Below are 66,570 nucleotides of genomic sequence, written 5' to 3'. Positions count from 1 at the left end.
AAAATGTTTAAAAGTCTTTGGAAATTAATCAGAAAGGTACTTGAAGTAGTTTAGATTTATATTCCATATAAATATGTATAGGTATGTTTACCGTTTCACATGTAGGTTTATGACCCACTAAAGAATGTTAAATGACACTGTGCAACACCAAAAATGATCCTCATCCGACCATCTGTCTCTAAAATTTTACCCTTTGAATAGCAAAACCTCATGGATAGATTGATTTTCTTTTCGAATATTTTCATTTTCTCCCTGTTCATTTAATTTTGTTGTTAACTGTCGACTGAAATATCGAAATTTAAAAAAAAAAAAAACAGTTTTTTATTAAACGTTTTTAAGGTAAAAGTGAAGTAGTTCCTTTTTTCTTTAACTTAAGGCGAGACAGTCTGTTCGTCTTTAAGCTATTCATCAAATAATTTTCATAAGTTCGAAAGAGACAATAATTATCTTTGAATTGGGCTTAGCAAAGTAGGGATTTAAAGATCCGTAAAGAAACTTCGGTGGAAACCAAGCTGAACAATTTCGTATTTTGACGCTGTTTGCTATGATACACAACAAATTTCAAGAAATGAAACATATTTTAAAATCTACTTCAGAAAACAGTTAATATTTGTGAAATGTTAAACTTGTAGCACAGTGTTATCGACTAGTAAATTTTGTCAAATATTATTACGAATAATGTGGAAATTATTTCTTAATCTATCGTTGACAGACAAATTGCAACAATGAAATGTTTTTGTTAGAGTAAATCAGATCAATAGTAAAATGCTATCGAGGTAGCTTACCATCGAACTAACCGAATGCAAATGCCATAAAACCCATATCAAATCGAAGTGTTTTTGATAAAAGTTTTTACCCTATATTCAACGAAGCATTTTGGTTTATCTAAGTATACATTCTTGATCAGCTTCAAGAATTACTTTGCACATAAAGCCAATCACTTGTGAGAGGGTAGGTACAACATAAAAGTCCGTCGCCTTCGCTATTCTTGCAATATTTTTCTTTCAAAATGAATTTCTTAGCACTCAAACTTCTGGACAGGAGCATGCAGATTACACGTCTAAATCAAGTCAGACACTTGACCTGCCATTTAGACCAGAGACGGATTGGTGTCTCAATCCAATTTTATGATTACCTTTGACAATATTTGCATACTGTCCTTGAAGGATAGATCGCAAATAAAAATAAATATAAGAAACATGTTTTTAAAGGGTATTTCAAAGTCATAAAATCAACATTGTGCAAATTTGTTTTCTTTATTTCAATTATCTAGTAAAGTGTTCGAAGTGCACCTCTTAGAGATTGAACGCATATAATAAATTTTAAGTATTTTTTCTAAAGTTAAGTGCAAAAATTCTTAACATGTCAGAAACTTCTAATCTGGTTCATTAATTTTGTGAATTCGTTAAGTATCTCGCTCATGAGGCAGTGATTGAAACTGAGCAACTTTTCAACATGTACAATAAAATTATTGTTTTTTGACTCATTCACATGTTCTCTCAGTTGGTCACTCACTGACCTGATGATTATGTTTTTGCCATACCTTCTAAGGAAAAAAGGATTAAGAAATCATCCATTTATCACAAAGATGTCGTGAATATTTGAAAAACGTCAACCATTGCAACAGTAACTAAATAGTACGACGAGACGAGTTCATATAGCCATGTCCGTCCGTCTGCTAACTCTTCGGACCATCATACTAGCAAGAGTATACAAACTTCGGCGCGGTCAAAGTTAGATCTGCTTATTGAACTAACAATCTTATCTCTTAATGCATGATGATTAATTAATTAATGATTAATGAATAAACTAAGCAAAAAAAAAAAAAAAATTAACCAATTTTGTTCTTTTTCTTAAAACAAAATGGGTTTTCTTTCTAAAGGATATGAACGACAATTTCAGCGTCTTAGAAAACATTTACAGGTTTTGATTCCAAAAATGTTCATCTTTATGTATCATAAAATCGTCGTATATATAAGCCAAATGCAGGGAATGAATTTGTCAAGTCAAAAAATTAATCTGCAATGGAGGACGGATGGAGTAATGACGGATATGTACATACATATGTATGTATGTACATATGTATGTATGTAAGGTTTAGAGTAATTTAATGTTTGTTTTAATAGGTTATTTAATACAGAGTAAGTATTTAATGACACCCATGAGAGCGTCCCAGCTCCAACCGATTACCCTGCGATCTCTTGCAGCAGTTCCAGACCACCCAGCAAACAACCTAGAATGGTGCGTTGTCAGGTAGCTGGTATCTGTCCCTTACAGGTACATATATTCCGTGATGCTTTGCTCATGTCTTATTGAAATTGATACACCAGAGCACAATTGCGATTATCAAGGCATGCAATAAATTGCCTTTCCTTCTTCTCCTCCCACTGCTCGCCCCACTCACTCCGTGAATATTACAGGCGTATTAAAAATTTTTGGACATAGTCAGTACACTAAACACCAAACATAACGCAGGATCCCAATCCCAATTATCGTACTTTGTTTATAAATTTAAAAATGACTGAATCAAGAAAATAAAGGAATATCGATTTTTTCTTTTATACAATGTTAAAACTAAAAAATCCAACAAGTTTTAAAACTGATTTGTTTATATCCGCCCGTCGATCTTTTTTTGTACTGACTTGTCCAGATTGAGATTTTCAGAAAAGGTTTCATACGAGTTTTTTGCCATCAAAATATATCAGCAGCAGCAAAAAGATTTCAAACTTCGCGCTCTAATACTCTTTGAGCTTTTAACCGTTTGACGGACCGCTTTTTATACCCTTGCAGAGGGTATTATGAAATTGTTCAGATGTTTGTTACGCACATAAAGAGTATATATTCTTGATCAGCACGACAAGCTGAGTCGATATAGCCGTGTCCGTCTGTCCGTCGATGCGTATGGGTTTATCTATTGGCATGAAACTTTATATTTGAGTTACTTATAACCCGGGTAAGATAAAGTCTGAAAATCGTCAGGATCGGATCACTATATATTATAGTTATATAGAAAGATGTTTTGAACACCTTAAAAATTTTATGGCCAATACCTGCAAGGGTATATAAACTTCGCCACAGCTGAAGTTCGTTTTTTTTATATTTTAATCGATAAAAATACTAATTTTAATCGTATATCGAAATTCAAAAAAAAAAAAAAAAAAACATGTACGAAGTCATTGAAGTGACCAATACACATTCCACTTTACTTTAACTACTTTTGTAATGCAATTGCGAAGCATTAAAAAAAGAACAGTGCCAACGAATTTTGTTCATTAGGACTGGAAATTTAATTTTAAAAATAGTGGTACACAGTAAAATTTTTAATATGCTACCTAAAAGGAAAAAAGGGCCAAAGGTCTAGAATTTATACTCTAGTGGATAAAATATCTTTTGACTGGATAGAATTTCAGCGGTCTGAATATTTACAATTAATACAAATTGACAGACTTTGGACGTTTGCTTTTGCCATTACAATTTTTAAATATAGCAAAATATCTGCACTATCAAACATGAACATTTATTTTTAATATTTTTTCAACTGTCAATAATATAGTGGTTCGATCCGACATTCTGTGCTTTTCATATGAAGGAAGCCTCAAAAGAAATTATAATTAGTAATTACTGATCGAGACCGTCTAAAATACGTTAGCGAATTGTTTTTCATAAGGGCACAAAAACAGTTGCAAAATGACCTGGAGAACGGTAAGATGGGCATGTTAAACTCCTAGAAAGGAGGCCGGGGTGAAATGAGTTTGGAAAGATCCACAGTCAGGTCTAAAAAGGTCTGTATTATAATACTATGAAGTCGTATTGCTATCTTTTTCCCGCTTTATCCAGCCAAGTCTTCTTTTGTAATTTGCAGTTCTCGAAATAGAGCTATATAGACAATCGACTCATTTCATATTTAAGTAACTATATTTATAATATAAACTTACCCAGAAAAAGGTTTTTTTATCGCAATTTGTCACGATTCTCTAAAATATTATCGGGTATCGGAATTGAAATAATGGAAATGCCGCATGCGCAGAACTTAGTCCATAAGAAATGGAGTGATTATTAAGAATGAACTATTCACATGGTCGCTGTTTAGCTAAAATGTTATTAATTTTTGTTTTTGATAAATGTGTTCAGTAATGAAACTGATCTAGCGATACCTAGGAAATACCACAAACACACACAAAAAGGTACACACACCAATACACGAAAAAAAAAAAACACATTGAGAGAGGATTCCCCAGTTAATTGCAATGCAAATAGGGAGATTAAGTTGTTATTACATCAGATAAGAAATCTCATTGCAGTCGGTAAAGAGTATTTATCTTTCTTTATGTACGTAATGAGAAAGTGACAAGCCCCCACCAAAGTGCAATCATTTAGAAGTAGTTATTTATTCTAAACAGCAGCTGGTAGACAAGGTGAAATGCCAGCTGGAAGGTCGCAAATGCATTACCATTTAAATAGTTTAACTTAAAGTACTGGAATGCTGGAATACAAACTAATTGCCATTCCTAGAAGAGTTTGCTACACGTTTCGAACAGGTTTTTCAATTCAAATTATTCTATTTTGGACCGTAATTCAATTAACGCTTGCTTTTTTTTCAAACAATTCAGAACAATGAATTTACACGATTCAATTAAAGTTTCCGTCAACAAAAAACAATAGTAAAACATAGCAAATCTTCTGTGCGAATGGCGATGGCGACGATGTGGTCATCCAATTGAACCCAATTTAGCCACATACACAACGATATCAGCTCGAGCTGCCATAATTCACATTTAAGTGTCCTCATCTCTCTCTGTTTATGGAGTTGTCAGGGATTCAATTGAAGAGAAATTCAAGAAAGTAGATAAAGATTTGCATTTTAATTTTAACGTTTCCAACTTTTGCAATAACAATTTGAAATTTGTGTTAAAAATACGAAATAAAAATAAATGTAAATATGTATGTATCTCGGAGTGTCTGTGACGCTTGACGAGCCCCTCCAAGCTCCCACACACATGCACGTGAGAATTGACTCAAAGAGACACAAAAATAAATGTCGATGTACATATAGATACATACATATGTATTTACATCCGATGTGTGGGGCGATAGTGAGTGGGTTAACGTGGATATTCGAGTCGTTTATAAATCTTTGCACTCTTATTTTGATAATAAACGAGTATTTTATCTGTTAAAATATCCAATCAATTGCCACTTTTATATAATGTACTGGTAATTTAAAATTTTAATACATATTTATCTTCCTTTAAATTAATATTTATGTACATATATCCATATCTATATCGTATCTTCTTTGAGTGCACAATAATAGTTTCGTAATAGTGTGGGAACACAGAAATTTGAGTCCAATCATCCGGAAAATATTTTCAAAATAATAATAAATATGTATTTTGGGGATACTAATTTTGGAAAGCGTCACTCCTAGAGGGTTGCATCTCCTGCGAAACATATTACATATCGGATAGGGGTTTCCGCGGGTCTCAAAAAATGGCCGAGATGGGAAAGAAGTCGTAATAGGGTTAGTGTAGGCTGGAAAACACAGTATCAGGTTATCCTTGAGAGTTATAGGTTGTGTCGATTGCCACAGCATAGATGCCGATAACCCACTGTAAGTGAGCAATGTGCCCTGTTCGCATATAATTTTTGGCACCAGTTACAGGATAGACAGTTTTCCTTATCGGAGCTGCTTTCGCTGGTTGGAGATTTCGTCAAAATCGTTACAAAATTGTTGACTGGGCAAACACAGTAGAATCCAGTTTTAACTTCCGTCCAGTTATAGCTATAGAAATTCGATGAAAGGATTGAGAAATGTATAGATTTATCAGTATCAGCAAATCATTCTCAACTGATACTGAAAACGAAATGGACATTCCCCTACTGGTTTGTGTAGAAGCCCCAAAAAATGCTTCTTTCGATGTCAAAGAACTGGAAGAGGACAAGATTTTTATTCGAAATTATGTTTTAAAATTATGTTCTATTTTGAAAGCTATAAATAAAGAAAAAATCTTTAAAATAGTTAGGAACGTGAGTAGATCAAAACTCTAAACGAAGGTATTCCGATCTCATAGAGTATTCTCCATCAGCATGACCGTCAATCTAGTTTTGCCCGTCCACCAAATTTACTTGACCAAGTCCTGTCTTTCATAATGGCCAAGGGTTGCTCTCCTTCTCTTTGTCTCGTCTGTACTTGAATTATTCACCCAAAGCTCTTTAAATCAAGAGGCTGTTAATCCAAATATTATCCAAATCTGATAAGTCCTTGCCTCTGTCTGTCTCAGAGGTAACCGACCTCATTGTAACTTTACCGCAAATATTATAATTATTTATAGTATGATACAAGCAGGTTATATGATAATTTATATTATTTATAATACATATTTTTGTTATGATAAAAATCTCTTTAATTGGTAACAAATATTTAAGTAAAAGGTCACACAAACGAAGGTCATTGATACATTCAGTTGAAAATATTTTCTTGTTGATGAAACTTGTAAATTTTTACTCATTTCTATCTATGTATGTATGTATGTATGTACATATGATGTACGTAAATGTTTTGTTTTGGAACCGGTTTGACGATAAAGGGAAGGAAAGGTAAATACAATAATTGGCAAAAGGGCACCTTGAAAAATGAACCAAATGTGACATAATAAGTTTTTACCAAACACATATTAATTTTTATGTACACACATATGTAAACATATACAGACATACATACATTTGTTAAATGTGATAAGTTCTTAAATATTTTGTTTATATCTTTTCACTGTCAACGCGTCACTTTTCAAATGTTGCTGCAAATTGCATCAACCAAAGTTCAGAAGAGAAAGAAAAGGAGTAAAAGAGATGGATGTACAGAAGAGTAAACGTAAAAAATTGCATACACTTTAGGAAAGATATACACGTTTTGAACGTCATTTAGCGAAAATAATTTTATTAATTTTTTCAGGGCGATATTTGTCGAGCTGTTTGAGACATCTGAATTTATTCGTCGACTTTTTTAAAAATTTCTTTTGTTTAAACAATTTTAATTTTATACTTTGAAAGAGTATCCAAATAGTGGTTCAATGGGCAGCAAACTTTAGCGTCTCTCACTATTACTCTCTTTTAGCATTTTTATCAGACGGCGGCATTTTTGTTCACCCTCGCTCAGTTTTTTTCCCCGATATACAAGCATATGTATGTACTACGTGTACGTGTACATACTCGCACGCACACATTAGTTAAAATTATTTAATAAAAACTAAAACTCGCGCGATCTCATTTTCAGTCTCGTCGGGTGTCTCGCAAAAGCAACAGGTATAAAACCGCAAATCGACGAGTTCAGCAAACGGTGAATGGTGAATGGAAAACGGAATATTGTGTTTGCGCAGTGATAAAACCAACAACAACACATGTTCGGTGATAAACAAAAACACAAAAGTCGACGCCAAATAACACTTGAACTTTAAAAGCAAAAACAATTCAATAGCAACACCATATTCACATTAAAATATCAAACTCTTCGTCGTCTCGCCCAAAGATTTTTACGAACCATGGCACCAGCAAAGTCCATCAATGGCAATGGGTAAGTCGTTTTTCAACTTTTTCTTAGAGACATTTTTGAGAATTTCCTTCCTTTTTTTGTTTCTCTGTCGCCACAATTGTGAAAATTGCATAATATTCGATTGCAATTCTTTGGGGCTAGACATCTGGTGCAACACCTGATAAAAACCCGAACCATATGATTTGGTTGGCTTTCACTTTTCCGCTAGCCGCCAATAGAGCGTTTTCTAGTGCTTTGGCTAGAGAAGAGAGTAATCTATATATATACATACATAGACGATATATACATATACACGTGCTGATATCTACTAATTTTAGTCTCTTTGTGTTTTATTTTAAGCATTCTGTTTTTGTTTTCCTCTTTGTTGGTTGAGGCAAAAGAGTTTTTAAGTTACTCATTATCACGGTCAGCCGGCCACATGTGATGACCTTTTGTTTAAACTGTTTAGTTTTTATACTCTTACAAGAAAGAGTATCCGTTGAAATTTTAGCTTCCCGTTCAGATAACGTACATGTAATCATGTAATTATGACAGTCTGTCTATGCATAATACGCCTTTTCACAGGAATATCCGTAACCGACATGGGTCAAATAACATAAACATTATACTTAGCACTCTTTTAACTATCGGTTTTTTTGTCTTATCTCAATGAAAATGGACTATGGAGTATTGTAAAACGGTATTGAGTATTATTCTTTTACTTTGGGGGTTAACTTAGTAAACGTGAAAAGATAGGGAGGTCCAAGGAAATCTCAAATTACAGATATACACAGATATATGTAAATGTCTTACTTGACCCTTTATTTGGGTTTTAGAATGGCATTTTGTTAGTTTTTATTATATTTTTCTACAGTTTAGAAACATGTAAATTTCCAATTCGATTTCTAAAAACCTATTTAAAAAGTAGGTTAAAGTAATACGTCTTAAATACTGTTCCTCTTGTGGAATATACATATATGTATGTACAAATGTACATACACTTTCAGTCGTGATAAATTGCAGTCAATTCTGGCCAAAAACTAAAAAGTATAAACGTTAACAAAAATTGTTATGCAGTTTGAGCACGTGTAAGAGTCCGAGTTGTAAACGAATCGACCTTGGAATTGTCACCGTACTTTGCATTTCTTACCCTCTAAATGCACATTTTCAAAGTTTAGGGTATGTTCAGTTAGGAATACGTATAATACAAAATAATGCATATATATATCGGACGCAGGATCTTAGTCTACTCGTTTAGCAAAGCCATGATTAATTATCCGAATGAATAACAAAATGTATATATTTAGTATGGCATATTATTCACCGTAAAGAAAAGTCGATGCCTGATAAGGCAAGATTTTAGTTTCATGCTAATTTTGGTTGTTGTTACATAGAAAATAAATAGCCTTCTGTTTCGCAAAGTAAAAAAGCAAAGGTTTTTTCCAGTAAATGTAATCATTATAAGCTTTATTAAAAAAAGTTACAAAATAATATTAATTATTATTTTTTTATTCGTTTTTCCCTTCGTCTGGGAAAATGGGACTGACCCTTTTGCCAGAAAATAAAAATACAATTTATTTCGGATATATGTACATACATATATGTATGTATGTATGTATAGTTTATAATAAACATATTCCTAAAATGAAAAGCAGGAGTTCATTGTTTAATTAATTCAAATAATTTCTGCAAATACTGAAATTTGTTTTCTTTTAATTAGGAAATTATATTGACATTTTTATATCAACTGGTTTAGGATAACAGTCTGCCGCCACGGAGACTAGCTGGATTGAAATGAGTCTCTGTTGTAAAAACAGTCGGATATTCATGCTGATAATTGAGAAATTGATAAAATAAACAATAACAATTCAATTGGATATGCTCATTTTGGCATTTTCACTGAAAAGTGGTAAAGAACATTTTATTTACGATTAATTTTAATATTTTAACATTGTGTCTTAAACTTTTCTTTTTGATTATTCTGGCCAAAAGGCATTGTTTAAATTAACTATTTCTGCAAAGGCTCTACGAAAACCAACAATAAATCAATATGTTCTAAATGTGCAACTGCAACGTATTTAAGAACAATTTATTATAAATATTTCAATTTATATCGGTTAATTTTGCCGAATTTAAGCTATGAGTTAATTAACCAGTTTGTAATAATCGGATAAGAAACAAAAAAAATGATACTGTCCAATGATCCTGTAGCCTACACTTCTTTATAAGAAACTTGAGATCATATTCAACAAAGACCAACAATAAATATTTATCTCCAAATCGATATTACAAACAATATAAAATGGAATTTAGTTTTACAAAAAACATTTACCTTTAAAACCAAAGCTAAAGAGTTCTTATCACAAAGTGATATCATAAGCGTAATTAGAATTACACTCCTTTAAAATTATCAATCCCACAAAGCTGTTATCAAAACTGTTGAAAGGAAATCGTCCTGAGCATTTGTCCGTTTTAAGAATATAATAAAAGATCTTAGTCCTTTCTGAGAAGAGTTGATCAAAGCCAGAATTAACTTTCCACACTTACACTGGTGATGAAGGCGCTTGATTAGAGACAACTCATTGTAAATTTTCATTAGGTCACATCAGCACCAGATTTATTGATCAATCAATTTCACATCAAATTGTTTAATTTTCTCATATGCTATATAGTTTTTATTCATTTAGACAAATTTTATTTGTGAAACAATTAACCGACCTTTCAGTAATTTTGCCGTCTAAATTTAAGCGAGTTGCTTTCATTATCTGGGTTAGAATAGGTTTTTTAGCTGGTGTCCTTGCCTTGCCCATCTCCTTGAGCCGACGTTGAACAGTTCGAGCCGAAATTTCAAATTGCACTTCAGAAGCAATTTGTCCAGCATTTTTGAAACGATCTTGGAGGCTCGTTCGCTTAATAACACGGTTCTCCCGTTCAGTTGTGCAATTTTTTCTCCCAGATCCTTTCTTCCTTTCCAATTTGTCCGTCTCGCGATATTTTTTTAAAAAGCGTCGAATTGAACTTTCATTGAAATTAGTTTTAAGCGCTATTTCACGATTGGACACATTTTGTTTAGCCAATGCAATAATTTTTGCTTTTTCAACAAGAGTCATCTGTTTTCCATTAACCATGATTTTGAACGTTCACAGAGTTGCACCTCCGCAAAATAAAACGGAAGAAAACAACCGCGGGATCTCCCAAAAACTAAAATTAAGCGAGTAGAACAACATTTGGGGGAACCCCAAACTGGAGAAGGCAAAAGTTGTATGAACCTTAAACTGCGGCTTTTCTTTTATTTTGTTGCTGGGTGTATAACACTTACATCGAGAGCCACCAATGCCTCTGCCACGGCAGCTACAACGCAATTTCGGATCTCTTGGTTTGCAACGAGCATTAGGGGCAGAATGTGTTTTAAACAAAACTCCACCAGCTCGTTCTTTGGTTGTTTTAACCTATTCTCGCAATCAACAAAAAAATTATGTCCAAAAAGGGCGCACACTACAGCTGGTTAGCGATGGCCTGCCAGCTGAACGGTTAATCGATATGATGCACTATCGCAGCATGTTAACCGTTTAACAGGTGGCTGTTAAGTGCTAAGGTCTAAGTCGAAGTGCCAAGGTTAGAGTTCGTTTTTTGTAGCATAAGTTCAGGCTGAGTCGGACTTATACACAACTTATACAGTAAACAGTAGGTGACAAAAATATAAGAATTGCGAAATGAAAATAGTTTTTCTTGGTTCTTCTCGAGAATTTTAACTCTAGAATTAATGATTTTAATTAATGTAAATAAGTACAAATTAAATGCTTAATTTCATACAATTAAGAAATTTAAATTATTTAATTTATTAAATGATTTTGCAATTATTAATTATACTTATTTGCATTCTTTATAGCAGTATTTCTTCGTATTTAAAAATTAAAATGCTGACTCGTAAATGTTGATCTTTATGACTTTTTTGTTTATTGAGTTATGGCCTCTGTACGGAACTATGTGGTTAGATTATTAATCTTAACCTAAGATCAATAGCAGAGTTTTTGATTAGAAAGTTAAAAACATTTTTATTTCCAATAAAATGTATTTATTTCCTTTCAATCTTCGGTACGATTAAAGTTAGCCACGCCCTCTGACTTGATTTGGAATCAGCAGCTGTTGATCGTCACGACAACTGATCAACTTATATTGATTTCCCTGAAAGCTATACCTTTTACTACATTTGCAGGTTCGTGTAACTTTGCTGCGTCCAATTGGTTTCAGATCAACTAAACTTGTCTATTTCTACCAATCAGTGTTGTCGTTTCAGCCTTTTTCCGTACAAGTCCTTGCATTTATATTTATACATATATGTATATTACTTTTTAGTTCTGGGCTGACATATTTACCAGATTAATACATTGTTGTCCTTTCCGCGGTTTGTCGGTTTTTTGCTTCCGCCGTAAGCGGCAACACTGCTCCCAATATTCTTATCATCTCTCTATCTGTCTAAAAATAACAAAATCTAGTTTCATTTCGCATTTGACAGAGACTGGCATGCGTCTAGTCAAATATATTCTTCAATCTGTTCATTTTTACCCACGTGCAGGATCCATTCGATTAAGAAAAAGTTGGCTAAACAGAACTTACACCTCATCTAAAGCAAGGTAAATGAGTTTGGTCAAATAAAAGACATTTTTAAGTGAATGAAATGGACAAAAATTAATTAATTTCTGTGCTAAATCACAAGTGGGAGTTTAATTTATTTTCAGGCTTACCTGATAAATATTATATATTTATACTAGAGAATGAGCCGAGTACGTGGACTATATTGAATCCATTGAGTACTTTTTCTATCTTATCTGAATTCAATTTCCGACTATCGCTAAGCCTAATACTAGCTGAAGTATTTATTTTGCTTACTCAGAAACAAAAAACACCATAGTAACATTAAAATTCTAAATTGCCCATTGCAAATGTTACTACAAATCAAATGGAAACGGGAATAATTCGCATCGGAGTATACGGCAATTTGGCAAATTTAAGATATCATAGATTTGACAGCTGAAGCAATTTTCACTGTCTAAACGTGCCTGATTCTCGAAAAGGGAACTTTTTTATTCGACTTGCTCTTACGTAAATCTCATTGTCAGTTTAATTTGTATCCCGAATACTTCAGGTGAGGCAGTTCAACAATTACCTTCAAGCGATCAACATCATCGGCGGGTACTCTAACTAAACCGACGCGATTTGATTAGAAGAACACAGTTTTTCCTTGCTGGAACAAGTGTAATCAGCTGCTGAGCGAGATAATGGGGGAGCGAATATAATAAACAATAATGAAAATATTATAAAAAGCAAAAACAGCAAACAAAATCGCAAAAACAATTCTCACTTGATGCAAACTCACAAAATTCCAATCTAAACAAAAACTGAAAGCACAATTTTAATTTAATAATTAGCATAAAGCTCATGCAAGAGGAGAAAGAAAACCGCAAACAGAACAAAACTGCAATTAAATTATTATTTTCCATTGGTATCAACAATTTCTTGTGGTTTCGGATTCTTTTTTTTTTTTTTACTAGTAACTAATTTATTATTAAGAATTCAACCTGTCAAGATGCTAGGATTTGAACCGGGCTTAAACTGGGTGACGTCATAGGATATAATTTAATTGAACACTCGTCTCTAAAGTAAGAGAAATTAAAAAATAATATTCCTAATTAATAACAGACTTTTGGAATCCGGCCAGACTACTTTGCTTTTAAACATGTTTATCGTTGAGTTTTTGTTTTTTTACGGGGAGGGGGAGTTTAATGACATTAATTTCAATTCTCCGCTTTATCATCAATGCAAATAAACCGAATTTTTGAATTCTCTAACTTACTCGGAATAGACAAATTCTACTTGAAAACGGGTGAGCTACTCTCAAATGGTCCTTTGCTACCAAAGACTTGCTACAGGGTATACCATGGTCTTTATACCAATCACTTGCCACCAAAACTTTTCAACTTAATTGGTTATCTAATGGAGTGGCTACTTATCAGCCATGAACTTGTAAGAGACTTATGACTAACAAGCAACTTGTTGAACTTGATGAATTGTTTTTGAACTCAAAGAAATCACCGAATCCAGGGCGTAAAATCTTAAAGATTGCCTTGCTCTCAATAATTTATAAAAAACAGTGCAAAGGGATTATCTAATTGAAGAGCAAACTGCTTAAACTTAAAGAGTAAATCAATGTCAAAGATTGTCATATCGAAACCTTTAGATTCTATAATGCATAATTGCCCATAAAACAGTCGAATAATCTTATCAGCCCAACTGTCAATGACTAAAAACAAAAAAAAAAAGCAATAAATAATAATACGTACTTACAGAAGGCCCATTGAAAAGGTTCTCGCGAAATATTGACTGGGGATAACAATCATCGAAAAATACAATTGACAAACAATTCAAAAATATTCATTTTGCGACTTAATTTCGATACATTCAATACATTTTCCCAGAGGAACTACAATATACATACATATGTATGTTCGTAACTGGTGATCCAATTAAACCAAATTGTATAGCCAAAATTGATTTCATGTTTAATCTTCCATTCAAAACCCGAAGATTTAGGTCATATTTCCATAGCAAGGGATCAATTCGGCTACTTTTTTAAGATTTTGTAGTAATTTGAGGTGTTTTCAAACAGAAAGCAATTGTCATTGCTGTGCGAAGAATATTTCTTATAAAAGTATTCAAAAATTTTGGGAATTCTTGGTCTATATTGCAAAAAAGGAAATCTCCAGAAATATCAGCATTTGCAAAAAAGAGATTAGGAATTAGTTGGTTATCTTTTAGGCATACATTTGTAGACAATCTTAGGCTTGAAATGGCTTAAACGAGTGCTCCAAAATTTCTCCTTAACCTCTTTCCCCCTTTCTTTCGAGAATACCTTCTTGATGTAATGTAGATCAGCCGAATAAACCTAATATTTGGCATAAACTCTTCCCACCTCGATTTTAGTTAGTAGTACAATTTGATACATTAAAGACATTATCTTGAAGCATCCAGACATCTTTTTTTTTTGAGACCTGGGTAAATAATTATATTTTGTTTCAAATTGGAAAAATGATTCATTCTAAGAACTTTAAAGAAAGGACAATTGATTAACTTTGTGCTTTATCAAAGTGTAGTAATATTAAGTGACTTCAAATTAAATTACTTTGCAAATTAAGTAGGCTAAAAAACAAAGGTGTTACGTTTTTTGAACCCGATAATGATATTATTATCCTACCAAAAGGATCGCATGTTTTCAGTTCTAAATATGACTGAAATCTTAATGACAGTAGATGAAGATTATGTGTGTCATGTCGATCGAATGCAAGTCAACAACCTTAAAAGGTCTTTGCATTTCAATGATTAGAGAATATAAACAAAACAGAAACAAAAAGGCATTAGTTTCGACCTCAAGCCATGGCTACTAAAATGGCATACTGTGCGTATGTATTCTTTCGTCAAACTGTTGAAAAAGGAACAAAAAATAAACAAAAAATAAAACAACCCAATTAAATTAAAAGCCAGTATTATTAACCAGATATGCTAATTATATTTTAGCTGTTTCGCATCTTTTTGTTTTTAGTCCATTCCATTTGGAGTTTATCTTCTAATTTCTTTTCAAACAATTATAAATACAAAATCCATGATGCCACTTGTCAGAAATTAGACAATTAAATAATTATGTTAAATGTGGTCCTTGAAGTTGACTTTTCTTGCCTTGCCAAAAGTTTTTGAAATACACATGGCAATGCAACAGATTGAAACATGTTTGAGAAACGAGTTTTCATTCGGATTCTAGACACTTTGTCGAAAAAAGAGAAAAAACAAAAAAGTATATAACGTTAGAAGTTTGTGCAGCTCATGAAAAGAAATATAATCAAATAGAGTAGGTATATAATCTACTGACAGACTTCATGAGCCGATTTCACAAAAAGTCGGAGGCGAGTTATTTGTACCGATCTTTAATCGATATCCTCCTAAAGATACTAATCTAGTTAACATTTCATTTTGCTTTCTTATCGCTACCAGATTTAGTCATCCATATTATCCCATGGCTCCCACTGAATTTTTGATGATTTCTTAATAAATTTAGCCGGAACGGAATTGTCTGTATTTATCTTTTGGTGTTTTTTTTTTTTTTTTTTTTTTTCCTCACTCCCTTGTCATTATGCGGAATCGGAAGCCCTCAAGCAAAAACATAATGAAACAATAACTGAAATTCAATTACCAATGCCCAACACGTACATACATACATGCACACAAATATTATTAATAATAACAACAACCACAGCAGCCAACTGGCTTTGTCTAGTTGAACTATGTATGTATTTGTCATCAGAGTCAGAGACCGACATTTAACAATTTTTAATGAATCGTCCATTACACCCGTTCAAATATTTAAACAGTCGTGCGAGCTTAACAATAATAGTAATAATAAAAATAATAATATCAACAACAAAAACCATAAAAACAAAGCCCATTCAAATTGTTGTTTCCCCTTCCCCCAAAAAAAAAACAAAAAAGCATCTTGCATTGAGTCTACTCTAAAGCCGAACTCCACCATATCAAGAGATCGAGTCTGACTTTGATTTTGAGGAATTCCTTTAACAGAATGTTGACTTTTTAGTTGTTGGTATTTTCCTGCCATTTATGTATGTTTCGATCAACTGATCAAATGTCGCCGAGCACCTAGTCGGTAGAATGAAATTACAGAAATCACTCAGCTCCAATTAAATCGATCTGTTGTCGTCATCATCGGACTAAAGACAATGAAGTTCTCGCGTTTAATTCTTTATCTGTTTGGGTTTATCTCTCTCACAAGTTGAATTGCAAATTGCACAACTGTTCCGATTGTGTTTTTAGATGATGTTTTTTGTTTTCTAACTTGGGTTACTTATATCATCACGATCCCCTTAAGCCAGCCAGCAACGACAATTCATCACTGGCTAACTATAATTCATGTATTTGTCACTAGCTAGAAGTAGTCGCCACAAACATTAGTTAAGATACATACTAAAACGCTATAAATCATTGGGCGGCGTGTCGCTGACTTTTAATTTCCATTTCCCGGTCAATGGAGCGTTATTCTCTCCTCTCCACTCCTATCCTCGTCTCTTCAATTCTTTTTTTTGTCACATTTAAAACGTAGTTGGGAATAAATATAGATGTATGAATATGATGAGTGTATTGTATTTTAAGCTTTGCAGAACTTTGATCTTGATGTTATTATTATTGGTCGCATCATCGCACAAAAAAAAGAAAAGAAACGTAATCCTTATTCAAGCAAATCATTTCAATTAAGACTCATGAGAGGTTCCCCCATTCAAAAATTTGAAATAAACCAAGACGCAATTTCGGTCAACTAACTAACTAACTCAGACTCGGACTAGACACGTGGCAGAAACTATAAAGTATGTTTTAAATTTGAAACTAATTCGCCTTGCTTTATCTAGTAAATGACTTATTTGCGGATTTTAATAGTGTGTTTGTGTTTGTAGACATATATCTCATTCTCTGGAATCGGTTAATGCAAATCAGTCTGAACCAGTTGCATTTTTTCAGATTACTGGGAAAGACTCTATGAATAAAGGTTACAATTAGTTTTAATCTATTTATGGCTTTAGGAAATTTACCCAATTCTTATCGTAAGTAGAGCACGGTTGTTTACTTCACTTTTATGGCATCTTGTCAATTTAATTGCTTTAAATTTGCATTATTTTAAGTAGGCCTAAAACTGTCCAAATTACTTTCTTACATATACACAGACAAAAAACAATACATACTGCTGCGGCCCCTCTTGAAGGTCATCATTACCTTGATGGATTCATTTTATCAATTAATTACTAAACTAATTAAGCACTATGTGGAAAGTAAATGCGGGCTCCATATTGCATTTGAATAACTCTTTTCAAATTATTCCCATAAATGTATCTGTCCATCAGACGAGTCATTAGCAAACAAAAATAAATAATTATTATAACCTATTTATCTCTAAAATACACCCCTTTTTCCATTTGCTATCTATTGCACTTATTTACATATGAAAATGTTTGAGTTTCATCAAATTGCACATTTAAATGCAGATACACTGGAAAGCAATCCGAAACTGAAATCCCACAGTAGCTATAAAAAGAAATTCCATATGCAAAGGCAAGGGGTATCCGACTTTGGGAAACCCCTGTATCGAGAAATCGAAATCACATTATAACCTAGAGTTACGAATTGTGTAGAACCAGTTTATACCTCTCATTGAGACTTGATTATTGATTGTCCTTTTGTGAAATATTTCATTAAATTCGCTTGAGATTGTAGTTAAGAAGCGTCCTTGGCAGAAAGGACAGCTAATGGGAGCTACATTAATATCCCCTTTACAATATCAGAAATACAGGGTATCCAAAATGCATTCGCCAAGTTCACGAGACTAGAAACTGTTAGATTGAAACACAACTACGTCTACATTTACGGTTATTCGGTTCGGGTCAGTTCTGAAAATGAAAAACGATTGTATAAATAGAACGAAACGCGCCCCCCAAAAGCACGACTCGATTCTATCGAGAGACGCCCCCACCCGTCACCTCATCGTCACCTTATCACCTCTGGGCTTCGGCTAGCGAACCTCACCTCACCTCACCTCGCCGATCTTGGTTGAGTCGTCGTCGTCGTCGTGGACGTCGACGGGGACGGCATTCAATTAGATTATAAAACTGAGCAAGATCGAAAACAGTCAGAAGTATTCTTGCGCTGACTGCCGCTGGTCGTGTTTGCGGATCAAGTTTGTTAGGGACATATATGTAGGATATTGATTTATCTCCTCCTATATGCCAGCTGGGAAACTTTTTTTTTTTGTTACTTCGTTTATCGTTGGGAATAATTGCTGCTTTCAACACACAAAACAAAAAACTAAACTCAATTAACTTGTTGTGACTTATTTCGTACTTATAGCTATAAAAATAAAATTAAAGTTAGACAAAACCAGAAACAAAGTTCCTAGAAAAGAGAAAACAATCGAATCTGTGTTGTTATGTTTAAAATGAAATTAATTTTCGGGCTCCTGTCGAGCCTCCTGATCGTTCTGAATGTGTGTCAGGCAAGGTCACCAGATGCCTTGAATCGAAATGCCATTGCCAAGGATGTGGAGCAATTCAATTTCGAAAGCTGGTAAGTTTGTTTGGCCGTTTTTTCTTTTTTTTTTTTGTAATTTGTTCCTGTTCCATCTCGAATCTCAGCAAGTAATTAAAATAAAATTATTTCATGCTTGAATGCCTTCCCTTCTGAGTTATTTTTCGTGTTGTTGCTGGTTTTTTTTTTTCTGTCTTGAGAACACTTTTCGCATCGTGAACGCGACGCCTAAGTGACGGACGCAAAGTATTGTATTTAGATCTAACTACTAACTACCAACTATCTATGTACAAATCTAAGCGATACATACACGTTTTACGTAGACACAGGTGTGTGTTCACTTAAGCAGCACCACATTGTGAGGCAGAGAGTGTTTTTTTTTTATGGCCATTCAATTTGTTGTTGATTTGCACTAATTAATGACGTCAGATAAATTACTTTTGGATTAATTTATTGGGCATATCAACATCCATTGACGCTATCCACTCTTGACATGGGAAGCCGTTTTCACACTTTTTTGAGTACGATTCAGTATTGAAAATATTGAACCGGGGGAGTCAGACAAAGCCCAGATGAAAACCTTGCGAATCCAAACTGATTCGTTCGTTTATTCCTTCAAATCAGTTTTTTTCCCAAAATAATTAAAAATCATTTCTTCCTTGTTCCTTTCAGTCAAATCTATTGCTATGGCAATCTACTACACACCATTCAGATGGCAAAACTATACGATGATTCAAAGACATTTGTGGATATGAAACTCATTCAGTCGCCAGCCAAGACTCTGGAAGATTTTGATGCATTGATGGCAGCTAAAAATAATACACCCAGTAAAGAGGATCTTCAGACATTTGTGAATGTAAGGAACTTACAATTAGTCTTATATTTAGTTATGAGTATTGAGGGCAATTGGTTTTTGTAGACTTACTTTGGTGAGAAGGGAACCGAATTGGAATTGTATACGCCCACCGACTGGAAGGAGCATCCGGCATTCGTTGATCTGATCACCGATCCAGATCTAAAGCAATGGGGCATTGATCTGAATAACATTTGGAAGGAATTGGGTCGGAAGATGAAGGATGATGTGAAAAACAATCCGGACTACTACTCCATCATATACGTGCCTAATCCCGTAATCATCCCAGGCGGTCGCTTCATTGAGTTCTATTACTGGGATTCGTATTGGATTATTCGAGGATTGCTCTACAGCGAGATGTATGATACGGCGCGTGGCATGATTGAAAACTTCTTGTCCATTGTGCAGAGAATCGGTTTCATTCCAAATGGCGGCCGAGTTTACTATTGGGGACGCTCTCAGATGCCCTTGCTGACGGCGATGGTTAAGTCATATGTGGATTTCACAAACGACGATCTGTTTGCCATCAATGCCCTGGAGACCCTGGAGCATGAGTTTGAATATTTCATCAATAACCACACAGTCCAGGCCAAGGGCCACGATCTGTACGTATATAGTGACTTCTCAACCGGTCCCAGGCCAGAGTCCTACAGCGAGGATGTAGAGACTGCGCGTTCATTTGAAACTGAAGAGGCCAAAGAAGCATTCTACAGTGAGATTAAATCGGGAGCTGAATCAGGAATGGATTTCAGTTCGCGTTGGTTCATCAATGAGAATGGAACAAATGTGGGCAATCTCTCTACTATTAAGACCCGTTCCATTGTGGCCGTTGACCTGAACGCTTTGCTTCATTGGAATGCCAAAATAATTGCAGAGTTTCACTCAAAAGCCGGTAACACCGATAAGGTGATAGAATACGAGACGAAGGCTCAAAAAATCATGGAGGTATGTACATACACCGTCTGTGCTAGATAACATTGTTTTCCATTGTCCAAATGTTGGTTTTTTTTTTTTAGGGTATCCAAGCAGTTCTTTGGAACGAGGAGGCTGGATGCTGGCTGGACTATGATTTAATCAATGAGAAGCCTCGTGATTATTTTGTACCCACAAATTTATCGCCCCTCTGGATGAAAGCCTACAACATTTCCGACACTGAAAAAATCTCAGCCTCCGTTCTGAAGTACATTGACCGCAACAATCTCGACCAGTTCCCTGGAGGTGTGCCAAACACACTGTACAACACTGGTGAGCAGTGGGACATGCCCAATGTTTGGGCTCCCATGCAATACATTCTAGTCGAAGGCCTCAACAATTTGGGCACAACGGCGGCCAAGGAGTTGTCCAAAAAGTGGGCACATCGTTGGGTCCTGTCCAACTTCAAGGCCTACAGCGATAGCTTCAACATGTATGAAAAGGTAAGACAACGAATCATCGTCTGGATTACAATTTCTACAGATCTATTGTTGTTGCCCTTCCAGTACAATGCCGAGGAGTATGGCGGCCATGGTGGAGGCGGTGAATATGGCGTACAAACTGGTTTTGGCTGGTCCAATGGAGTCATCATTGAATGGCTGACCAAGCATGGACGCGAAATTAATCAAAGCACAGATGGTGGAAACGGCGGTGGAGGTGGCGGAGCAGGTGAAAAGCGACAATAGAATCTCCTAGACAGGCCACATTCAATGCCAAATACAAAAACAAAAACCATACAACAAAACAAATCCGATATCAAATTCATCAATTTGTGTATCATTCTCTCAAGCAAATCCAAATCGAATCTGGGAGGCTCAAAGCCAAACCTCAAAGCTCACCTTCTTATACTTAGTACCAAACACTCATCGATTTGCTCATCATCATCATCATCTTCGTCATAAATATATAGGATAAGCTCTTACTATCCTGTCCTGCTGCTTCTGCTAACCTGCTTCTATCTATCTCTGAATCGCGTTCAAGAACAACAACAAAAAAAAAAAAACTAATGCAACCAACAAGCACCTAGAAAACACGCACAAATAGGAACTATACTAGAGGAGATCGACAACCATCCACAACCACCATCAACCATCATCTTAGCTATCTTATCTTTCTTCGCTTACCATTTCTCGTTCGTCATCGTTTGTTGTGTCCTGTTCAAGTCAAATAACGCTAAGCGGAAAGAATACGGAAGACGTAAGTGTTTCCCCATCATTGGTTTCAATTTTGTTATATTTTGTGAATGCTCCAATGACATGTCCAAGGATAAACGGTTCTCATATGACTGACTCAGATCCATAATTGTTTACCCTATCGCTATATCGAGCACAATATTTATGTATATTTCACTTTGCTTTCTTTGTTTGCTCCGTAAAGGAATGAAAATGATTATTAAAATGCACTTTGCTTTCGATCAAAGAATTATAATCTAATCGATGATTTGACTTGCTCTAATCAAATTCTTATTTTGTTCAATTTATACAGCAAGCACTCGTCTGATCAGCCTGTTGGGAGTGGCATCTGTTGCACTTGTTGCCATTTTAGTCGGACGTGTTGTGTGGTGAGAAGTGAGTAGTCAAATAAGATAGGCCCACTTTATCAAAGCAACTTAATTGAATTTAATTTCTCTTGTCATTACAGCTAATGTGATTCCCCCTCACCTACAGTTACCTAACCCAACACAGTGTGTGCGATGTTGATTTAGTTGTTTATTTTTCTTTCTTAAACTAATTGTCTTGTTGTGTACTTCAGAGATTGCAGTATTAGAGTTTTCCATTTAAAAGTTGATTTATGTATTTTTTAGTTGTCCGGGCATGCCCGCATTGTTATTATTTATAATGAGTATCCTCGCAAACCCCGATGAAGACATATGTTTATGCAAAATTGCCAAATTGTTTGAATAGTTTGAATTGAATAAAAAATCCAATGCATTTTATATGTGATTGTGGCATGTTAATTTAAGAATTACCACCAACACTTGATGATGGAATCCTCTATGTCATTCTTTTTCAGGCGGATGTGGTAAGGACACATAAGGAATACACACATGTGATTAGTTTTTATAATTTTTGTATATTTTTACCTTTTTTTTTTGAGTTAAATTCAATATTGAAATCTTACCACAGAAAAAGCTATAAAGAAGGTACCGTAAAAAATCGGACAATGACAATCTGACATTTATATTTAAATCCTTCCAACCTAATTGAATCATCTGTTTGGATATGACTTGAACTATTGTGACAAGGCTTTCAGCAGAAGATTTTAAACTTGGGTTTTTTTTTTTTTAAATAATATCAAAAGTCAATCAAAAATCTATTAACATTTTGGAGAAAGGAAAAAGACAAAACTAGTAGACGTACATTTAAGAATTACACAAAATAAATAATGTGGAAATTTAGACTCTATGATAAATATCCTTTGCCTAATTGGATTGCTGCTGATGCGGTTGGCTTTGCTGCTGCTGCTCCCGACTGAAGTAAGGAGCAGTATTTGGAGTGAGCAATGTGTGACAGATATCACAGACTCGGGCAACACGTTTCCGTGGTCCTGATGGCACCGTTTTTGTTAAACATTTATCGCAGTAGATGTGGCCGCAATGGCGGCAATGAATTTTCCGCACCATAACCGTAAATCCAGCATTACACGTCGGACAATTGTTCACGTCGTCGTCGTCCTGCCAGCGTACTTCCGTATCGGCGTGCCGAAGCTCTTCCAGGGACATCTACAATAGATTATTAAATCCAAATATTATACAAGATTTATAAAATTAAAGTTTCCTATTTTCTTCATACTTGTAGCGTTTGTGATAATTTTACAAAATCTTTTTGCACTGTTTCCATTGTAGAGAGCTCCTCTTGCAAGGTTTTTATTTTACTTTTATATTCGACATTTGCTTTTGAAAGCTTTTCCTAAATAAACAATATAATATTTAATTGTGACGCAAATTTGCAGGATAATTTACTGATTTCTAACTTACATTGGAGTCCTGTAACTCTATGATTTCTACACGGCAATCGGACAACTGTTTATTCAGCTCAGCCTCCTTGCGTTCCAATTGGGTTTTCGTTGTCTCATAGGCTTGAACTGTGACCAAATGCTCGGTAACACGATCTCTGCAATAAAAAAAAAAAGAACTTGGGCATTTTTTTCACTTTTTTAATAACGGGAGAACTTACTGTAGCGACTTAATATCTAATTGCATCTTCCTCTTGTATGCCCTTCGCTCGTTGTTGCTTTCTTCCAGCTGGGCCCTTAGAATTTGAATCTCATCCAGCGAGCTAACGCACTTTTGCTTTTCATATTCGCTGCTTACTCGAGCCTGGATCAATTCGCTCTGTTGGCGGAGCATCAGCTCGTGCAGTTCCACAACTGTATTGGGCAGATTTATGTTTTGATTCTCAATCTCTTCGGATGTCGCCAAATAGCGCCCAGACAAAAAATCATTATCCGCCTGCAATGTTTCCAGCTGCTTGTTAACACGTTCCCGGTCATCGGTAACGCGTTGCAATTGTCGATTAACTTCATCCTTGGTCTCCAGGAACCTCTGTTGCATATCCAAAAGCAGCTGCTCTTGGGTCTTTGCTTGTTCACGTAGACTCTGTACCTCGGTTTTGTGGGCCTCTCGCTTTTCCTGCCATTGATCTTCGAGATCTTTCCTCAGCGCTGCCTCTTTGGTCAAAGTTTCGCGCGACTCGACAAGTTGCCTCTGCAACAAATCGATTTGCTTTTGTTGCCGCTTCACTTGCAAGCTCACTTCTTCGGTTTTCTTTTCAGCCGTAATGCACGACTCACAAGAGCTGTCAGCTAGTTCCATTGATGTGGACTGGTGTATGGGCAAGGACTCGTCGTGAATGCTCGGCTTTGACTGCAGCTGTTCATCTTGTTCTCGCAATTTCTCCTTCAACGCCTTCATTTCTTCTTGTAGCTGCTCGACTATGGAATGTAGCATTTCTGCATCTTCAGAGGCCTGTAGGAGATCACTTTGTTAAGAGAATCGAAACATCTGGGAACATCTGTTGGACTTACATATTGCTTACTATTGGCTGGCTTCCCCCTTGGATGATCATCATCCGCCTGGAAGCTGCTGTTCAAAGAGTCGCTACCTAATTTTCGCACCGAGCCCAAAGTTTTTTTCACTTGATTCAGTACTTGAGGAGCCAGCCCACTACCTACTGATGATTCCGACTGTTGCTGCAGTTGTAGCTGCTGCTGTTGATATTTGATTAGCTCTAATTTAATGCGTTCTAGCTCGCTTTTGTAGTTAGATGACTCTTCGATGGTGTCCTGCACAAGCTGTTGCAGGGAGGATATCTCCTCCTGTGCCTTAAAGTCCCTCATCCGCAGTTCATTCTCCGACTTTAGATCCGCTACCATTATGTGTGTCTTGAGTTCGTCCATTTCCATTTGCAATTGCTTTCGTTCGGCCATACACTGACTCAATTCCAGCTCCTTCTGCATAAACAATTCCCTCATCTTGGCTCTCTGGACATTAAATTCATTTTGCAGTTTACGCATCTCACTCGTAGCGTCATCTTCACCTTCACCTGGAAAAGTAGCAACTTAAAAAATAGACAATGTGGATCGGTCACTGGTCTTACCGTTAGTAGGGCCTGCGGATTCCGTCATTTTGGTCTCATTCTCTTCCATTTTTATTATATTTTATTTTCAGATTCCAGAATCACTGCCCAACAACAGTGTTACCGGATGCGGGTTAATAACAATTGATATCGACGGCGTTGCCGTACTAATATCACATCAAAACTTGGAGTTTTAAAACAACATTTAAATTCAGTGATTACTGCAATTTTAGTCCACTTAACGTGTGATTAAATAGATAGTAAGTGACTGTTTAAACATAATTTCAAGTTTTAAATATTGTGATATAATTTAATATTATTTTTATAATTTTCTTTCTTTTACTGTCGTAAAAACTGTAAAATAATGAAAACCTTAATTACCATTCTTATCTATTAATTAGCTACTAATCTTGAATGAACGACGCCCATAGACGCCCCATGATCACGAATATATAACAAAAGCTGCCGAATTTTTGACCGCTGGCAGGAGATGTCAAAGAAATTTGAAATTTGTTAACCTAGTGATGTGGCTTAGAAAATTCATACATATGTAGACAAACTTTAAAGTTTTTTGTTGGTTTATGCAATTCAGATTGATATACAATCAATCTAAAATCACTTTGTTAAATTTTACTTTTCTAGTAATATCAATGTTCTTCTCTTCTTCTATGCTAGGAAAAATGTCCGCTTGGCGGAGCTGTCCGCGACTAAAGCTTTTTTATATTCCTTGCTTGAGGATATAGACTTCTTCTCCGCGATACAATCATCTGAATTTTATATGTACATATGTATGTATGTACATACATAAGTTATTTATTTGATGTGCTAGTATTATATGGCCAGCACTTTTTAAAATCTACAAAATAAAAATCAGCATTTAGTCTTATATAGTCCAAGATTAATTTATTGTAACATCAAATAATTTGCGTATTTTTTCAGTTCGGAAAATTAAAAAAAGGCCCTAATGACGCTAAGAAAAATTTCTTCCTCAGCATCCACATATTAATCTAGAAATCGTTGCATTCACTTGTAGGAGTTTTGTTATCATTTAGTTGATAAGTAAGTTCTTCCGTGTAATTTAGCATAACAAAAATCAGCTGTTTCTATCCATAGCGTGCGAGCGAAACGGCAACATGTTATCGCCGGCGGTGGCAATAAGTATCTTCGCGTTATCGTTAGCGTTGCCAGATGCTCGATGTTGGCAACATCTGTTTCGCACATGTTTTTTTTCCAAATTGTTGATAAATGCGTAAAATCTCGTAGAGGAATCGACTAAAAATGGTAAGATTTGGACGATAATAAAGAGGTCAACATGCTTTTAAATATTTGTCACTAACTTTATCAGGGCAAGGGAAAGAAAGCTTACATTGATCGGAAGAAAGCCGTCACATTTCACCTCGTACATCGGAGTCAACATGACCCTTTGGTGACTGATGAGAATGCTCCGCAGAGAGTGCTTTTGGAGGCTGGGGCCAGACAAAAACCATCGCAAAGTGAAACCCCCATTGATCCTGGTAAGAAGCAGGAGGAGCTGAAGAAATATGGCATTCACTTCGATGATGACTACGATTACATGCAACACTTGAAGAAGCGCGAGAATGATGTCGTCTGGGAGTACATGGAGAATCCGAATCAGGCAAAGAAACGGCAGGGCGATGAGTTGCCCTCGTCATCAACTGCTCCCAAGCTCCAGTTGCCTAGTTCGGTGTTTGCCAGTGAATTTGAGGAATCTGAGGGCATGCTGAATAAGGCAGCTCCACAGTCGCTACGTCTAGACTGGGACCCAGACGTTATGGCTGCTCTCGATAGTGATTGTGAGAACGATAATGAGGATTTGGAAGATGATTTTGTGGCGCAGGCCATGGGCGATGACGACGACGATGATGATTATAGTGATTATGAGGAGGGGGATGACGATGATGATATGGAAATCGATTCGGACAATCTAAATGAAGATGAAAACGAGGAAGAGCTGATGGACCGGCTAGCTCCGTTAATGCGTGAACGAAGATTCGATGACGAGGAAGTCAAGTCTCGATTTACTGAATACTCCATGTCTTCCAGTGTCATTCGCCGCAATGATCAACTATCTTTGTTGGACGATCGCTTTGAAAAGTTTTACGCATCCTACGATGATCCCGAGCTGGGGGATCTGTCTTTGGAGGATATTGAAGGCAATTGGCACCAGAAACATCCCGTGGTCATGCAATGCTTCCAGGAATTCAAGAAGAAAGACAAAACACTGGAATACAATAAGGAATGGGATCGAGAACGTATTGAAAAGTATCGCAATGTGGTAGATGGTGAACAAGATCCAACTGATGAGCTGGTCGACTATGAAGTGAATGATCCCAAAGAGAAGAAATGGGATTGTGAGTCTATTTTGTCCACCTACTCGAATTGTTATAATCATCCCAAGTTAATTGATGAGCCGCGACGTAGTCGGCGCTCCAGTTCAAGCACAAACGCGGCCCCCATTCAGATAGATCCAAAAACTGGTCTACCCACAAATGTCTTACGCGGTGGCGTTGATGGCCAATTGACGGCCAAGGCCCTGGCCAATTTGGACGACAGTTCACCAAATGCAACTGGTCCCAAATCTCTTTGTGCAAAATCTGTCCTCTCTACACTGAGCGTCCTGTCCATACGACCAAAAGACGAGACGCCCGAGGAGAAAAAGGAAAGAAAACGTCTAATTAAAGACTATAGACAGGAACGTCGCATCGAGCGAAAAGCCAATACAGAAGCCTTTAAGGAGGAGAAGAAACGGCAGACCCATGTTAAGATCAATCAACGTACGAACCAACAGGGTTCAACAATTGTCTAGTTATACATCATTTCACTAGGTTTAAATTTGAATTGCATAAACTAATATTTACATTAAAGTGTAAACATGTCCTTTCCTCTCTAACTGAGCCTGTTTGTGTGTCTACCATATGGCAAGGGCACGTGCCACGTGACCACCATTTTCCGGTCCTCTTAACTGCTCATTAACCCTCACCATAGATGAGCAATGCCCCATCCCATTCAAACTGTTGCTTGTAATCAGAGCGAAAAAATCGCAAAATTATAGGGATCAGAATGTTTGTGATTTGTTGTTGCTGCTCCTACTATTGAACTTGGATCAACGTTGGCTGGCGTCACCAGTGTCAGTTGGCCATTAATCAACATGGTTGCCCCCATCCCCAACGCGAGTTCCGTCGACTTGCGTGCTTAAACAGAATAGGAAGACAAAAGCAAAACAAATGCGGGAAAACTCAACAAAGTCACTGAATCAGTTGGAATACCCTTTAAGTGCCCCACATTGTAGTTATACAAAAGAAATCTTTTGGATAAGATATTATTTGGATTGGAAATGAAATTAAATCAATTATTAAACATGTACAGTATATTTTTCTTTAACGTCTTGTCTTATTTTTCAGTTTCATTTAGCGTTAGTCAAGTGACTTTACATACTCTATTGTAATGACAATTAAACGTCGGCTTGGCGGTATATACATACATACATATAGACGCGGCGTTTCCACGCAACAATTAGCTCCAACTCTAGAAACTGTCTGCAACAGGGAGTCAATGACGGTGCCGTCCACAGGCTGGGCGAATTGCTAACAAGGCTTCCAACGAAATCAACATTAGCGAGGAAGCATTTCAAATAAAAATAAAATTCACTTTGTTGTCGTTGTCATTGTTATTGTTTTCAGTTTGCCATTTTGGCAAACTAACAAACAAAATGTCATAACAAAATGGCGTTCCGTTCACTGCCTTAAAAACCCCCCGCATTCAATGTGATGGATGCCAATTTACCTTAACTTTGTATACAACACAGGTGTCTACACACACACATACCACGAACTATAGGATAGTCTGTATGTACGTACATACGTACTTAGTCCTAGAAACGCGATTTGTATTTGCATTGGCCATATGTACATACTTATATTGTGTGTGTAGAAATTTCCCACGAGATTTGATTGTATGGGAGGCATGGGTCACCATTTCCAGGTCTAACGTTCAGCGTGTGGAAGGAAGGTCTCGGGCCTAGACCTAGCTCTGCAATAGGTATACTAGCTAGCTATGTAGCTAGACAGCTATCCGCTTACACTCCGTTATATCACAATTGTTGGCAGTTGTTTAGTGTTTTGGTTATTTTGTGGAAATTTCAAGTCAAATTGCATGCATTTCATTGGAAAAACCGACGTCAATCAGAGGTCAAAGAAGGAAAAGGTGCACGCACACACGATTCCTTTTTCGAACCTTTGACAAAATCTATGCAAATAGAGAGCATTCAGTTAAATTATATTAATAAACTCTAAGTATACAAAATAAACAACAAAAAGAAATGAAAAATGAAATAATTAAACAAAAATCCCTGAGTATTTCCAACCGTACCGAACCCAACACCAATTTGCCAGGCTCGCATGTTTCCCAGAGCACGGCCGACACTAACTTCTCTCCTTGTAAATGGAAACCCCGTTACAGTTGTCGTGCCTGGGCCTTCATTGAACGTGAACGTTGGCGTCGATTTTACTGGGAGGGAGGGGGTTCTTTTTTTTACAATTTTCTGTTTCTTTTTTTTTTGTATTAAAGTGGCAGAGCAAGAAATTCGCGTATTTGCAGTTCAGTTTTAGTCACTGAGCGAAGGCGAACGGATACGGAGTACGGAACACGAAGGCGCGTCGGCCCCAAAGGCGGTAATCCATCATCCCCTCGTCTCGACTCCTAGAGAGTAGTAATACCAAAGTTTTGGAATTTGGATTAGCGTGGGGAAAAAAAAGCGTAAAACTCGTGTTAGTCCGAACCGAAAACGACACCATCAACTCGAATAGTTAACTACATAATTACTATAATTGCCCAACACACACGCACACACACACACACATAATTGACCTACCTAAATCGTGTCAACTATGACGGCAATAAAAAAAATTCAAAACGGATGTTTTCCAAATGTTAAATAATCGAATGGATAAAATGAATCTCTTCTAAAATCAATTAATATTAATCTAGATTTTAAACTTTGAACTAAACCGCTGAAAGTCAACAACTGGAATTAATATTAATGCATTTTTTAATTCAATTAGTGATGAATTAATGCAAACATTTAAATATTTAGTTTGTGACTCTACTGGAAACTGGAAACATACATATGTACATATATGTTCATACATATATCATATCTGAACGAAAAGTATCTCAGAATTTGAAACAAAATAATGTCACACTATGTACAGACTTGAGAGCTTAGCCGGATATGGTTCATCTGGCGATCTGGAAGTGAAATTTTTAATTTGAAATGCAAAAATAAAAGAGAGAGAGAAGACAGAAAACAAAAAGAAAATAGTTCCATTGCCATTGTCATTGTCAAGATCTAGCTGAGAAGTGTCAGAGAGATAGATGGCAAAGAAGGGGGAAGAGCAATAAGCGCAAATTTATAGATAATGGAATCAGCTTGGTCCAGTTACTACCAGGAAGTTTGAAATTAAAGATTCTTGTGGATAAGCATTCCTCCTCTTTCTCTCTCTCCCTCCCACTCTCTGTGTATAGGTAACATTTTGGAAATCTTACTTGATGTATTTACAAAATGTAAGCTTTAAAATAAAATTGGCACGCGATTCAATTGAATCTTAGCTGGAAGTGTGGACAAGCCTGAGGGCAATTACGAACACACACACACATACATATATATAAGTCGTACGCGACCGTCTGTCCAGCGAAACGAGCTCATCTCTCTTTGGATTGATATCAGTTTACGACCGCAATACGCAAATTTATGCCTCCCACACACCCACAACACACGGCTGTGGGAAACGGAATCTTCGTCCGTATCAAACAGACACATCACATCTTTATCTAGATGAGCACACTTTTGCCTAACCATCCAAAAGGTTCACTTCTCATTGTTTATTCGAGTTCAGAGCTTAAACGAAGCGTGACAAATTTATTTACCCACTATACTAGGACCATATGTATGTATGTACATATACGTGTATGATCCTGTCCGGTTTTATGTTTAGTGTTGAAGTGTTTGTGTCCTTTTTGTTGGTCAAGTGAAAGTCAAGTGTCCAAGAAATAAGCAACGAAAATCGAAATATGGTTGAATCAATATCAATATGATAATAGTCGTGTTACAGAATCCAACAGAGCAATAAAACAAAACCGAATAATGAAATTCCCACGTCGATGTAAAGTGAGATGATTTGAGTGAATTTCGATTTAAGCTTTTTCCCCCAGTTCCTTTGCCCTTCCCCCCAAAACAAAATGCTTGACAAATTCAAGACAAGGGCAATAGTAACATTTGGCTTGGGATTCATATTTATGTGGTAAGTGAAATAGAAAATATAATGCAAAATTATCGATCTATAATCAAAGAATTTATGAATAACTACGATGAGGGTGGGGAGGGGGGCCTCCAAAAGAACATGAAAAGAAAAGAAGCTACAATTTGCAATCAAGGTCAAACGAATCACGGCATCGAATTACTCTGAAAGAGAAACAGAAACAAAAACAAAAACGCCAAAGCAAAACGGATTCGGCTTTTGGCATAAAAACAGACAAAGTATGAAATCCTTTTTGCCCTAGACAAAAGGACCCCCGTGCACGTACAGGGATACTAACATGAAGCAAGTTAATTTCCAATTCAGACTTAAATTGACAAAGTTTGCAATAGTTGGCGAATTGCATGCGAATGTGAGGAGTGGGAGTGGATGGGATCCATTGCATATTTGTTTGCTACCATTCTTTCGGTTCTTGCTCATTTTGCAGGTTAGGAGCACATGGAGCCACGGAAGCCCACGTAAACTATACAGCTAAGCCGCGAGTGGTTCTTCCACCTAATTATGTCAAGGGTAAGTTTTTGAATTTCTCTTCACTACTTTTTTCCACTTTCTTTTTTGTTTGTTTGAACAATTGCTTCACTTACCTTCTTAAAAGGTGTCTGCTGTCTGTTTTTATTAAGCTCGTGTTTTATTTTTTTAATTCTATGGAAATTTTTGTTTGCACCATGGAATGAAACCACCAATCCTGGCGGCAAAAGGATATGGATATGCGTGTTGGATTTGTTTGATTTTTCACCTCCTTTCATTGTGACGCAAAAAAATTCTGTTCACTCTAACATACATATAGTACTTTGACGTCATGCAGCGATCGATTAAAACCCGAAACTAACTAACAAATTTGTTGTTTCTCAAAGCGAGTTAGTAACTTCATATGTATGTCAATTAACTGTCATTTGTTCGAATAAGTTTTTGCAAAGGTTGCAAATTCATTCAAAAACTACAATATTTTCGATTCGATCGAACTAATTTGCAATTTTGGCAAGTTTGCTACCAGCAATCTTGTTTGGCCATTTAAGCTAATCAACACCTTTAGTTTTATCGATTTTCGTTGTGTAATTACGCATATTAAAGCCACAATCTGCCCCTGAACTTGAGGTGGGTTCTATGTGTGTGTGTGTGGAGGTGTTTCCGTTTTTTAAAGACCCCGAAACTCCGACGTCTCCAACCGTTCAGACACTATTTTAGCCAGCACGAAAATGAATTTGTGCACGAAACATTTGGTTAGGGCCATTTGTTTTATTTTCGCCGAGAATAAGATTTTCCGATATTATTTATGCATGTATATAGAGTTCACACCACATAACCATTACCATAACAATAACCATTGAAATGTAAATGTTGATTGGCCCTTTATCTCCTTTTTTTATCTTACAGAAATACGCCCGCCCTCGAAGAAGGGCTCCCCAGTGATAGTAGACTTTAGCATATTTGTCGTAGATATTAACTCAATTAATGTAGAGGATATGGACTTTAGGTAAGTGAATGACCTGAGATTGCGGATATGGAATAATCATAATGTGGTTAGCAATACAATCTACATTTTCAGAGTAGACATGTTTATACATCAGCGCTGGCTCGAGTCGCGTTTGGAGATACCCGATGATATATTCGAGGAGGGCGATGACTATGTTACTTTACTTCCAGAAGTATTTGAAAATTTTTGGCAGCCCGATCCATATTTCCTCAATTCAAAAATAGCCGGTATGTTTAAGTGTTGTAACTATGTCCTGTTTCTGACTAAGAAATAATGATCCGCTTGCACTTACTTGTCTCTTCACCGAAATTTTGTGTGTGCATTTGAAATCTGATGTATATAGAGTGATAAATTAATTTTCGTATATTTATCCATTGTTTTTTTTAATTTATCGTTGTTTTTTTTTTTTTTTTTTTGTACTAACCAATCCATTTCAAAACGAAAATAACTAAACAAACAATGCAAACTTCTACCTAGGATATGGAAGTCCATATGTTGCGTCCACCTCTCTGCTACGCAATAAGGGTGAAAGAGATTCGAAAAACTTTCATCTAGACAAAACTTTAAGTATACCTACCCAGAAACTAAACACATCTAAAATCAAATCAATTTACAAAAATTTTCAAAAAGTATATAGAATGTGTGTTTTTGCGTTTTTGCCATAGACCATGCGACGACATTCAATCTCAATTCGAAAATCAAAGCAGACATACGCATATCATATGTATTCTGTTCAATACTCTGTCCAAAAAGCATTTATCGAGATATGGATTCTCTGTGTATATACAAAGCACTCAGTCCCCTTCCCCTCTCATAACCATTTTCAAAGTAGTTTGAACAAAGCATTAATCGCTCAATGTCATTATGAGTAAATGGTTTCCTTAAATTTTAAGATATGCTGTGATAGAGCTAAGGCTCAAAAGGTCATTAGAAACGTGTACTTGATTTTTGTCCTAGTCGAATCTCTTCTCTAAGGAGTTGGAATTTTGATTAAATGGTCATATCTTAAAAGTTAAGTGGCTCCTCACGGCATTGAAAAGATATTTAACGATAAACCAAGTACTAAAAATACAACCAGATAGATTTTTGAAATTGAAATTCATTGCTCATTCTCTCTCTCTCGCTCCTTCTCTGTCTCTCTCACGTTGTGTTACACAAGTGCATAGATGCAATGTACATCAAGGGTCTAACTGACCATTAGCTGCACGAAAACCATAACCATACCCACTTGCAAGGCCATGGTCAATTTGACACCTGCCGACACCCACACCCACAACCCACCCAACCACACCCTGCTCCTCTATTCCCGCTGTACTTACTCCGATTGTTATTGTTGAAAATTCGCAGTGATAAGATCTCGCCTTGGCTTAATGGTTTTACTTTTGTTGTTTTTTTTTGGTTTTGTTGCTATTTCCATTGTCAACACCCACCGAAAATCGATTGAGTCGAGAAATTCACCTCAGCTCTCGATTTTTGGATAGGGTATGATGATGATGGAGCGCTTAATTAAAGTCCTAAGCAGAAACACCTAAAACCACTTCCTCAATCAGATTGCAAAATGAGTGACTTCCCAATGCCAATTCTATAGTTCTAATCCGAAATCACTTTGTTCCGCATCTCTGCAACGTCTTCTCGATGTCTTTTCGTTGTAGAAATAGCCACATTGACGCACAAGTTCACGTCGGTGACGTTGTACAAGAACAAGACGGTAAGATATGCTGCCCGGATGCACGCGATCATAGCCTGTCAAATGGAATTTCAACTCTACCCCATGGACATTCAAGTGTGTCCCATCTACATAGAGAGCTGTAGGTTCCGACAAATTGTAGCCTATCCCTTCCCATGATATATGTATGTATGTGTGTGTATTTTGCAGTTTCGTCCAACAATCAAAAGGTCAAACTACGATGGTCAGATTCCGGAGTCACGCTCAATCCGGAATTAAAACTCTTGCAATACAATCTCGGTCAACCGCTGGAATTGGAGGAGAGCGATGGCTATATGCCAGAGAAAGTAGGAAATTTCTCTCGGCTCACCGTATACTTCCGATTTGAGCGACAAATCGGTCATCACTTAATCCAGACTTTCGCACCCTCATCGCTGGTGGTAATGCTATCGTGGTTCAGTTTCTGGCTGGGCTTGGATGCAATTCCAGGACGGGTTACTTTGCTAGTGACCTGCATGCTGACACTGGTCACCATGTTCACAGGAGCGGACATTCCGCCTGTGGCATATGTGAAGGTAAACTGAATTATGCAAAAGATTAAACTGGTCGAGAGATAAATAGAAATGATCGATTGCGACTTCCAGGCTCTGGATCTATGGATGGCTGGTTGTATGCTCTCCGTGTTCGCTGCCCTGGCCGAATTTGTTGTGGTCAAAGTCCTGGATGTCCAGTATCAGTACCAGGTGAATCGAATACCCAAGGTACTGCCCATGGTAAGGCAGCCAAAGAAATATTTCGCTTTAATAAATAATATTCTATAAACTGAACGCAGCGCATAAGCAACATGGAGAAGGGTCAATGTGCAACGGTGGCCAGCTGGGAGGGCGGAGCAGTGCGGTCACGTAAAGCCACCCAAACGCCTACAACACCGGGACAGGTAAGTCGAGTTGATTAAGAAACTCATACACCTGTTTTTGCCGCAATTTCAATTTCTTAGACCTCGCTTCAGGGCAATGGAGGACCGCCAAAACCGGCCAGACGCCAGAGTCTTCTATCCGTGGCCTGGACGGACACGGATACGGGGGTGGAGAAGATCATGTGGCGTGAGATCGATAAGGTTTCAAGAGCCGTTTTTCCCATACTCTTTTTCGTTTTCGTACTTCTGTATTGGCCTATTTTGCTCATGAAGTCCTCCTAGGATTTGGGGAGTTCAAGACTACATATGTCTGGACTCCGTTAAAAAATGAAATTACCGTGATGATGGGAAGATGATCAAGGATACAAACAAGAAATGTGCAATATCAAAGATTTAAAGTACAAGCTATCTAATTGCCTGTGTATATAATATATATTATATTATATACTACATAAGTAAATGTAAAGATAATGGAGCATTATATTGACAATTGCTCACAACGAGAAAGAGATTTGTTATACTCTAGCTTTTTCTTTTTCCATTAACAATGAATGAACGATTCCTTTAAGCCGTCGTGTACATACTTACTGCTCTAAGAAGCTATAGAATTCTTGTTCATATTTGAATCGCGATTCACCTCGCTTCTGCTACCAATATGTAATGGCTAATAACAATATATTTTATATACATATATCTTTATCAAAGTATGATTATTTCATTTAAATTAGGGAAAACCACACTGTGCTAGTTGACAATAACCCTAAGTGTATATCTTTAGGATTGGTTCTTAACAAACACACACACACACACACACACACAGAGAGTCACGAAATTTTCGTTTCTAAGCTTAAGCAACAAATCAGAATCAGCCAGTGAAACAATTAATTGGTGCTTTAAATGAAAAAACAATAATAATAGTACTATTTATATACTAAAGCTAAGCACAATATTTGATTTTGAATTGTACATACCTACAAAATAATGGAAATACAAATAAATGCTTTTTAGAAAACTTTACATACATAATGAGAGATATTAATGTTATTAAAATATAAGCAAAAACTTTTAGAGCTGTGGCTTTTATATAATTACCTGTAGTTCAAATAGCGCACATCAGGAGAAAAAGTAAAAACAAAGTTTATATTTACATGTAAATATATTGAATTTAAACTACTAAAATATATACTATATGATTATATATATCGATTTTACAATTATATCTGCTACACCAAGAAGAATAGGTTGATATCGATACATACATATATTTTTTCATCTTTTAAGTTATTGTTATTGACAAAGCTTTAAATTTATCTTAATAAAAATATTGCATATATTTACTCATATATACAACATTTAATTATGCGTCTTCGTCTTCTTCTTCTTCCTGGTCAGTTTCATCGCTCACATTATCTTCGTCAAATTGGACTTGCATTGCTTCATCTTCTTGTGTTCGTATGAGCAACATTTCATCGTCACTGTCCTCCTCGCTTGGAGCAGTGTCCTTGCCCTCATTCTGTTTCTCTCTTCTGTCGGCATTATTCAACAAAACCTTCAGAGTGTATTTATTATAGTCGCAGCTGAAAATGCAATTCAATTTTTATATTTTAAAATTAAAACGATTTAACATTAATCTATCTAGGTAACTCGGCACGCACATTTTATTGAGCATTTCGTATTTCCTGGACATGCTCTCGTGAAGGGCTAGCAAACCTGTGTGCTGGAAAACACCATCGCGATTTCCATGTGCGGTCAACAAGCAGCAACTCCATTGCATATAGAACTCAATGTGGGGCGTTGTTTGAAGCTGTCGGGCCAAGAATTGCATCAATCGCTGGGCAAACTCTGGCGACAGATCGGCACAGAGCAATTCGACTGCAAGGAGAGAGAGAAAAGTGAAAGATTGACATGGATTTGAATATGCATGCAATGCAGGCACGTGCTGCCAAATGGCCATAAATTTGCATACTATATTTACGAGTATATGCAGTTGGCTGAGTTGGCTTTGGGTAGAGGTTATTAACCAAGGCAGGGCATGCTACCCGGAGAAACCTTGAAACTGTTTATTAACAACCAACCACCAGCAACATTTGCAGGCGCAAATTTGCACATTCGATCGGAAAATGGAGTCAGGGTAATGGAGTACAGCGGCGGCTATTTTTAGACCCCCCCATGAAGGTTGCCCGAATTCTTTTTTTTTTTTTAACTTTACTTACTATCTCTGTAAGGGACACGCTCTAGCACTAAGGCTATCAAATTGGGTTCATTTAGTTTCAAGGACATAACCAAGGCCTTTGAATAGTCCAGCTTTCGGAGAGCCTGATGTGCAGCTTTCGGAGTGACCTCCAAGGACAAATCAAATGGATCGAAGACAACGCCTAAAATGAAGAAAATAAAATGTAATTAACAATTTACAATATTTCACATTGGAATTCGTACCTTTGTCCAAGGCATATACACAAAGTCCTTCTGTGCCAGCTGCAGCAAACGCCTGTCCAGTCGGTGAGAATTTCACAGCGAAAACTCTGATTTCCGGCTGAAAACGTCGAGACGACATGTCGCCTTTACGAACTCCTGGCAATCGAATGGCCACTTTTTGATTGTCTAATTCCTCACGTTGTTCCACCAGGCTCATGTTGCCAAATTCACTCATATGCTTGCGACTGATGAAATCCTTTAATGGAAAAGCCCATATTAAAGGCATAATCAAATTATTGTTTAAAGAAATCTCACATTTAGCCCATCTAAGCTGTAATTCTGAGTAATTTGGAATTTCTTGAGAAGAATGGCTTCCCTCACATGGTAGATGCAAATGTACGGCGACTTGCCGGCAGCTAAAATGCATTCTCCATCAGCTGAATACTCAATAGTGGAGAAGTAACTGAAATAAAATACAAAAACTTTTATATTAAGTTTAAGTGGAAATCTATTGTATCTTACTTGGCCTGAGCATTCTTTTCGGCTGTTATAATATCCGTTTCGAGACGTCCACTGCTAAGATCCTTTTGTCCTTCAATAGTTACCAATTGTGTAGCAGATTTGACGTCAAATATCGTAATATTTCCACTTAAAATGGCAACGGCAACCTGAAAAAGATTTGCAAAAGTGTAAAATCAGTTTTACTGAGAAGTTTAGTAGACTTTTGTCTTGCCTCTTCTCCATTCGGACTAAATGCCACACATGTAACGTCCACCAGGGCATCGATGGTTTCATGCTCACTATTGCTTTCCAAACAATTCCAAATCTTGATTGTCTTATCCCAGGAGCCAGATACCAATGTGGTAGAAGTGGCTACTGGAGAAAAGGCCAAAGAGGAAACTGGACCCTCATGTCCGCTGATAATCTCCAATAACTTGCCCGTCTTCACGGACCACAAATAGATCTCAAAGATATCCTGACCACCGGCTACAACCAGTTCGCCTGAATAGTCTACAGCCACACAGGCAAATTGAGCTGGATTGGGAGAGGTGAACGTTCGAAAATTTCGATATCTAGGAATATATATGTATTAGCATAAGAGTTAAAGATATTTCCACACCTGTCTACCTGGTTATGTCAAATGCTCGCACAGTACCATCCAAAGAACTGCTCACTAAAAACTTTTTGTTACGGCTAAACTGTACGCCGGTCACTCCGCTTGTATGCTCACTGAAGGTAACAAAACAGAAACTATTCTGTGTATTCCACAGTTTTACCTTTGAGTCTTCGCCTCCGGTGGCAATGTACTGACCATCAGACGAGTATGCTATGCAAATCATTTCACTGCTGTGGCCCTGTTGTTTCATTATATACTGTTCACTTTGCCATTCCCACACTAGAAGTTGACCAATCTCTCGGGAAGCGAGTGCCACCCAATCTCCAGTGCAATTAAAAAGAGCGGCCGAGATGGGATAGTCGGAAATGCTCAGTGAATGAATCATGTTCACATCAGGCAATTCGTACAGATAGAAGGCGCCAGTGCTAAATGCCGTGACCAGGACTTTGGTTTTTCGATTGTAGTTGGCGGCAGTTAGAACAGCATCCCGTTGTTCCTTACGTGGCTCATTGGCCAAATAATGGCGAGCCAACTTTTTATACAAGAAAGGATGAGTTTTCTTCACGTCTTCGTCTCCAAGTTCATTCAGATCACCTAGAACACCTGACGAATCTGTCTGTGCTTTTTCAACAGCGTTTTCAACATCATCTTCAGATTCATTATCCGAGTCTTTGGATTTCTTGTTCTTCTTAGCTTTTGTAGGTTTTTCATCTTCTTCTAAGTCCGATGGCGCCAAGGAGCATTCCCAAAGGCACAATTGCCCATTTCGACTTATCGTATTCAAGTGGAAACTATTGGCCTCAAAGAAACAGGCGACAATGGCATCCGTGTGCCCACTTATATTGTACGTTCGGAAATTTCTCATATAATTGACGCCACATATTTTGGTGGAACTATCTCGACACCCAATGGCAAGCAGTTTTGAATCTGATGACCAATCCAACCAGGTAATGTCATCATAGCCACCTATGAAGCTTCTTTTCAGAACAAATGGATTGTATTCGCCTGTGATTTCTCCGGGCGAACAGAATATCAACACCAAATTTTCGCGGGCAACAGCAAAGTATTGACCATTCGGACTAAAACAAATACACTGCACACCGGTCTGGAACTTGTGGCGATGTATCACCGTACAGGAAACCATACTGATCAATTGGGCCTGGCCCTGCTCGTTGACAGCAATTAAAAGACTTCCATCCGGGGACAGGGCGATATTTGTGTAATTGTATCGTGACTCCAGGCTCAAAGTTCGAGACTTGTTGCTATAATGGAAATTATGAAGCTCTCTTTGTTTATATAACGTTTTAATCCACTTACTTCTTAAGATCATACACAGTTATTCTGTTGCCCACAGGACTAATGACTGAATTTCCATCTGGCGTGAACACCAAGTTGCCATTGCGGTATATTGTGCCCAACAAGTTCGAAAACTGTAAAAATTTAGACTGATTAATTCTGCCTGAAATTTAATTGATTACTTACTTTATATGAAAACTTCATGGTGTTGGTGTTTTGCAATTTTAAATTGCAGTTGAAATTATAAACAAACCGCACGTGTTGATATCCAGTATGGCCATATCGCTGAAATTATTCACACTATCGAATTTCGATTCTCAGTACAGTGAAAACTCTTTCTCAGCAACAGTCGGTCCAAGGGATTTTCGGATTTTTTTCATATTGGATTGCTCATGCCAAGGAAGTTTATTTATGAATTAACGACCTGTTTTTGTTACCACCTCCGAATGATGTTTGGAATTTTCGTCTTAATGGGGTAAAAATAAAATAAATATCTGGCAACTCCACACGCTAATCGCTGTTCTAAATGGAATTCGCCGTTGTTATTGTTGCAAAAAATTAAAAAAGTAGTCAGAATTTGGATTAATTAATTGCGGATACTGGCCTACTGGATCAGACAAGAAATTTGGACCTGTTGGAATTATGTGAATTGAGGCTTCCACAATTACGCTAAGAATCCATCATGTTTTCCATGTGCAAGCAAACACACGCCGCAACCGCGGTGGAATTTTCCATCTCGTGCCGCTTCTTCAACAACCAGGAAGAGAATCTTGTTGTTGCCGGCGCCAATGTTTTAAAGGTGTACCGCATTGCACCCAACGTGGAGGCTAGTCAGCGGCAAAAGTTGAATCCCAGTGAGATGAGAGTCGCACCGAAAATGCGTCTCGAGTGCCTGGCTACATATTCTTTGTATGGCAATGTGATGTCTCTGCAGTGTGTCTCCCTGGCGGGGGCAGGCGCCATGAGAGACGCTTTGCTGGTCAGCTTCAAGGATGCCAAATTGTCAGTGCTGCAGCACGATCCGGACACTTATGCACTGAAGACGCTTTCCCTTCACTACTTCGAGGAGGAGGATATTCGGGGAGGTTGGACGGGACGTTATTATGTACCCGAAGTTCGAGTAGATCCGGATGCTCGTTGCGCTGTGATGCTGATCTATGGCAAACGTTTGGTAGTGCTTCCTTTCCGCAAGGACAACAGCCTGGATGAGATTGAGCTGGCAGATGTGAAGCCCATCAAAAAAGCTCCTACAGCTTTGGTGACGCGGACTCCAATTATGGCTTCGTATTTAATAGCCCTGAGGGACTTGGATGAGAAAATTGATAATGTCCTTGATATACAGTTCCTGCATGGATATTATGAACCCACGCTCCTCATCCTCTATGAGCCTGTGCGCACGTGTGCAGGTCGTATAAAGGTACGCTCCGACACCTGTGTTCTGGTGGCAATTTCCCTAAACATTCAGCAGCGCGTTCATCCGATTATTTGGACAGTGAACAATCTGCCTTTCGACTGTCTCCGCTTGTTGCCCATACAAAAGCCGATTGGCGGTTGTCTAGTGATGACAGTGAATGCCGTGATCTATCTCAATCAAAGTGTTCCACCATATGGCGTCAGTTTGAATAGTTCTGCGGACAATTCGACAAGTTTCCCACTGAAGCCTCAGGATGGCGTCCGCATCAGCTTGGATTGTGCAAATTTTGCTTTCATCGATGTCGACAAATTGGTGGTGTCCTTACGGACGGGAGATCTATATGTGCTAACACTGTGCGTGGATTCGATGCGAACTGTGAGGAATTTTCACTTCCATAAGGCAGCCGCCAGTGTGTTGACCAGTTGCATCTGTGTGTGCCACACGGAATATATATTTTTGGGATCCCGACTAGGTAATTCCCTGCTGCTGCATTTTACTGAGGAGGATCAGAGCACAGTAATCACACTGGACGATGTGGAACAGCAACAGCAGCAGCAAGCCGCTGAGGAACCGTCAGAAGAGGCAGAGATTGAGGGCATTCTGGACATGGACCAATTAGAGGCTGCAACATCTGCTCCATCGCAGGCAAAGTCTCGTCGCATAGAGGATGAAGAATTAGAGGTAAGTTCATGGCACAGTGTGACAATATTTACAAACTTGTTTCAATTTGGTTCATTTTGAGTCGGATTGTGAAGGTATGAAGAACAGTTGAGCAGAAATCGTCAGGATATTTCATTGTGATATGTTTATTTTGTGATATTAGACGATCGCAACTTAAGAAACGTTATAAAAGATAATGCAAGATGTGTGTTGATTCAAAAATCGAAGTTTTTAGTAGAACGGCGCAATTGAAAAACATATTTTAACAAAATTTTGTCTTTTACATGTGAGTTCAACATTTTACTCTTGTAGCATTCAAACTATAGTTAATGCCAGAATAACGACAAAATCTTTTAAAAGTTAATATAATGATATCGGTATATTTCAGATATGAATCTTTAAAAACAAAGTTTAGATTTATAGGGATGCCCACAGTTTCGACTGCAAAGTTTTTCTTAGTTTTACCACACCTTGAGAATCCGCTAATAAGTGACCCCAAGGGAATGCTGTCACACAGTGCAATAATTTTTCTCTCTTTTTCTCTGACTCTAACTGATATTCATTAATTTGTTGGTAGGTCTACGGCACAGGAGCCAAGGCATCTGTTCTCCAGTTACGTAAATTCGTCTTTGAGGTCTGCGACAGTCTGATCAATGTGGCTCCGATCAATTATATGTGTGCCGGCGAGCGAGTAGAATTCGAAGAGGACGGCACAACGCTGCGTCCGCATGCTGAATCTTTGCAGGATGTGAAAATCGAATTAGTGGCGGCAACGGGGCACAGTAAAAATGGAGCTCTGTCCGTTTTTGTTAATTGCATTAACCCCCAGATCATCACCAGCTTTGAGCTGGAAGGCTGCCTCGATGTTTGGACAGTGTTTGATGATGCCACCAAGAAGACAAGTCGTCAGGATCAACATGACTTTATGTTGCTGTCGCAAAAGAATTCCACTTTGGTGTTGCAGACAGGCCAGGAAATCAATGAAATTGAAAATACTGGATTTACTGTCAACCAGGCCACGATCTTTGTGGGAAATCTTGGACAGAATCGATTTATAGTCCAAGTGACCACGCGGCACGTTCGTCTGCTGCAAGGCACGCGGTTGGTGCAAAACGTTCCCATTGATGTCGGCTCGCCGGTGGTCCAAGTGGCCATAGCTGATCCCTATATTTGTCTGCGGGTCTTCAATGGTCAGGTGATAACACTGGCTTTGCGAGAGAGCCGCGGTACTCCTCGACTGGCCATCAATAAGCATACAATCAGCAGTTCACCAGCAGTTGTAGCTATAGCCGCATACAAAGATCTCTCCGGATTATTTACGGTGAAAAATGACGACATCTTAAATCTAACTGGCAGTGGATCGACCAGTACGTTTGGCTCCACTTTCGGAGGTTATATGAAGAGCGAGCCGCATATGAAAGTGGAAGATGAGGAGGATCTGCTGTACGGCGATGCAGGAAATGCCTTCAAAATGAACACCATGGCCGATCTGGCCAAGCAATCGAAGCAGAAGAATTCCGACTGGTGGCGTCGCATGCTTGTCCAGGTGGCAAAGCCCACCTACTGGCTTGTGGTAGCTCGACAGAGTGGTACCTTGGAAATTTACTCTATGCCGGACATGAAACTGGTCTATCTGGTCAACGATGTGGGCAATGGAGCGATGGTTTTGACGGATGCCATGGAATTCGTCCCCATTTCGCTAACCTCCCAGGAAAACTCCAAGGCTGGCATTGTCCAGTCCTGTATGCCACAGCACGCGAACTCGCCGTTGCCATTGGAATTAGCTCTAGTGGGATTGGGCTTAAACGGTGAGCGACCGTTGCTCTTGGTGCGAACACGCTTGGAGCTTCTCATTTATCAGGTATTTCGGTATCCCAAGGGTCACTTGAAAATACGTTTTCGTAAGATGGACCAGTTGAACCTGCTTGATCAGCAGCCGACGCATGTAAATCTCGACGAGAATGAGGAGAACGAGGAATTGGAGTCGTATAATATGCAACCAAAGTATGTCCAAAAACTGAGGCCCTTTAACAATGTTGGCGGCATGTCAGGTGTTATGATCTGTGGGGTGAATCCCTGCTTTCTGTTCCTAACTTCTCGGGGCGAATTGCGGATCCATCGACTTCTTGGCAATGGTGAAGTGCGCAGCTTTGCAGCCTTCAATAACATCAACATACCAAATGGCTTTCTCTTCTTCGACACTACTTTTGAGCTGAAGATCTCCGTGTTGCCCAGTTATCTCAGCTATGACTCGACGTGGCCTGTGCGTAAGGTTCCTCTACGGTGTACTCCCCGGCAATTGGTCTATCACCGCGAGAATCGAGTATATTGTTTGATCACCCAGACCGAGGAACCAATGACCAAGTTTTATCGCTTCAATGGCGAGGATAAGGAACTGTCAGAGGAAAGTCGCGGAGAAAGATTTATCTACCCAATCGGGTCTCAATTTGACATGGTTCTAATCTCACCAGAAACATGGGAAATAGTGCCGGACGCTTCGATTCGGTTTGAGCCGTGGGAACACGTTACTGCTTTTAAAATTGTAAAACTTTCGTATGAGGGCACTCGCTCGGGTCTCAAGGAGTACCTTTGCATCGGCACCAACTTCAATTACAGCGAGGATATTACAAGTCGCGGCAATATCCACATTTACGACATCATCGAAGTGGTTCCCGAGCCGGGCAAACCAATGACCAAATTCAAATTAAAGGAAGTCTTCAAGAAAGAGCAGAAGGGGCCAGTTTCGGCCATCTCCGATGTTCTCGGTTTTCTTGTGACTGGTCTGGGTCAGAAAATCTACATTTGGCAACTAAGGGATGGAGACCTAATTGGCGTGGCCTTCATCGACACGAACATTTATGTGCATCAGATCATCACTGTGAAATCTCTAATCTTCATTGCCGACGTTTACAAATCCATCAGTTTGCTGCGCTTTCAGGAGGAATATCGGACCCTGTCACTCGCATCACGCGACTTTAATCCTCTTGAAGTCTATGGGATTGAGTTCATGGTGGATAATACCAACTTGGGCTTCCTGGTCACCGATGCTGAGAGCAATCTCGTTGTCTATATGTATCAGCCAGAAGCTCGCGAATCTTTGGGAGGCCAGAAACTACTACGCAAAGCTGACTATCACCTGGGTCAAGTGGTCAATACCATGTTCCGGGTACAGTGTCATCAGCGGGGTCTACATCAGCGCCAGCCCTTCTTATATGAGAATAAACATTTCGTTGTCTACGGCACATTGGATGGAGCTCTGGGATATTGTTTGCCACTTCCCGAGAAGGTCTATCGCCGCTTCCTCATGCTGCAAAACGTCCTACTCTCTTATCAAGATCACTTGTGTGGCCTGAATCCCAAGGAATATCGCACAATTAAATCGTCCAAGAGACTAGGCATCAATCCTTCACGTTGCATCATCGATGGTGATCTGATCTGGTCCTATCGCCTGCTAGCCAACTCAGAACGAAATGAAGTAGCCAAAAAGATCGGCACACGTACTGAGGAGATATTAGCGGATCTCTTGGAAATAGAGCGTCTCTCTAGCGTTTTCTAGATTCTAATCAATGATATAGCTCTTAGTTTTTATGGTTATGTTTACGGATCTGTCTATCAATTGTAATTATAGTTCTTTAATTCAATTGTAACAAAGAAAGTAATTTGTTAAGTAAGCATTTTGGGCTCTTTATTTTCGTGCGCCAATTCGACTGATGATTCGCTGGAAAGAAATTTGATAAGCTTCCTCCCTCCATTTGGACGACTTTTCCCAAGTAATTTCAGTGTAGACGCTTGCTATGTGGGTTTTTGTCTCTTCTTGCCATTTAACAACTGGCTTTTCCATTATAATATTTATTATAGATACATAGTTATTATATATATATAATATAGATAGTTATAGATGTTCTAGATTATTCATTGTATAAACTAACATCATCATCAGGGTTAATTATTCAAAATGTGCAAACAGCCAAACAGAAAGCCATCCTACACTTGTCGTACGAAGAAAATACACATTTCAATCGAAAGATCATCCGAAAACAAAAAAATAATTATTACATATCCAAATTATGTGTGGGGTATTCTAAAGGGTATTCTATATAAGACATGTATGTGTGTATATTGTATGTATGAAGGCGCATGATGATTTCTTTTCTCTCGAACAAACTAATTTAGTTTAGATAGAAAATATTCTCTTCTCAAAAATATGCAAAAATACGAGCTGAATTCTATATATGTGTACGTAATGGTGTTCGTCTCCTCAATGTGTCTCCTTTCTTCCTTCCACACACATCACATTCATCTTATTTTTAAATCTGAGAGCTAAGGCGTGGACGTGGCAAATCTCCAAACACAGCCTCGCCATGAACACTCTTGGCTAGGGCCTGGATGCTAGCCGCAATATCGATGTTGTCCAACACCTGCAGAAAGATTACAGAAATAATATTAACTTCTTGTCATATAATCGATTGAAAGATATAACCTACCTCCTCATCCTCTACTATAAAGTTGTTGTTTGCCCTCTCAGCCAGCGGAGAGTTAGAAATCTCGATAGGGAGACTTTTGGCAAAGTTCATAATATGCGCTGGGATCGATCGAGCTCCACGCATCGGTATGGGCAAGGAGCTATCCAAATCTACGGCATCTGTAAAAGAAGTAATAAAGGTTAGTGCCAATTATGACTGTAGTTGCCATCATTCATCACTTACATTCAGCTTCATCGGCGGCTACTCCCTCGTCCACATTATCCATGGAGTTGTCAAGCTGTTGAGACTGCAATCTCTGGTATGGTTGCTGCTGCTGTTGGTATATGTGGGCTCTGGCGAAACTGGAGGTCTGCACTGGGTGGGATGGTGTGGTGGTGGTTTCCTCCACGTCTTCCAAATCAAAGAGACAATCGTCGGCCTCCTCAACTCCGCCCATTGCCAATGTCGATGTATTGGTTACCGATTGGTTTCTAGCTGGGATTCCCCCAGTCTGCTGCCTAAAGGTGGGGCTATTACCCACGCTCATGGGCGTGGCTTCTGGTGTGGCGGGCGGTGTATCAAAGTTCGACATTTTGCGTGCACTCAATACAGAGGAACCACCAGAAATCAATGGCTGGAGCTGCTGTTGATGTTGCGACAATGTCGGAAAATTTGGTGGCTGTGTCACGGCGGAGGTTGGAGTGGTTGGTGTGATGGGTACGTTCAGATCGCGACGGCTTCCAATGGTATTTCGTCGACCTCCACGTGCAGCAGCACCTCCTGCTCCTCCTCCAGCTCCTCCAAGAGCAGTTCCTCCCGCAACTGTGGTAATTGGCAACCAATTGTCGGGCACCTCAAGGGAGGCATTCATGGCACAATCCACAATCAGACGCGTCAGATGCGCATAGTCTTGATTGGATTTCTCTCTATAACTATTGAGTAACTCAAACTCCTTTTGCGTAAAACGTTCAATCCGCTCGTTTGTCTTAGCAATTTCTGCCTGTACGCGAGCCTGTTGGTTGGTTGTCAATTGTCGCAATCGTTGCGATCGCTCATCCATAAAAATTGACGAAAGCGAACCAATACTCTGATTCGAAGCGGAAGGGGCTATGCCACTAGAGGCCTGTCCCTCCAAAATAAGAACGCCGAAGCATTCGGAAATCAATTTACTCCCACGTCGTTGGGCCAACTCTTCGTTGCTGGTCAACAGCGTACGATTGATGAGGTAGGAATTGTTGGACTGGACACCTCCATCTGCTCCAGCCGGTAAGCGCTTGGCGCACACAACCTCCTTGCATATGATGCAGCTGACAAATTGCCAACTCTGTACACCAGTGGTCACCACCTCGATGTCCAATGTGAGGCCAACGAGTAGCTCGGGCAGCTTGATCTCATTAATGGTTAATTCCGGAATGGGACCATGTGCCTGCAAAATTAAAAGAACAGATTATAAATATATATATATTTATGTGCAAATATGTATTATGTCTTAAATCCAGTAGTGTTGGTCTTTCCATTGAATTTCAATTAAGAGTACTATAAAAACTTGTAAATTTTAAGAATCAAACAACAGCGAAAGTTTCCACCCGAAAATCAAAATCAACAGTTTTTGTTTCAAAAATCTAGCAATGTTCTGGACAGGGTCGAGCAACTTCTGCATTTGTCTGGCCCCATCCCTGCATTCGGTAGTTCAAGTGCGAATTTGTCAATTATATTCGAATCGAGTGTCTAGCAAGCTTATCAGACAAAATGCGGTGGGTGGTTTGGTGGGCAGAGTGGTGGGGTTCAGTTCGGAGGCAGAAAGTCTATTAACATCTAAACAACAAACAATTAGTGCAATGGAAAAATGTTGTTGGATCGCAAAATGACAAGACTACTTGTATTTTATTGGGCTTTTGGGGGAGGGGGAAACTTTTGTGTTGTTAAACACTGACATAATTTGAATAATTCAATAAAACAAATTTAATTTCTTCTTAATCAACGGGGGGAGTAGTAAGAAAAGAATTTTTTGTGGTTGTTGAAATAAACCACGTGTTGACGGACTGATTGACGCCTGACAGGAACGACACACTCGCACACACACACACTCACACACACTCACACACACTACACACAAAATTGACACAATGCTCTTCCTTCCCACCCCCCAAAACAGCAGGGCAACGACTACAAAAATTGAATTGAATTAACGTATGTAGGTAGGTATAAAATGCAAACGTCAACACACAAGTCAAATGGCACTTTGTGTGTTTCTGTCCATTTGCACTGGCCACAAAAAGCTTCTCATGAGTAATGATGTACGATTGATAGGAGAGCCGACCTAGAGATACCCTCTTTCGCAGTATTACCTTTCAATGTATTACCTAAACAACGATTCGCAACCCAAAAAATAATGTATAAGTTAATTTAACTCTAAGTATCCCAAAAGTACACCAAAAACAACTAAAGTTGGCTTTCAGTCCAAACCATGTTTATCCTAGAATGTTATCACTAGTTGTTAACTAATCTGGCTTAACTAGCAAGGAAGTATGTATATTTAACTCCTCGAACTCACACAAACCTCTCTTTGTTTTGCCAGCTGTTGTCTCTTTAAGCTTTGGACTTTTATCTGATATTGGCTTCAAGTGAAGAAATTTTAATGAAAAGGGATATGACGACTCTGGACAATCGGATCGGCACGTTTTAAATTGCGGCAAAATAAGCAAAATTTTAAGCTCACATAATAGGGTTTATCCTCTAAGATAACAATCGATACAATTATAAACAACATCACATCATTTTCAAAGAAACAAAAATAAAAAATTTAAAAATTGTATATTTGTTTTTCCAATGCGAGGCCCTTAAATAAATTGTTTATGCGTTTTCAGCGGGGAATGTATATCTAATCAGGTTTAGTCACAGTTGTTATTATTATTTAAGAGGAAAGAAAATGTAAACAAGCAAATGAAAACAAAAGCACAATGCAAATGCATTATTGCCAAGTGTTACTTAGCATTTTGTTGTCTTTTTGTTTTTTATCTCGAAAGCTATCAATATATTTATTGGCTCATAAACATATTTGCCTGGATTTGTTTTTCCAATCTCATATTGCAGTTTTATTAACACTGCATCGAATCGACTTTGACGGGGTAAATGAATAAATAGTAAAAGAAGGGTCCGAAAGTGATTTAATATTAGCTTTTAATATTTATTTTAAAATACCTTCGATAGACCTTTATCCCCATTTTTTACATTGATATTTGTTACGTTATTTGCCACTAAAAAAATAATAACTTTCGATTAGCTTTTCATTGTGACATTGACGTTTTTAGTCACTCCTCCTCAGCTGTTTGTTATTTGCCCCTTTTTTTGCGATGGTTTATGGCATGGCTAAAGTTAAAGTGGTCTGAAACTATGTATGTATGTATGTGTGCTGGGCTGTTGTTTTGCACTTGCCGATAGGCGTATACCCAAGCCATATATGGATGTAGTATATATCTACGAGGGGTAGCACAATTATAAATGATCAGATCAGAAGAAAGCTTTTATCACAGTTGATGATGATAATGATTTAAGCAAAACAGTTTTTCCATCGAGCCAATTTGGTTGTTTGACCTCTGGGTCAAGTATAATTGGTTTGGTCTCTGCATGGCCCGAGTGAAATGCCAGAAGATGGTCGATTACTTTTCGTACACCTCTCGTCTGGCTGACTCTTGGCATTATCTCACAAAGTTGTAAAAGTTGGGTACACATATTGCCCACAAGGTTTCCTTTCTCCCCATGGACCCGTTCGTTTGTTCTGCAATGCATGAGGCGTAGGGGGAAAGGAAAGGGGGCAATGTGTGTTTACTCAACTTGGCTTGCACAATTTGCAATGTGCGAAATGTCATTGACTCTCCGGCCAAACAACAGTTCTGAGTGAAGACACTGCAATGACAATAACAATAACAATAACAAGAATATTAACAAATAACATTTGAAGGCCTGAAAAGCGGCACTAGCAGCGGACTGCAGTCGCCGCTCAGTTTGCCAATTAACCCTTCTCACATTCAGTTTGCTCGTTTGGTGGTAATTATGCTGGTTGGTGTGGCGCCGCCATTTAGTGGCCAGTCGCCACTGTATGGCAAATTAAATAACCATTTATATGTACCTCCCACCTTCTACCATATACACATGTATGTATATATAATTGCATACGAATATACCAATATATACTATTCGATGTATATTTTATGGCTCTCTCACTTGATTAAGACAAAACGACACAACAAATGCTAATACAAAAAACAAAACAGAAAAACAACACATCGAATGTTGATTCTTGAATGACTACGCCAAATGTGAAGTAGATCGACTCGACCGATCGGTGGGAACGTGCCTTATTGTACACACACAATATATTTGTGGTCTATCCATACAAGATTCATATAATGGTATATATATGCACATATGTATGTACATTTATGCATAATGGAACATCGGAAATCAATACAAATAAATTGTTTAAAATGACGTTAAAAGCGACTTGTGGGAAAGTTGTGAGTTGCGCTCAATAAGAAACCGGATTCAAATCAATTAAATAAATATGTCTTTTTATTTTTAAAACTTAATGCCCTCAGATATAATATATGCAATTGGCGCTAAAGTATCCACGTATTATTCCAATTTATTAACAGTTTTTATTCGTAAATTAGACTTAACAACAAACAAAACTAAATATTCCAGTGTCTTTCTGACCTTTTGCATATAAGAACTACTTTTTTCACTCTTTTCCAATCCAATGTTTTACTCAACAGTACAAAATAATTAACAACCTAAAAAGTAATTAAGTATGTACTACTTACATTGTAATTACTTGTTTACTTTTATGTTATAAATCAAAGTGTTAATTTGTGTCTCTATAAATTTCAATTTATTATGTGAAACGCTAAGTTTCACATTGTTATAATATTAACAAATTACCTTTTGAAAAATGTATTTATTTTATTAACTACTTGCATGTTGCAGCCGTGGGAAAAGCCCTTGAAAATTATTAAAATTTCTAATTGAGCAAACATTTTTTAGTATTGCACTCACAAACTAATTAAATAATCTGATTCTACTAGTTTAAGCAAATCACATTAAACGCAGCCAATCTGAATACTTATTTGAACATATTCTTTTAAAAGGTTTGCAAAAAGGCAGCAATATGGCTTGGTAATTAAGTATTTCATGTTTGCAGCAATAAGGAAATAATTCCCATGATAAAAAGTGTCTGGAGAGCTGCGTTTATGTTCTGTCTGGTGCCTCTTCTCCAACCGTCTCACATTGGGTGGAAGAGGGACGGATGGGGTGGTGGGGGCGGTGGACGTTATGCAATACAAAAACACTTCCCCCCATGATAAATACATATAATGTGCGCAATTCATATCGTATCATATTTTAACAAATATATTTTTGCATAATGAAACGATATTGTTTATGTTTCTGTTTTTGTTCGCTTGTCTGGCATGTGTTTTTGTTGTGCAATTTTTTTGATTCTCTTTAATTGATTGCTAAGCATTAATTAAATACATACATTTTTAAGTGGTAGTTAACTTATTTTTCTAACCAGACAGATGAAATAATTGTCACTTTAACAGGACTCAAATCAACTTTTATTCAGTTTTTTGATTTCTTTGGGTTTTTAAACTTTCTTCTTAATGTTTATGGACTAATTTATTAATTCGCTTTCGTTAAATATAACAAAAAGAAACTGATGAAATGAGCCAGAAGAAACAGAAACGCAGCATAAACGAAAATATATTGTAAACAAATCATGAGCAAAAAAGAAACCAAAATAATATAATCTTTTATAGTTTTTGTTAGCTTTTTGTTATTGTTTCTTTTTTTGTTTTTCTACTTTTCTATGGGCAAGCAGAGCGCGTTTAGTCGGTCTCGGCCTACGTTCGTAGGGGACGGACGACTTCGTCTCGTTGCTGACAAACTGCCATAATGCCATATCATTTGTTTTTGTTTTCGTTCAGATACAGATACAAATATTTATATACATATGTTATATATGTATGTAAATATATACATATATGTATATACATCGACATCGGCGATGCACAGTGGTTCGTTTAACTTTTGATCTACTAAAGATATCAGCCCGATTTAGATTTATAAATAATCTTAAAATTGAGCATTTATTTTATTTAAATATTTTAAATAAAATTTAAACAATACATATGTATATAAAATTGTTTTTTAAGTTTGGTCTGTATTTCCATATGGTTAAATGAATGGCATTAATCTTGTTTTCTGTGAAAAATTTTAATTACATATTTCCCCAAATGTATTGCATTTTGGATAAAGTTTCAAGTTCAGTTTAAGAATTATCGAATAAAGATAAAAAATAAATTAAACATTTATTCATACAGCAAATCTCAGTCAAACCAACTTTTAAAGTATTGTTAACCATTTTTAACAACCCGACAATTGATTTATGTAAAGAGTTTTCGCCAAACGACCCACTGTGCGTCGTTGGTTGTCGTCGTCGTCGTCGTCAGTCATTTGGCCATTATCATAAACAACTTTAGACAGCCGGGAACCTAACGCGTGCGGGGCAGCTTTTCGCTCTTGGATTACGGAATTGGCAAAATAATATTTTGTTGTTGCTCATGTTTTCATTCCTCTTTATTCCATGTTTTTCTATTCAGTTTGCCTAGTCTATCCCACAACAAAAAAAAAAAAGGGAATTCAAAGCACTCTCAGACAATGGGGACTATTCTGAGAAATAAGGCCACCCGAAATTGGTATACTTGTTGCCTAAAAAAATATCATAGGGCTACAGTTAGTAAGTAAACAAGCTTTAATATGGAAAAAACGTTTCTGTTTTTTTCCGACATTCCCAAAAATTTAAGTCAAACTATTCCTGGTAGTGCTTAAAAAGCGCAAACGTTAATATTTTTTCATATTTCTCAACTAGAGCGTATTTCGTTCATAGCCTATACAGGCTATGATATACAAACATTAAAATATAGACTCTTTTTCGTATCATCTGCAATATGAATCTTTCAGAACCATGCCTGATTTATGCATCGACTCTTTATCCTTTTCTGATTAACCAGTAAGTTTTACTGGACAACAAATTTAAATTTATCAATTTTCCATATTTTCACTTGGTCTCAACTAGTTTTGTGTAGTCTTATCAACAGTTGAAGATCCCGATATGATTTAACTTGTAAATAAAATCTAAAATCCGATAAGGGGCAGCCGAGACTCTTCAACAATTTTAAATGCAATGCTTTGGAAAGCTTTTAGAAACGTGTGCACGTGTGTCTAAAGGAGAAATAAAGGAGGTGGAGGTGGGGCGAGGAGGAGAGTTAGATGGGTCAGACCCTATATATCGCTTGATTAGGCATATAATAGACACACCTCAACTTGTGTATGCCGGAGAGAGAGAGGCGGCGGCGCGACTTTCGTCTGGGGCTATAACAGTATATTAAACGCAACTATGTTTGCTTTCAAGCGGACGGAGCAGAGGAGAGGAAGAACGCCGGCTGGTGAGGAGATATACACACATATGTACATATACTATGTACATACATATGTATGTGGTATGGAACATGTACCGGGTGTTATCAAAACTTTGACAAACAAATTTTTTTGGCCCGTGTGTTGTTTGTTTAGCGCACACGGCAGCAAAATACATGTAAGGCTGTGGTCTACGAGGTTCTCTTGAAGTGTACACAAGGGGAGAGAAAGAGAATAGAATGCATCGAATGTTAAAAGCCTCTTTAAGAAGTAATGTGAAAGATTTAATTTCATTTATCGGAATTTCAATTTATTACATCATTTATAGAAATGCAAAATATCTTCACTATTGAGAGTCTTGTTTCAGAGAACTATAGCTTCTGACTTCTTTCGAACCACCCCTCTTTCACATACAGACATTTATGTGTATGTACATATATTCGATATGCAAACAGCAATAGGAACGGATGGTGCGACATTCTCTCTCTCTCTCTCTATCTATCTATCTTGCTGTTAATTGTTAAGTCTATGTGAATTTTTATGTATAGTTTGATAACACTATTCAACAAATTTGAAAGCAAAGATTCTTCTATCGATTCCTCAAAAGCTCGAACTTTGCTTAAATGGCGAACGGTCTTAATCGGTTATAAGATTCTAGATACATAACTCATCCAAAAATATTAGGCATACATATATTCTATAGGACCTAGGCACTTCGATTTGCCTTGATTTTTGTGAGCGCATAATTTATGTAAATATGCATATGTAGTTTGTACGATAAAATGTGCTTAATTTTTTCTTTTTTTGTTCGTTTTTGTTTATGGCATGCAAACAACAATCTCAGTCCGCACATTTGACACATTTTTCGGTTTCTCTTTCTTTGTTATTCTCCTCTTAAACAAATATTTATGCAAACCCAAAACATAATTGGACGGTATCTACATGGAGGGAAACAGAGGGAGAGAGAGAGGGCATCATCATCTAACGAAAATTAACCCCTGCGCCAAATCACGCAAACTGAACGTGTGTGCCGCAATCCCCTACCCTCTCGGCACCTACCTACACCGCTCCGTTCTAGCCACAACCCCTGTCCAATGGTTCCAACCCTGCTCTATTGTGCGCACACACGAATTTCGCCTCGTAAAAGTATTTTAAAAATCTGCTCTATAGCCAAAAAGGTGTTTAGTTCTCTATTTTTAAACATTGAGAATTTATAGTTTTGTTTACAAATTGGCAATACTGGCAACGCCGCCCATCGGTTCAATGGCTGCTGCCCCTCTGAGGGAAAGAGGAAAAGAACCAACAATAGGTACAGATAGGTAGGCAGTTAGGTAGGTACAGGTAAACTGATCGAGTTAAAACTTCATCTTCATACAGGGATAAATATACAATAGAATTTCAAACGTATTCCAAATGCCGCCAAAACTGATCTCAGTTGGGAAGAAAAATACTAAGAAATTTAAAGGAATACCTACTATTGGTTAAATAAAGGAACAAGAGTAAGGATTAGTATAAAATTCAAATAAATGAGGATTGGTTTCTGCTTTTCACTTTACACATTGGCCATAATCTCAGTTTTGTTTACCTCAAAAATCGTATAAAAAGAACGAGTACTTGTTATATAACCAATTTTCGGATAGAGAAACGTTAAGATCTTTTTTAAATAAAAAAGTGTCTAAAAGTGGTTAACCACATTGTGGATTTGAGTGTCAATTGACATGCCTACAATTCAATTGAACATTGATCTAGACTAAAACCGAATGTGTATTAATTTTAGTCAGAATTGGGCAACGAATTCTGTACATTAGCTTTGGCAAATTAGATTAAGGCGTAAAAGGGCGTAGCGAAAGAAATAAAAGAAAACCTTGGGCAACTACACGAGACTAGAAATCAAATTTGATTGCTCTAGTTTTTTTTTTTTTTTTTTGAGATCCATGTGTAATTTTTTGCTAAAGACCAACAGACGCACATGCTTATATCGACCGATCGGAAATATGTATGTATATTCATATATGTAGTTATATACACTTAATAGGTTTGAAAATGCTTCCTGTTTCATAAATTTGGAAGATGTGAATATTACGCGCGAATATCACCCTTCGAAGTGAAGGTTATAAAAGTCTGAGATCGTATATCATATATAGTCGTCTACCAATTGGAGGTCCGTAAATTTTATAGCCCTTGCAGCTTGATTCTGTGCATATCTCGGATTTGGCTTTATCTACCAAAGTTTGTTTTTCTTTTTTTTCCAATTATAAATTCTGTATTTAGATTTTGCCGACCTTATCGTACTCCCAGCTCCCTTATCACACACACAGTCGCCAATGGTCCACAATAAAGTCGTAATTGTAGTAGAAATCTTAAAAACCACAAATATTATTTTTATTAATCAAGAGAGTAAATTAGCAAGGGTATACAAAGTGTGGTTTTAACTGTTTCATTCATAATACATACGTACATATGTACATGCGTATATAATATTATATATGTAGGTACAAATACATGGAGGGAGATATACACGTGTATATATTTGAGTCCCGCCTACTTATCTTTTTACTTCTATTGTTGTTTGCCATACAGAAACACACACACACACACCCGTTATAAATGTGTATGTATATAGACATCTCTTAGTCTTACTTTACATTTGATAATGCCTATTTATAGTTTGAAGCGTTGTCAATGTAGCCGCAGCCGCGCCTTGCATTTTCTATCATACATATTGCTGATTGATAATTTTTCTTTTTATTGTTTACTGGTGCTAAGTAGGCGAGTCAGTGGATCGTAAATCGGTGGGGCTGGCTGGTTGGCTGGCTCTCTGGAGGAGGGATTGATTTGATTTCATAATGCAATACAAATTAACTCGAAAATAACAATCAAACTGCATTTGCATTTGAATGCAGTTTTGATTTTGTTTTCATTGTTATCGAAACTTGTTTTCCTACTTAATTGAATGATGTTTTACACTATTTTCTGATAATATAACAGACCCCAAAAACTGGCTCTCTCTCTAATATATACATGGATCTAATCATAAATAAATCAATCAATAAAAAAATAGCAAGTGATGATAGACGACGTCAGCAACACATATATATGAAGAGAGGGAGACATAGAGAGGGAGAGAGAGAGCGAAAAAAAGGGAGAGAACATTGTATTTTTACCATTTGATAACCTAGAAATAATCGAAAGTCCAAGTGTTTGATTAATACATACATATAGTAGACGAATGAATGTTAAAGTAAAACAAAAAGGGGGGACGGAGGAAGATCCCGATCATGGGCTAGCTTCATCATTTTTTAGAATGTGCTTTCGATTCAACCAGTTACCTCTTGATTTGAATTTGAGTATTAATATTAAACTTGTACTATTTTTAATACATGTGAGAATCAGATAACAGAGTCTATATTCTATTTATCTATCTGCTTTTATTATATTTTTGTTAGAGCCTAGAAATGTGGTGAACAAAATGTATCTAAATTCTAGAGATGAATAATTTTTGAGTCAGTATGTATTACATATTTTTTTGTATTCGTGTGCCAGAAATTAATGAGAATTAACATGATGAGTATTGAGAAGAGATTACCATTTAAAGTGGCGCATCTGTTTTTTTTTTTTTTTTTTTTTGAATAACAGGTCCACATTAAAAGAGAAAAAAACAAAGTGAACAGCCTTGTAATCGGTAGCTACTCCAAAAACGCCTCCAAAGACAAATTTAAACATAAATTCATATTTAAGAAAATTAAATTAATTAAAAAGCCGTGTCGACTTTGGTATACCTTGCACCTAGGGAATTAACTTCCATCAAAGTAGATTCTTTTGTCATGACATATAGTAAATAGAGGCTATCTCTTTCGCTCTCATAAACAAACAAGCCCTTGCGCCCCCAGTATTGCCTGTTACATACATTTCGGCGACTTTAATATATCATTTCACCCTATGGATGCTTTGTATAAAAATATTTCGGTCTGTATTGAGTGTACACACAAATGTGTACAGTAAAAACTACATCAGGGAATACACATCCGCGTTTTTGGTAGACGAATTTCACTGCGAATATCATTTGTGTATTTATTCAAAATTCGTGATCATTTCTTGAGTGAGGTTGGCTTACCCTCAAGGCATTTTTCACTGTACATGTGCAAACATACATATGTACATACATATATGCCCATTTCAGTGAGTGTGTGTATCATATGGGGCGCTGTCTGTCAACTGGCCGTCAAAGAAGAAAAAGCCCTAATACCAGAAGATGTGTCGGCTAACCGAATGCAAAGTACCCTTTCTCATTTAAGAGAACCCTGTTGCATGTTACTGCTGATCAAAACAATTAATCCCATGTATATAGGGCATAGAAACATTTCCACTTTCAGCCCCAGCTTCAACCTCTTGTTGTCCCATGAATTTCTGCGAATCAGTGAGGGGAAGCCACAGCTAGCCCAACCAACTGATCCTCTTTCCCGGGTCACCGAATTCTCTTGGTCCCCAAACCAGCCGGCAACATTTGGAAATCTCAAAAACTTGTTTATACAATTTTTGTTTCTTCTTCTCCTTCTGCTTCTGTTGTTGTATAAACAAGTTTTTGTTTTAATTTTTTTTCTTTTCATTGGGTTTCGTAATTTATTCTAAAAGCGTTCCGTTTGGCTCTCTATATAGAGAAGCACAAACACATATGCAGACATACATATGTATGTATCTACCGCCTATTCACACATACTGTATGTATACATATATTTAAATTAATTCGTTATACCACACAATCTAGTAGAGAATATTTACTCGACTATTTCAGTTACACTACAAACGAATGAAAATTGCAATTTTATAGGAAATCAAGAAAGAAAATGAAGACAAAACTTTTGTGCAATTCTTTTGAAATCACCCGCAAATCAAATGTTTACCTACATACCTTTAAATTTGTTTAGAACAATTAGAACTAAAGCGTTAAAATGCAAATCATCTTTGTCTAAAAGTATAAATCTAGCACTTTGAAATACAGAATCGAAATTAAAAACCTTTTGATTATGACTCAGTCTTAAAAAGTTCATAAATTCTTGCTCAATAGCCGAATTGATTAAATTTGGTAGCCCAATGAGTTAGAGCTACATATTTAGGATGTAGTTTAATGTTTTCTTCTTGCTAAGCCCTGCGGATTGTTTTCCACAGTTTTCTAAGTCTGGACTGTGTGTTGCAATTTCTCTTTTGGTAGCACCAAAGAGTCATAAATCGAGGCATGTAAACAGTTTTGTCCTGCTTTGTCCCGGCCGGAAAATTGTTTTGTTAATTGAAATTAATTGATTAACTTGGTGTACTACAGGGTATACTGAATGCGGCGCAGTGACATATGTATGTAATTAACTTATCGGATATACTCATTTTGAGTTTTGACTATGAAGTGGTTCACAAAAGCTATGAACCACTGTATTCATTTATTTATGTAGATATATGTATGAAACTTATTTTGTTTAGCTTCTTCTTTTCTGTTTTAATTTTGCTCGTTGAATTATTCAAAATATCACTTTTTTAGTCTACTATTTGTCCGGACCCGACGATTCTCTTGCCTCTATTGTGTGTGTATAGTATGTTTGTTGATGCCTCACCGCTTTTGAAGTGGGTGCATACAGAGGAGATTCATATCACACGATCTGTAGACCGCAACCAAACAAACAATAACATCATCATCATTATTATCATCATGACGATCATCATCAGCGTAGAAGAAGCTTTTAATGAAAAATTCGAATTATAATCCAAATAAAATGCATATCACAAGTTATAACCCTCCACTCCACCCACTCCTACCATCACTTCCCCTCCTTCTACATTTCGGATTTCTGTTCAGTTCTGTGAAGAACATGGCAAGTGCTACTGGGCTTGGAAATGATGGAGATGAAAAAATTGGGGGAGAAAAAGAGATATAGAGAAGGGAGAGTAAAAAAACAGACTTAACCTTGAAAAATGTAGCCACTCACACACACACACATACACACACAAAACACGCGCAGAAGGAAACATTGAAGAGATAGAGGGAGATACATACAGTACAATATAAAGAAGAAGAGTAGTTTGTCCGGCTAAAAGTTTGTGTACATTTTGACACTTCTCCTGACTGCATATGGGATATAGTAAATTGATTTTTACCTTGTTTTTACTTATACACTGATTTAAGTAAAATTAAATTTAAATTTTCTGTAGCATCTATACATCAATTGCTCTTATATAGTGTCCATACGAAAATGAAATGTAATTGTCCAATCGTGGACATTGTCGAAAAACATTTCTGCATGTTTCATTTTCCAGTTTATTAAATTAATAGCTGTAAAGGGAAGGTTCGGAAGGAGTACGTAGATTCTTTTCCCACAGTAATCCAATGAATAATGTAAACTATTTGTATACATATTTTTAGTATAAACAATATCAACAATGTTCCCTTAGAAGAATGGATCGTATGGAAACTTTTGTCCGGCAAGGTATGTACATGTATGCTAAGAAATTAAAAGTAATAAACAAATATTTATATGAAGTCCTCAAATTTCTACTCCATCATAGTTGCGAATTATGTATTTGTATGTGCATGTACATACATTACATACATAAATTGCACAAAGGTTTTATTTTACCTTGTAGGGGGCTTTTAGAGTGGTAATAGCCCACAATAGTTATACATTTCTTCTCCCCATACATACAGTGTAGTAAAAGTGATTTATTATCAAGGTTATTTTGATATTTTAGACTATTAACTGTAGTTAAAGAAATCAAACAAGTGTGTGGCAGTTCAAACCGATTTTGTTTAAATCAAAAATAAATTAAAGAAATTTAATAAAAATTTGTTATACGCCAAAAGGCGTGGCAGTCTACATATGTAAATACACACTTGCATAAATATTTTTGTATGTACATATGTATGTACCAGTGGCGTAGCCAGAAAATTTTTTGGGGGGTTAACATGTTTTAGGATCAAAGATATTGAATTGGCTGAATCAATTTTATAAGAAATGAACCAATTTTCGGGGGGGGGTTTTATCCCCAAAACCCCCCCCCCCGTTACTACGCCACTGGTATGTACATACGTATGTATGTACATATTATTAAAAGGGAAAATCGCATAAATCATAAAAAGAAGAGTCGTAAAAGAAACAGAAGCTGCTGCTGCTGACGCAGAGAACTAAAAATAACGATCAGGTTAAAAGGCAAACAGACAATACAGGGTGTTCCCAATAGGAGTCACGATCAGGCTCAGGAGAGCAGGTGCAGTCTCTGGCATCAAAATCAGTTCTCCATGATGATTGTTTATCCCGATGGATGGATGGAAGGAAGGAAAATAAGACGCATGAATGACCCTATTTTTTTTATGTTTTTGAATTCTCTTAAACCTCCCCGTTTATCACTTCCCTTGCCATTTATTCTATGGGCCTAACACACACACAGACACACGACTTTTCATGCGTGCCTCAAGAATAGGCCGGTACGAGAAAGAACGATAATAGAAGGGAGACGAAGAAAACGAGAACGAGAACCAAAGAGAGCGACAGAGTGGGTGAGAGGAAGCATACATATGTATGTATGTATGTACATATACATACATATGTATGTTTTATGTTGGCGTCGTCATTTTTTCTTTTTCAGTTAAATCAATATATGAAACAGAAAATTTTTTATTAAATAATCCTTGCTGTCGAGTACTTACATTGTTAAAGAAATCCGTAAATTGATTGTGGTTCAGGAATTCAGTACTCTGACACATTCGCCGGAATTCCTTGTGCAGATTTGTTACCAGGTCACCGCCATTCGCTCCTCCATCCAATCCTCCCCCGCATAAATTAATACTATTACTGCGTTGCAATTTCGGCAATGTTGCAGTAATGTTTAAACATTTGCAAGAGATCCGCATGATTGCGTTTTGATTATGCTCTTTCGGTATATACTTTTTATTCCGTTCTTCCTTTATTTTGTTTACACCTTCACTTTTTCAAAAAACAACTCATTCAACTCATTCGATTTTGCTTCGTTTCGAATTTCTATTTCACGCGCACAATTTTCCAAATTTTTTAAATCCAAAACAGCAATTGTTTAAACAAATTAAACACCCGAGCAGCCACCCACACAACCGAACCATTTAACTTAGTGATGGGTATCAGAATCGATTTTTTGACGCGATACTTCCAACTCGCCGATTCTGTAGGTATCGATACTTCACCCTCCGATACCCATCCCTAATTCAACTTTTATTGTTTTTGTGCGGAAGAGTTGGCAGCAGTGTTGCCATTTTGGCTTATTTTAAGCTAGATCTGGGTTATTTCAAATTGAAATAGCTTGGAAAGTGGTTAAAATTACTTATTTCTGGATGGCATTATACATACATATATGTATATAATATAAATATTAACAAATTTCAAAAAGTTAATTTAGCTATGTTTAAAGGCGCCACTGTCGCAGCTCGATCCAACATCCAACAAAAGAGCGCTGTTTATGCAAAAGAGAGTAAAAATCGTGAGAAATGGTTGGAATCGAGCAATGGAGTCAGACTCGAATATTGGGTGCCAACATCAAACATTTCAGCTTTTTTCCAGATTTAGCGTTGCCATCTGTATTTATTTATGCTCGATCCCAAGTTCGATTTGTTATTGGAGATACAATGCTGCCAGAACTTATCGTTTTTGAACATTCCGCGCCCTCTGGCGAAAAACGTTAAAACGACGGTATCGGACAATCGAAATTTAAACTGGATGACTTACAATTGATTCTTTCTTTAAAAAAAATATCTACAATATTATCAGCGAATTTTTTCTCATTTCTCATTTTCTCACTTAATTACATTAGTATTTGTATGTAGTAATGCCTTAAAACACATATAAAAACTCGTTGGCAAATTAATTAGAAATTGATTGATCAGAACGATATAGAACTCATTGAGATTTTCGGAGAATTGCAACTTGGAACGTTGTAAGTAATTATTATAGCATTCAGAAACAATAAAGTTCGATTTAGCAACCAAGTAACGAGAAAGATCCAAAGATAGACCCGTTACTTATATAATCTTTGTAATACGATCGTTCTTATGGATTATCCGATCGAATTCGGCACAGCAATTACCAGATATATAAACCTGACTAATGTTTAATTTGATAGCAATCGCGTAGAAAGTAACGAAGTTATTGACAAAAGTCACTGTTTTCGATCGATCGTTCCTATGGGAGCTATATGATATAGTCACCCGATCTTGATCAAAGTCGTTTATAAGTGTAATAAGCTTACTAATATTAAATTTCACGGCAATAGCTCTGAAAATAACGAAGTTATTAAGAAAAGTCACTGTTCGTGACTAGACCGTTTGTATGGGAGCTATATAATATAGTGATCGGATCCGGCTGAATCCGAGATAAACAACCCCTGCAGTATATACAAGCCTACATGCTGTGTAGCTCTTACGGTCTAGGAGGAGTTTGCGTTGATACAGACGGACTGACAGGCGGACGGACGGTCGGACTGACGGACAGACGGACGGACGGAGATGGCTATATGAACTCGTCTCGTCGTGCTGATCAAGAATATATATATATTATATGGACGGAAATGCTTCCTTCCATGCGTTGCACACTTCTGAGTAAAATAACCTTTTTGCAAGGGTATAAAAATGGCGGAATTCATATCCGTACGTAAGTGTATAAATTAGTCCAATCTCTTGTTAACAAAGGCATTGTTTGGTTTTAACCAAGTCTCAGTAAAGACAATTAGATGAAAATCAAAAGACAGACTATCTACAAAGAGTTAAGTAAGTTTAGTATTAAGGCATCTGACATTCTGATAGCCGACAAAAAAGGAATTTGTTAGTTTTTTTCATAGAGTGGAAGAAGGAATAGATAAGAAAGGAATGGGAATATATGAAAAAGAAAGAGGAATAGATGGTGATTGAATCCTTGCTTGGCCCCATGCCTTTTGCATCAAGTGGCACTACGGGTGTAGATTCTTGCCCAGACGAAACGGATATTACAACATCTGTGAAATTGGAGTTTGCAGTGGTTGAAAAGGGGTCGGAACCGATATAGTAGTGGAGACCGGCAAACGCAAGGACAAATCGGAAGTCTGTTCACCCGCCTTCTTACGCAGTATTCTATTCTATGTTTTTGGGTTGCCAAGTTAAAAACTTCTCAATAACGAACTTGGGAGCAGCTTTAAAAAGAGACCAGAAGGATGTAGCATTTCATACCCAAGCCCACCAAATTCGGGAAAAAACGAGTGTCACTGTGTCGACCTTTTCGTTTTCCTAATATTTAGCGAAATTTAACATTTTAATCTTCATTATCTAACATTTTCAGGGCACTGCCCCGCCACTAAATTTAGTTTTAACCTAGCTGTGGGCTAAAAGCATGCTTTTAAGCATCAAATCTAGACAACTTTCGGGGTCATAAGAACAATATTTCTTAAATAGGGACCAACTAGCACTTTAAGCAAATATCTTGAGTCCTGCCTGAGATAGAGACGGAATAGTCAATGAAATGATTAAATTTTTCGCTGGCTTAGAATACGTTGTGATGCTGGAAATGTGTAAACTTTTATCTAACAATGGATTCACACTTGCAACTTGCAATTTTTTTCTCCTTGTTGGAGTCCCAGTTAGAAAATTTGATTTCTTTTTTGCCTTTCTTTTGGGTCTCTCCTTGCGACTTGTCGACTTGATTAAATTCTGAATATTCTGTTTTGCCACCTCGGGAACATCTAAAATGCAATAGGAAAAACCCAGCGCGAAAGAGAAAAAAAAAATCATAAACGCCGACACGTGCCCAGATGTGGGCTACATAGACGTCCGTCCAGTCGGTTGTAACCTTTTTTCGAGCATAAATTATCATGCGGTTGGCCCCCAAATTTGGCACCTGGCCGAGTGGCAAACTATATCTGTTTCGTGAACTTTGACGAGGGCGCGTGCAGCTATTACAGCTCCCGTTTGCCTGCTTCACGATATCTCGTCCTAATGAAAGTGTTGGAGTTGCTCTATATAGTACAACTAGTTGCTTGGCTGGTTGGCACTCATCATCTGCTTCATGTAATTGAAATTGCGCGGTGTACGCGGTATAAAGTCGTAAAAAAAACACAACAACCAGTTTGTCACACTCTAAGGCCAGGCACGTACGCACCAAGAGGTCAAGACGCACTAAATGGACGCGGAGTTGGAGGAGGCGAGGTTATGTTGAACAGGCAAATTGTGAAACTTGTCCATTTCTGTCCATCATCATCTTCATGATCATCGTCATAAGAAGCGACATGAAAAAAGAAGACATCTCTTGTTTGGGCCAAAACTGTGTGGGTCATAAAAGAGAACCCCCGACCCCTACAAAGAAGTCAAAGGCGAGCGTACTTAGAACAAGTTATCACAATTCTTGTTCAACGAAAATTTAATTAAGGTCTCCGATTCTAAGGAAACATATTACACACAGACCCATGGGGTATCCATTTACGAAGAGAGCATTGACACTTTTTTTTGTTGCAGAATTAAAACTGACAATTTCCTCAAGAACTTGGCCAGATTTCCACCGATTGCTCCCAGATTGCTAATAGGTTGATTTAGTGAGACTTTCGATGGATTCTCGGTTTTTATTTCCCTTGAAATTCCTTTGACTTATACCGGCCATCGAAGAGCTTTCAACTCACCTCACCTGAGCTCTTAATATCTCTCCACATCCTTTCCCAGCGATTTGCTTTGCTTGTTCTAGAAATTTGATCTTTTTTCTGTGATAAGAAAATTTTAAGCAGGCGCAAAGCATAAACACGCATGAGGAAATGTCTTGGCAATTGCTCTGCCAAGGTCCTTTTGTCTTTCAAAAGGACCTTTTGTGTCTTATCAAGGCGAAACAAACTTGGGTCGCTCCAGTCGAGGAGAGCCTCGTCGTGGGTAACACAATACTTTTGCTCAGCAGCAGCAACGGCTATGGCTCGGCAGGAGGTTCCTTTATAATTTTTCGCGAGAACTTAAGGCGGAGGTGCCATGCCGCTTGATCCAAGTAATCGTGATCGTGATCCCTTTGCATCTGGCTGAGAGTCCCGGCAACTTTTTAAATTGCTCATGACAAACAAACCGCCCGCAAAATAGAAATCCTTTGTATTCCAAATACAAGTAATTTGGTGCTATGAATGGCAATCAATCAATCAAACAATTCCCTAAGGATATCGATTTACATAACACAGATATTACGGCATGTCTATGTTCACGGTTTTATGAGCTAGGTGAAAAAGAATTATGAAAAGTTAGATAAACAACAGTCTTAAGACTTTCATTGGAA

The 66,570-nt window shown here is 37.4% G+C and overlaps 7 protein-coding genes and 1 long non-coding RNA gene across 19 annotated transcripts; 4 read left to right on the top strand and 4 right to left on the bottom strand.

Moving 5' to 3' along the window:
• Positions 1-7,273: 7,273 nt before the first annotated feature.
• Positions 7,274-22,422, top strand: Treh (Trehalase). 3 transcript variants are annotated; one of them, XM_068288199.1, is made up of 7 exons: positions 7,274-7,570; positions 19,334-19,517; positions 19,581-20,459; positions 20,531-20,929; positions 20,993-21,155; positions 21,972-22,054; positions 22,128-22,422. In XM_068288199.1, exons 1-6 carry the CDS (start codon positions 7,539-7,541, stop codon positions 22,049-22,051), a joined length of 1,737 nt encoding a protein of 578 aa, XP_068144300.1. In that variant the 5' UTR covers positions 7,274-7,538; the 3' UTR covers positions 22,052-22,054; positions 22,128-22,422. The 3 variants fall into 3 exon arrangements, 2 of the variants coding, with proteins under 2 accessions (XP_068144300.1, XP_068144298.1); XM_068288197.1 differs by lacking the exon at positions 7,274-7,570 and adding an exon at positions 18,460-18,700; XR_011032202.1 differs by lacking the exon at positions 7,274-7,570 and adding an exon at positions 18,467-18,700 and having other exon boundaries at positions 20,993-21,683.
• LOC137575490 (uncharacterized) lies at positions 10,118-11,018 on the bottom strand. Its single transcript, XR_011032172.1, has 2 exons — positions 10,848-11,018; positions 10,118-10,771 (listed from the first exon to the last, which is right to left on the bottom strand). It is a non-coding gene; the product is annotated as an uncharacterized lncRNA (long non-coding RNA).
• A 117-nt stretch (positions 22,423-22,539) lies between the features above and the next one.
• Positions 22,540-25,219, bottom strand: Rbpn-5 (Rabaptin-5). Of its 2 annotated transcripts, none has more exons than XM_068288195.1 (6): positions 25,085-25,219; positions 24,513-25,030; positions 23,663-24,453; positions 23,464-23,599; positions 23,279-23,395; positions 22,540-23,208 (listed from the first exon to the last, which is right to left on the bottom strand). In XM_068288195.1, exons 1-6 carry the CDS (start codon positions 25,131-25,133, stop codon positions 22,909-22,911), a joined length of 1,911 nt encoding a protein of 636 aa, XP_068144296.1. In that variant the 5' UTR covers positions 25,134-25,219; the 3' UTR covers positions 22,540-22,908. The 2 variants fall into 2 exon arrangements, with proteins under 2 accessions (XP_068144296.1, XP_068144297.1); XM_068288196.1 differs by having other exon boundaries at positions 24,513-25,024; positions 25,085-25,197.
• Positions 25,220-26,239: 1,020 nt separating this feature from the next.
• LTV1 (LTV1 ribosome biogenesis factor) lies at positions 26,240-28,445 on the top strand. Its single transcript, XM_068287640.1, has 2 exons — positions 26,240-26,344; positions 26,409-28,445. Exons 1-2 carry the CDS (start codon positions 26,342-26,344, stop codon positions 27,888-27,890), a joined length of 1,485 nt encoding a protein of 494 aa, XP_068143741.1. The 5' UTR covers positions 26,240-26,341; the 3' UTR covers positions 27,891-28,445.
• Positions 28,446-29,698: 1,253 nt separating this feature from the next.
• alka (alkaliphile) lies at positions 29,699-36,806 on the top strand. Of its 9 annotated transcripts, none has more exons than XM_068288207.1 (11): positions 29,699-29,754; positions 31,195-31,383; positions 31,826-31,908; positions 32,773-32,872; positions 32,924-33,099; positions 33,350-33,439; positions 34,525-34,680; positions 34,749-35,113; positions 35,183-35,311; positions 35,371-35,475; positions 35,536-36,806. In XM_068288207.1, the coding sequence occupies exons 2-11, from the start codon at positions 31,322-31,324 to the stop codon at positions 35,734-35,736; spliced, it is 1,467 nt and encodes a 488-aa protein (XP_068144308.1). In that variant the 5' UTR covers positions 29,699-29,754; positions 31,195-31,321; the 3' UTR covers positions 35,737-36,806. The 9 variants fall into 9 exon arrangements, with proteins under 9 accessions (XP_068144308.1, XP_068144307.1, XP_068144311.1 ...); XM_068288206.1 differs by having other exon boundaries at positions 29,706-29,850; positions 31,184-31,383; XM_068288210.1 differs by lacking the exon at positions 29,699-29,754 and having other exon boundaries at positions 30,852-31,383; positions 32,945-33,099.
• Positions 36,592-40,590, bottom strand: LOC137575600 (periodic tryptophan protein 2 homolog). Its single transcript, XM_068288204.1, has 10 exons — positions 40,469-40,590; positions 40,304-40,416; positions 38,998-40,248; positions 38,603-38,942; positions 38,392-38,537; positions 38,185-38,332; positions 37,891-38,125; positions 37,668-37,829; positions 37,110-37,326; positions 36,592-37,031 (listed from the first exon to the last, which is right to left on the bottom strand). The coding sequence occupies exons 1-10, from the start codon at positions 40,484-40,486 to the stop codon at positions 36,812-36,814; spliced, it is 2,850 nt and encodes a 949-aa protein (XP_068144305.1). The 5' UTR covers positions 40,487-40,590; the 3' UTR covers positions 36,592-36,811.
• Positions 40,591-40,817: 227 nt separating this feature from the next.
• On the top strand, positions 40,818-46,569 carry Cpsf160 (cleavage and polyadenylation specificity factor subunit 1). The gene is made up of 2 exons (XM_068288202.1): positions 40,818-42,377; positions 42,934-46,569. Exons 1-2 carry the CDS (start codon positions 40,965-40,967, stop codon positions 45,910-45,912), a joined length of 4,392 nt encoding a protein of 1,463 aa, XP_068144303.1. The 5' UTR covers positions 40,818-40,964; the 3' UTR covers positions 45,913-46,569.
• On the bottom strand, positions 46,154-62,430 carry PRAS40 (Proline-rich Akt substrate 40 kDa). The gene is made up of 4 exons (XM_068288205.1): positions 61,983-62,430; positions 47,063-48,245; positions 46,841-46,998; positions 46,154-46,774 (listed from the first exon to the last, which is right to left on the bottom strand). Exons 1-4 carry the CDS (start codon positions 62,184-62,186, stop codon positions 46,664-46,666), a joined length of 1,656 nt encoding a protein of 551 aa, XP_068144306.1. The 5' UTR covers positions 62,187-62,430; the 3' UTR covers positions 46,154-46,663.
• Between the last annotated feature and the right edge of the window lie 4,140 nt (positions 62,431-66,570).

This window comes from Drosophila tropicalis, unplaced genomic scaffold, assembly GCF_018151085.1.
Source record: "Drosophila tropicalis isolate 14030-0801.00 unplaced genomic scaffold, ASM1815108v1 contig_573, whole genome shotgun sequence".
Lineage (NCBI taxonomy): Eukaryota > Metazoa > Arthropoda > Insecta > Diptera > Drosophilidae > Drosophila > Drosophila tropicalis.
The sequence above is the reverse complement of the archived record's forward strand: the minus strand, read 5'-3'. Positions and strand labels throughout refer to the sequence as shown.

Bases quoted from the DNA above. Each gene is read 5' to 3' on its own strand.
- alka (XM_068288207.1), top strand. From the start codon at position 31,322: ATGCTTGACAAATTCAAGACAAGGGCAATAGTAACATTTGGCTTGGGA. The intron at 32,873-32,923 runs GTAAGTGAATGA...TAATGTGGTTAG, and splicing joins GTAGAGGATATGGACTTTAG to CAATACAATCTACATTTTCA. The intron at 34,681-34,748 runs GTAGGTTCCGAC...TGTATTTTGCAG, and splicing joins TCCCATCTACATAGAGAGCT to TTTCGTCCAACAATCAAAAG.
- Rbpn-5 (XM_068288195.1), bottom strand. From the start codon at position 25,133: ATGGAAGAGAATGAGACCAAAATGACGGAATCCGCAGGCCCTACTAAC. The intron at 24,454-24,512 runs GTAAGTCCAACA...GATCTCCTACAG, and splicing joins CAGCCAATAGTAAGCAATAT to GCCTCTGAAGATGCAGAAAT. The intron at 23,600-23,662 runs GTAAGTTCTCCC...TTTTTATTGCAG, and splicing joins TTAGATATTAAGTCGCTACA to AGATCGTGTTACCGAGCATT.
- Treh (XM_068288197.1), top strand. From the start codon at position 18,564: ATGTTTAAAATGAAATTAATTTTCGGGCTCCTGTCGAGCCTCCTGATC. The intron at 18,701-19,333 runs GTAAGTTTGTTT...TGTTCCTTTCAG, and splicing joins CAATTCAATTTCGAAAGCTG to TCAAATCTATTGCTATGGCA. The intron at 20,460-20,530 runs GTATGTACATAC...TTTTTTTTTTAG, and splicing joins AGGCTCAAAAAATCATGGAG to GGTATCCAAGCAGTTCTTTG.
- LOC137575600 (XM_068288204.1), bottom strand. The intron at 38,333-38,391 runs GTAAGATACAAT...ATTTTATTTCAG, and splicing joins GAAAAGAATGCTCAGGCCAA to TTACTTCTCCACTATTGAGT. The intron at 37,327-37,667 runs GTAAGTAAAGTT...CTCTCCTTGCAG, and splicing joins GCGTGTCCCTTACAGAGATA to TCGAATTGCTCTGTGCCGAT.
- Cpsf160 (XM_068288202.1), top strand. From the start codon at position 40,965: ATGTTTTCCATGTGCAAGCAAACACACGCCGCAACCGCGGTGGAATTT. The intron at 42,378-42,933 runs GTAAGTTCATGG...ATTTGTTGGTAG, and splicing joins TAGAGGATGAAGAATTAGAG to GTCTACGGCACAGGAGCCAA.
- PRAS40 (XM_068288205.1), bottom strand. From the start codon at position 62,186: ATGCGGATCTCTTGCAAATGTTTAAACATTACTGCAACATTGCCGAAA. The intron at 48,246-61,982 runs GTAAGTACTCGA...TTAATTTTGCAG, and splicing joins TTACGGATTTCTTTAACAAT to GCACATGGTCCCATTCCGGA. The intron at 46,775-46,840 runs GTAGGTTATATC...ATCTTTCTGCAG, and splicing joins TTATAGTAGAGGATGAGGAG to GTGTTGGACAACATCGATAT.